The sequence below is a fragment of the Capricornis sumatraensis genome, chromosome 15 (genome assembly GCF_032405125.1).
Source record: "Capricornis sumatraensis isolate serow.1 chromosome 15, serow.2, whole genome shotgun sequence".
Classification (NCBI taxonomy): domain Eukaryota; kingdom Metazoa; phylum Chordata; class Mammalia; order Artiodactyla; family Bovidae; genus Capricornis; species Capricornis sumatraensis.
The window spans coordinates 60,810,513-60,881,162 of record NC_091083.1 but is presented as its reverse complement, the minus strand read 5'-3'; the positions used below and the strand labels follow the sequence as shown (position 1 = coordinate 60,881,162).

Sequence of the window (70,650 nt, the reverse complement as noted above, 5' to 3'; positions counted from 1 at the left end):
CCCCGGGGGCATAAGGAGGGTGAGAGGGGTGGGGGTGGAAGGATGGAGGGCCGTGACTCCCAGGCTGAGCCCCACATGTTGCCTCTGCCCTCTTTCTCCTGATTCTTTCAGACACACCCGAGAGACTCCAAGTCAGAGAGAGGAAGCCAGGGAGGCAGTCTGTTGCATGGGGCTTGTTGGTTTGTGGTGAATGTTCTCTGTGGCTTTTCGGAGGCTGGCTGATGCCAGAATAGACACACTCCTCATCTCCCGCCTCCCCCCTGCCCTGGCGGCAGTGGAGCTCACTGCTCCATGGACGAGCTGGGGCCCCACTCTGGTTTCCCTTGGCCCCTGGTGGGTGATGTTCAGGCCACACAGCACTCAGCATGTTCCCACCGACCAAAAGCTCCCGGCTTGCTAGAACAGGCTCCCCACACAAGCTGGACTCACAGGGGCCCAGGGCAGGAGTCTGCTCAGTGGCAGGAAAAAGAGGGCGTCCTCGTCACTGCCTGCATCTCTGCCACAACCTGCTCCAGACTCTGGTCCCAGGCCAAGAGCACACGAGCCCGTCAGCAGAAAACAGGAGGGAAAGCCCAGGGCACTGGTACTCCCAGGTCCACAGCAAGGGTTTGCATGCTCATTTCACACTAAAATAAATGCAGGACCTCCCTGGCAGTCCAGTGGTTAAGACTTCGCCCTCCAGGGTAGGGAGTTGGATCTCCAATCAGGGAGCTAAGCTCCCACATGCCTCATGGCCAAAAAACCAAAACGTAAAACATAAGAAACATTGTAACAAAGTCAATAAAGACCTTAAAGATGGTCCACATCAAAATAAATAATTAAGAAAATAATAAATACTCGTGAGTAGACGGAGGGCTGGAGGGAAGGAGGCAGGGCGTGGAGTGGGGTAAGTACCAGGCCCAAGTTCCATGCCAAACCTAACCCTACATTTTACTTCTCCCTCCCTTCGCTCTGGTCCCTTCTGATATTCCAGGTATCAAAGTAAAAATGCGGCCACATACCAACTACAATCCTCTCTCCCATCAGTGGATTTGGAATCTCAGATGCAGGAGGATGGGGGAGGGACTCTAGGGGGACACAGAAAAGGGGGTGGGGGTCAGAGGACAAGGACTTGGCCGCATTTGGCCAATGCTGTCCGAGAGGCACTAAGTCACGGGCCTTGATTTCCGGTGGGTTCTGTAGTGAGTCAAATTGTTCATCAGATTCCTCTGAGGCTGATGGATGGTATCCCGGGCATTTCCATCTTCTGTGTGGTGTTTCTCTGACTCCTGTGTCCCTTTTAGCCTTTTGGGGACCCATCTGACTCCCCAGATTCCTTCACAACCACTAGCACAAGCCATGGGGAGTTGACCCAAGGATCCCAATCTGGCCACAGTCACAGTTGTCCCTTCAAATGGATAAACAAATATGGAGGGGGTTACACATCAGTCTCTTGTAAGCTGGATTGCTGTGAATCCATCCCAAAAGACTGGTAAAATTTGAGGCATCTGTGAGAGCTTAATTTCTGTGCTTGTAAAGGTCTGATCTTCCTTTGGGGTCTCTCTTTTGGTGGCCAAACCCTCACCCCTTGTGACTTTAAGGACAAAACTCTGAGCTTTATTTCAAAGAGAATTCCACATTTATCTTTGTAAATGACATTGCATCATGCTAATAGTTTGCTAAACACTTTCATATGTGATTCTGCAATGTTCTGCTGGGTGCCCTGGAGGCATTTTTGTATATAAAGTATATCATACTTTAAATTACTATAGCTACTGTCTCAGATCGTTAATACTATTAGGTGGAATCATAGGAAATTACCAATATTTGACTTTTTTATCCATATAAAATGGCAGTTTACCGTGGTTCAAGCAATAATAGCTAACATTTGCAGAGCTCTGGTCACAGAGGCCACACCTCCCAATGGCATTACCCAGCGTAACTGGGTGCATTTCAGAGAGGTTAAGGTCTCCTTAGAGGTCACACAGCAGTAGCTCCAAGAATTAGCACTTGAGTCCCTGGGGGCTCTAAAGAGGACCCAGGTAGTGCTGGGTGCTGTACCGCCTGTCCATTTCTGTCTGTGGCCCTGCTGTCCCCTAGCCAAGCCACCGTCGTCTCCTATCTATTGTATCTGGACAGTCTCAGGTGGTCCTGGCCTCTCTGGCTGCATCCTCATTCTGCAGGCTGACAAGGCACCCCCTCCTCACCTGACTCAAGTGCAATGGCCCTGGGACACAAGCATGCAGGATGTGTCCAAGGAATGACGAGGGACCAGGGCAGCGGGAGCAAGGAGCGGGGCCTAACCTACCAAGGCACACAGTCTCTGGCACAGAGGACACCCCTGACAACTGCTGGGAGGATGTCCCAGCCAGGGTCCAGGCAGGATTTGGCATGATCCCCTGTCTGTCTGTCTGTTCATTCCTCTTTCTGCTCAGTGGCCCTCCAAGCTTCCACCTAAGTCCCTTGCACCTCAGGGCTGAGCAGGCCACCTGGTGCTTCCTACCCTTCTTCTCCCCGCCTGGCTCTAGCTGAGGGACGCCAGGCCACACCTGGCCTCGACCCACGTGCATGCCTCAGGCTGTGGGGTTGCTGCTGCAGGCCCAGCTTCCTGTCTAGGAGGCCCCGGGTGCACAATGCCCTATTGTTCCGCAGCTCTGAGGAGCTTCCTCAGGACATGGAGGTCCGGGCCGGAGGTGCCAGCTATTTTGGGTGCCGGGTGAAGGCCTAGATTTGCTTGCTGCAAGTGTTTTCTCAGGAGGAAGGTCAGTGGGCCGAGCCTGGGGGGTCCATCAGTCCCCTGGGCCTGTTTCCCACAGTGTCCCCGACTTCCTCCCGGGAGAAGGGAGGGCGGGCGGCAGGGTGACGGCCAGGCCAGGGCCTCGGGGGATGGTGCTTCCTGCCCTCAGGGGCCACTGCTGGCAGCCTCTGCTGTTCCCGGAAGCGCCTGTCACCTCTGGGGCATCTCTGCAATTTCAGGGACCACCCCCCACCCGCCCCCCGCCACTGCAGACCCCTGGGTATCCAGAAACCGCAGGTGGACAGGATAGAGCATGGCAGTGGGGCTCCTGGCACCCCATGTTCAGCCCCTGAAATCATGGTCAAGTGCTCCTTTGAAAGCCTGCCCTCCAGGTCAGAGGTCAGGGACTGCAAAGATTGGGGCCCCCGACCCCCACCCCCACCCACAGGAAGAGGCAAGTGTAAACACTCACGCATTTGACTTTCAGGAGGTCACGGGGCCAGAGCAGAAGATTTGGCTGTGTGTTTGCAGTCTTGTAAACGACTCCATTATTGTCATCGGCACAGGCTCTGACCCTGGCTCCCCTGAGTGACCAGGGACAGGGTCTTGAACCTCAGAACCTCAGGCTCCTCACAAAATAGTCACACCTGCTATACAGATGTCCAGAGGAATCCATGAGTTCGAGGCCACGCTCACATTCTCCAAGAGTGGTGTCCCTCCCCACCTCATATTTATGGGAGGTGGATCAAAAAGGTACTCACTTGATGTTCAAAGCACAGATCTGTAAAGAGATGCACAGTTTATTTGGGGTATGAAATTTTCACAGGAAGGGGTGATTAGGAAAAATGGTCTAAAAAGACTCCCTATGGGGACAATGATGAACAATGCTTACAACGTGCCAACGTGGAAAATGCTGGGGGTAGGGGGAGAAGGGGTTTGGGGGGAGGGGTGGGAGTTAGTGTCTGGAACATAGTATGTGCTCAGTAAACTGGGGCTGCTTTGCAATGACTATTACTGGCAGCAGATGTCAGAGAAGAGTCACTGGGAGCTCTGCCACTTTCCAGCTGTGTGACCTTGGACAAGTTGCTTGACTTCCCTGTGTCTCAGTTTTCATGTTATCATGTAGTTATCATGTAGGTTGAGTTGAGTTGTGTAATATATGTAGTTCAGAGCCTGAAGTGAAGTAATAGTCATTCAGTCAAGTCCAATTTTTTGCAACCCCATGGACTGTAGCCTGCCAGACTCCTCTGTCCATGGAATTCTCCAGGCAAGAACACTTGAGTGGGTAGCCATTCCCTTCTCCAGGGGATCTTCCCAAACCAGGGATCGAACCCGGGTCTTCTGCATTGCAAGCAGATGAGTCACCAGGGAAGCCCTTCTTCAGAGCCTGGTACATGGTAATTGACAAATAAATGTGAGCTCTTATTTATTATTATTGATATGATTATTACAAGCATGGATTATTAATATGATTATTATAAGCATGGGACTTAGGGACCAATGATTGTAAATGGGGAGAACCATAAGAGATGGTGAGGTTCTCAGCCCCTGAAGAGCTTGTTGCTTCTATTAGGCACCTGGTTCCAGCCTCAATTACCAGGGTTCGTGCTTGGCACTGAGGAGGGGCTGGTTGGCAGTGGAAGGCGGAGAGCAGTAGTAACCCAGCAGCCCAATCTGATGTCTCCCTAATGCACATTGCTGGTGCCCACAGGTATCCAGGGAACAGCTGTGTCTGCCTCAGAGCAAGGGGTCCTGGGTGCATAAACCAGCTGTCACATGCAGCAGCCAGGGGCCACTGTCCCCAGCCCTCTAGCCACTGCCCACCCACTGCTGGGTGAAGACTTAGGATACCAGAAAAGTCTCACGATGCCCTACTCAGTCCAGCTCTGCCTTTCTCTCCCACCTCTTCCTCCACCCTCCTCCTTGGGTGGACCCCACCTGCTGCTCATTAACAGGCCAAGCCCATGCTGCCTCAGGGCCTTTGCATGTGCTGTCCTACTGCCTGGAACTCTCTTCCCATGTCCGTGTCCCTCTCAATCTCTGAGTCACAGCTCCAGAGGAATAGACCTTCCTAGACCACCCAACCTGAAGTGGACTCCCCACACTGCCTGCCTCTGGTCTTCCTTGAATTCATTTGTTATTGCTTTAATCATGAACAACAATTCTGTTTATTTGTGTATCTGTTTCTGTTCTTCTTGAGTGAGAGGACAAGTTCTGCGGGATAGGGGCTTTATCATCTCCTCCAGCACCTTCTTTAGAGCTGGCAAGGAGCGGGACCTGCTTAGTGTGGGCAAGAGGCCAACCCAGGTCATTTACCGCCATGGTCATTAACTCCAGTTGTAACCCCATTTTATGGATGTGAACCCTGAGGATAAGTAATTCGTGTGTGTGTGTGTGTGTGTGTGTGTGTGTGTGTGGAAAGCTTCCAGAATTCCCACCCAGCACCCAGGGAATTCCCTGGTGGCTCAGACTGCAAGAATCTGCCTGTAATGGAAGAGACCCAGGTTTGATCCCTGGGTTGGAAAGATCCCCTGGAGGAGGGAATGGCAACCCACTCCAATATTCTTGCCTGAAGAATCCCCATGGTCAGAAGAGCCTGGTGGGCTCCAGTTCACGGGGTCACAAAGAGTCAGACATGACTGAACGACTACACTTTCACTTTTCACTTTACCTAGGGAGAGAGGGCTAGAAGGGAGGCCGTGGAGGCCACATGCATGGCGTTCAGGCCCCAGCTTTTCTGTTTCTCTTAGAGGAGCATTTTCCTAAAATTTTCCTGTTGCCTGTGGATGTGTGAGCAGGGCCGTGGAGGAACCCGGAATTCAATTAGCCGGAAGTCTGACAAACAGGACAGGTGGCACTAATCAAAGCTGACGCTCAGACGGGGCCTGCAAGGGCCCGGGGCTTTGTGAGCTCAGAGCACCTGAGTGGAAACTTCCTTCTTTCTGGCTCCAGACAAACAGGGCCCTTGGGAGGAGGGCGACCAGCCAGCACCCTGCCCTGCCAGGGAGCTGTCAGTGGGTGGAGGGGTGGGACCACCCCTGAGTCCTGCTAGCCCACTGGTGGGGCTGCCAAAGAAGGAAAGTGGTGCTACACTGGTGCTTCTTGGCCCCGTCTCTGTCCAATGTGGGGATGATGAGTTAGGCAGTTTAAACTTCCCTGAGCCTCAGTTTAACCTATGTGAAGGCCACAGACCCAGGTGCCACATTCTGGCCTAGCCTGGTCTCACCCCAAGAGCGGGAGCTCTCTCAGGGTCTGCAAGCCATAGGCTGGGCTGCTCCCAGGCTAGGGATCCTCCCTCTGAGCCCACCTAGAGTCACCTGCCTGCCCTGCCCTCCTGGGAGTGCTTTGATTGACCTCTCACAGCCCACTGCTCTGCACGGCCTCTCCACCTCCTTCTCCCAGGCTAGCACAGTGGCCACATGGACCCAGGCCCTAGCACTGAGCTTTGGTGTGTCCACAAGCCGTAGCCCCTTCAGCCTCCCAGGGGCCCCAGAAACCAGATTCTGTCCTTGTTCTCATTCACAGATGTGGAAGCAGAGGTCCAGCAAGGTTAGGAGGTACCCACAAGGTCTCAGCAGAGCAGGGGTACAGACCCACATTGGACCCCAGAATCTTTGCTCTTTAACCGTGGACTCCTCTGTCCATGGGATTTCCCAGGCAAGAGTACTGGAGTGGGTAGGTAGCCATTCCCTTCTCCAGGAGATCTTCCTAACCCAGGGATCAAACCTAGATCTCCTGCATTGCAGGCAGATTCTTTACCATCTGAGCTGCCGAGGAAGCCTGGATTTCATTCTACTTGGTTTCAAACACCTGGGTGTCTGGAAAAGTGCCCTCCTTCAGTCCCTCCCTCTGTCCCTCTTTCCTCCTGTCTTCACTAGTCCCACCCCACTCCTGTGGTCCGTCCACCCCTGCTCCCACAAGTCCTTCATCCCTCCTTCCTCCTCAGTCAACTTCCTGGCGGCTGCACCCACCAGGCTGGGAGCTCAACGGAGGCAAGGGACCCCAGTGCAGCCAGTGCCCCTGCCTGGGTGAATCTTGCCTCACATAACCCTCCATCTGTGACCCTGACAGTGGGCAGAGGGAAATACCCCTCGGGGGCTGGGGTGCTGCTCAGCAGCAAGAGCCCCATGGGCCCAGGTCTGATTTGCTCTGGCATCTGTGAATAGACTTGCAAAGATGCCCTGCACTGGGCTTTCTCAGGAGGGCATCTTGCCTTCTTCAAGCCACTGTGTCATGTGGGTAATGCCCATTCTTTCCACGTGGCCATCTGCCAAGATCAATGTTTGTGCTGTTTTAAAAACTTATATCGCTGTGGGAATCTTTGTGAACAGAAACCTTTGCTTTGTTTCTTTTAAGAGGAGTGGGAGGGAAGCAGAGGTGGAGAGGGTTTCTGGTTTCTTTTTCCACTTTCCCTCTATTACTTTAACATGAGACACTGGATGACTCTGGCTTCCCAAAGGTTCAAATATATGAAAATGATAGTTGCTAAGTCGTGTCTGACTCCATGACCCCATGCACTGTAGCCTGCTAGGCTCCTCTGTCCTTGGGATTCTCTAGGCAAGAATACTGGAGTGGGTTGCCATGCCCTCCTCCAGGGGAATCTTCCCGACCCAAGGATTGAACCCAGGTCTCCTGCTATTGCAGGCAGATTCTTTACCGTAGAAGCCACCAGGAAAGCCCCAAGTATATGAGGTTGTATTAATTATGTTCAGGACCTTCTTCCCCCCTTCCTACCCTCTGAAGAGCATGCAGTCACTGGTCAGTTCCTAGAAAAAACTAAAATGAAAAGGAAAAAGGAAGAGAGGGACAAGGGGGATGGCAGGTGGGAGCTTCCTGGAGTGGAGAGAAAAGTCTGAAATGCACAGTCGGGAAAGAGAAGGAAAGAAAAGCTCTGGAACAAAGCTGCTCCGTGTCTGAACCGTCTGCCCTGCAGAAGGGCGAGAGGGCTGATTTTAATTGAAGGGGACAAAATTAAATCAGGCCCAGGTATGTAGGAGCCTGGCAGGTCTGTCCCCTGGTGCCGGGGCCACCACAGCCACCTCATGCCAATTATGTGGCCGTGTAACTGGCATCAGGATCCCCTGTGCAGGCGGGGATGCACGGTTGCCAGCAGCCCACAGCCCGAGACACTGGGAACTTGTTCTTCTGCAAATGCCCTGATGAGGCGGGTGAGGCAGGACACCAAGGCCCACCTGGTTCTCCTGCTTCAGGATAACTGGAGGCTGTGCCAACGCCCCTGGGCTTATTAGGCAGTAGCTGCAGAGGGTGAGCCCTGCGGCTCGAGACCCCAACCACCCAGGCCTTGTTGGTCTCTCCTCCAGGGAGGAATCCTTGGTTGACACTCTCTGGGCCTCTGTGTACCTACCCTGGCTGGCATGAGAAGGAACCCTCCTCCGTACCTCCTGAAGTCTGCAATTTTGTCTCTTCATTTGCCACATGAGGCTGATGGCAGCCTCTGCCTTGTGAAGCCCCTCTGGTCCCGGGTCCCTGTCCCTTAATGCCTGTGCGAGTTGCCCAGGGTTGGGCCCCTGTGTATCCCCATGTTTGTTTTGAAATGGGAGACGCAGATACCCCACTCCCACCTGGCGGTTGGTGTGCACACCTTGTCCATGTGTCACCTGTCACTGGGTGTCCTTTGGACGCTGGGTGAAGCTGCTTTGTGCAAGATTTCTCACTGTGACTCACAACAGCCATCCTCATTTCATGGATGAGGAAACGGAGGTTCACAGTGGTCCCAGGACTCACTCAGCATCTCACAGCCAGTGAATGTTCCCAGAGCGCCCCTCCCACCACCGCCCCCAGCCCCATGCCGATGCTGGGGTGTCTCCCTGGCAGTTATGGACATGGTACACGTCTCCCCTCCTTGGGTGCCCCTGTCTGCAGGATGCAGGCAGTTCCTATGCCCCACAGGCCAGACGTCAGCAGGGCTGGGCTGGGTTCGAGCGACGTGCTTGCTGGAAGTCCAGGAAACAGTAGTCAGGAGCTGTCCGCACGCCTTTCCTCTGTTTTATGTTTTTCCTGTGACAAAGATCAGCAAGGCAAAGCGGGCCCTGGGGCCCAACCATGACGCCGTCTCCGAGGAACTGGACTGAAATAATCTCTGTGACCCCCAGAAGCAGGAAGCCGGGGAGGCAGACGGCCCCACAGAAGAGGCAACATGGTCGTGCCATGAACTCCAAGCTCAGAGAGAAAGTGGCCGAGGCAAGACAGGAACCCACATCCATTATTATTTTAACAGCTTTACAGGGATATAATTCATAGTTGTACATCGTTCACTCATGTACAGCGTACAACTCCATGGCTTTTGGTGTGTTCACAGAGTTATGGAACCATCACCACAAGCTAAATTTTAGAACACTTCATCACACCCAAAAGCCCATATCCACTGACAGTCAACCCCCTCCAGCCCAAAGCAAACACAAACCAGCTTCTGTCTCTACCCACTGCCCCTTCAGCCCATTTTATATAGATGGAATCACACAATATGTGGGCTTTTGTGGATGAGTCCTTTCACTTAGCATCGTGTTTTCAAGGTTCACCTAAGACATTCCATGTACCAAAACATCATTTCCCATTGTGCCTGACCCCTATATTAGAAATACACCACATTTGCTTTATCAGTTCATCAGTTGAAGGGTGTTTGGGTTGTTTCCACATTTGGCTCTTGCGAGAAATGCTGCTATGGACATTCATGTGCACGTGTGGTGTGGACATGCCTCTTCGTTTTTCTGTGCCTACGAGTGGACTCACTGGATTGGATGGTGATTCTACGTGTAACTTTCTGAGGCGCTGCCAAACTGTTTTCCAAAGAAGATTCTCCATTTTACCTTCCCCTCCAGTAACATGATAATGAATCTGCCTGTAGTGCAGGAGACCTGGGTTCGATCCCTGGGTAGGGAAGATCCCTTGGAGAAGGAAATGGCAACCCACTCCAGTATTCTTGCCTGGAGAACCCCCTGGACAGAGGAGCCTATGGGCTACAGTCTGTGGGATCACAAAGAGTCGGACACAACTGAGTGACTAACCCTTTCACTTTCAGCAACATATGGGGGTTCCAATCTACAGGTTTGCCAACACTTGTATGTTTTTTTGATGCTAGCCATCCTATAGGGTGTGATGTGGTATCTCATAGATCGGCATTTATTTAGCAGTTTTAATATACTGCTCCCTCCTCTATCGAAGGAACAGAATGGTCTTTCTTTCCCTCCTTCTCCAAGTCCCATGTCCCTGCATTGGCTTCACAAGAGTTTCTACTAAGTGGGGCTCCTGAGGTTTCAACAGGATCTCTAAGTAGATCAGACTGAGTCTCCTTTCTCCTTTTAATAGTCAGTCAACAGGTCTTGACTAAGTGGGCCCGGCCCCACCCCACGTGGCAAGGATTGAAGGTGAAAGCAGGCGCTGTGTTCTATGATGACCCAGGGTGTGTGCGGGGAGAAGGCACAACTATTCCATGGGGTCAGGTTCTTTGAGGAGGGCCCTGAAGGACAAGACTTTTATTGGAAGGTGGTGGGGAATAAGAGATCCAGAAGTTTCCCCTTCCATCATTCGGTAATTATTTATTCATTGCCGACTGTGTGCTGGGCATCATACACAGAAGTGAAAGGCACACAGGTGGGACCATGCCTGCTCTCTGCCCCTCACCCTAGGAAGGGACCTGGGGAAGCTAAGCCTATTTTTCAACTTGGCGTGATCCCTCCAGCTATATGTTCAGTTCAGTTCAGTCGCTCAGTCGTGTCCGACTCTTTGCGACCCCATGAATCGCAGCATGCCAGGCCTCCCTGTCCATCACCAGCTCCCGGAGTTCACTCAGATTCACGTCCTTCGAGTCAGTGATGCCATCCATCCATCTCATCCTCTGTCGTCCCCTTCTCCTCCTGCCCCCAATCCCTCCCAGCATCAAAGTCTCTTCCAATGAGTCAACTCTTCGTATGAGGTGGCCAAAGTACTGGCGTTTCAGCTTTAGCATCATTCCTTCCAAAGAAATCCCAGGGCTGATCTCCTTCAGAATGGACTGGTTGGATCTCCTTGCAGTCCAAGGGACTCTCAAGAGTCTCCTCCAACACCACAATTCGCCGTCCCTAAATTGTAGGCCAGCTTGTGTCTACAAGGACTTCCTGTGAATCACAGAGCTGAGAAAGGCTGACATTTGCAACAAAATGGGACACATTTAAGCAACCGTCGGCACCTTTGTAACCATTAAGCACAATGACCTGTGCAGTGGACTTCTAATTGCTCCTGCACTTGTATGGAAAGTCCCCTTTCAGACCCAGGCAGGTCTGCCCAAATGGCACCAAGCTCTGTAGTATGTTAAGATCTTGTCGCTTTCCATCTTGGTAACGTAAAGCTCCTTAGCCATTGAGAGAACAGCACCTTGTCCAAAAGCCCCTCCCCCCAGTTTTAGATTTTTATTTGATGGAGTTTCCAGATTCCTTATGACAAACCATCTTGGACACAGCAATTATTTTGCTCAAGGTCTCACTCACTCTGCTTTAGGGCCGGGGCATAGGACTTTGGGGTGCGGTTCCCGCCCTTGGGGGGCTCAGGGATCTGAACAAAGCATAGCCCCCACCCGAGGTCACCCTTTTGTTTCCTGCCGAGGGCCCAAGCGTCACGTCAAGTCTGACTGTAATAACTACACAAATATCTCCAGTCATCTGCTTACTGTCTTTCAGGACGTCCCTCATGATTTATATGTTTTCCGGATATTCAGCTCACTCTGCTTCTGTCAGGACTTTTCAATGAAAAGCAGGTTTGTTTACTTTGGGTTGGGGATGTGAGGAGCCTTTTCTTTTTTCCCTTTTCCCTTGTAAAACGTCTGTGCTTTAGAAAATGGTGCCTTGAACACGTCGGCAAGGGAAAGGGCCCTGGCCATTGGGAAATGTGAAAAGAGTATTCTTGGTAGGCAGGGGCTGCAGTCACGCAACTGGTCCCAAGGCCCCGGGAGGTGAGAAGTGCAAGCTTGGCTTGCTAATTATGTTTCAAATCTGCCCCAGCTGGCTGGGTAAGCTGAGACGATGCCCGGGGGTCCCCGAGCTGAAGGATGCTTCTCCCCCTGCTACTGACTGGGCAGTTCTTTCTCCATGAGCCCTATTTGGGTGCCCCTCTGGACTTCAGACAAGCTTCTCCAAGTCCAGGTTTCTCCCCAAGGCTGGAGTTCATGGCCAGAGCAGCCACAGGGCCCATCTGCCTACCCAGGTTTCTAGGACATCACTGGGAGAAGCAGAAACAGAATAAACTGGAGAGAGATGCCCCAAATGGTATAAGATTCCAAGGCAAGGACTGCGGTACATCCCAGAGGCCAGCCCCCTGCCCAGGGCAGAAGCAGCTTTGGAAATCACCAGCCCTGCTCCCACCTCCCACCCCCAGCTCCCATAAGAGCTCACACGGCCTGGTCTCCACTTGGAGGGCAGACAGGAGAGAGGACCAGGCAAAGGAGCTTCCCTGTGCCCAGGGCCCAGCTCTGTCCTGAGCATCTGGAGCACACATGGTCACCCACGAGCCTTCTCAACCTCTTGACAAGGGTCTTCCTACAGCCCCCGCATCTCCAGCCTCCCTACCACCCTTCAGCCAAGGGGCTCCCAGCTCCCAGCCTGGGCCCTCCCTCTGAGGGTCACATAGCAGGTGGCTTGGGGCCATCCCTGTGCAGTGAGGCAGAGCTGTTGGCACCCTGCCCCTCACTTACTAAACCGAACCTTCTGTTCAATCATTCCGGGACTATTTTCCGTCAATGTTTATTGACTCCTGCCGCTCGCTCGGGCTGTGCTGGCCCCCCCATGTGCAGCGGGGAGATAGCCCCACCCCACCCCATGGAGGCTCCCAGTCTGGTGGAAGAAACACAGGAAGCAAAAGACCCACACACGTAAACGTATAATTTCAAATGTGCAACGTGCCGTGAAGGAGAAGAAAAGAACGTGATGAGAGATCATAACAAAGCCGACATGTTTTAGACAAAGTGGTGGGAGACGCCACATGTTTACTGAGCTCTAAGGGATGAGTAACAGTAGTAATAATCAGTAATTTTTTGAGTGATTAATAGGTGGTATGGCAAGCATTCTATTGTATATAAATGTCTTTGTATATATTGACTTATTTAATGGTGGCAACAATTGTATGAATAAGTACTCTTGTTATCTCCATTTTGCAAATAAGCAAACTGAGGCATAGCAAGGCCCAGGGACTTGCCGCTGGAATTCTCTGGTGGCTCAGACAGTAAAGAATCTGCCTGCAATGCAGGAGACCCAAGTTCAATCCCTAGTCCCAGAAGATCCCCTGGAGAAGGGAATGGCTACCCACTCCAGTATTTTTGTCTGAAGAATTCCACAGACAAAGGAGCCTGGCTGGCTACAGTCCATGGGATCTCAAAGAGATGGACATGACTGAGCCACTAACACTTTTAGGCGGTTCAAATGGCTGGGATGGGAGTGGAAGTGGGGTCCGCATTTTCCCAAGCAGAAGCCATGCCCCAACTGGGTGCTTTTTAGCTGGGAAATGAAAGCACAGAAGTGTCAGCACTTCCCTGAGGATACAGGCCTACAGTCCCCTTGAAAGAGCCTTGGCTCCTTTCCTGTTCACGCCCATGTCACTGCCCAGGAGGAGGGAGCGGCTGGAGAAGCTAGGACTCTGCGGGCCAGTCCCTAGTGAGGCCCATGTATACCTGACTTGATTGCAGAGGCAGGGTTCCCCCGTGCCAGGGCAGCCAGTGGCACAGGCCTGGGTGCAGCCAGCAGTCTCCATACTGAAGCTGGGACATTCTCAGGGCACTGTAGGACTCCTGTGCTCCCAAACCACTGGGATAACAGCAGAAACCAAGAGGCCTTGGTACACGCATCCCTGCAGTCAGGGACAATGAAATATGTCAGAGCTGCCGCCCACAGTGAGTGCAGATGCTTCAAATCCTAGAGCCTAGGCCCCCACCCTGAGGAGCAATCCTGCCCCTGAGTGGGTCTAGCAGCTTCCTGCCCCCGATTCCAGCACTCCTGGGCAGGTGAACTGAGAGGCGACCTGTGGAAGGGGTGGCTGAACAGGCTGGGGCCAGTGTGTACTTGGCAGCAGAGATAAGATAAGAGCCGGGGACCTGGGAGGCACAGGGACCCTCTGTCTGGAGCCTGCTGACTGCTTCCCTTGACAGAAAGTACCCTGGGATTGGGTGTCTGCTTTTTGGATGAGTTCCTCTCCCTCGACTCCCTACTTAGAGGATCAGGCAGATTGGAGGAAGCAGGGTAATGGTGTCATGGTGACAGACCAATTTTCTTCCTTTCAGAGCGCATCTCATGTCTCCTCCATCCTGGCTCCCTCTTTCCCTGAGCTCCTCCTCTGGGCCTCTCTGCACCACCCTTTTCAGCTTCTTTATGTTTAGGTTTAGTCACTAAGTCGTGTCCGACTCTTGCGACCCCACGTAGCCTGCCAGGCTTCTCTGTCTAGGGGATTCTCCAGGCAAGAAAATGAGTGGGTTGCCATTTCCTTCTCCAGGGGAATCTTCCTGACCCAGGGATTGAACCCAGGTCTCCCAAATTGCAGGCAGAGGCTTTAACCTAAAAGGCAGGTCCAAGGTCACCCCACTTCCCCCATCAGGCAGCCTGGCAAGGCAGTCTTTAGGCTGCCTTGGCCAGGGAAGCCTGCAAGACAGTGAATGTGGACATGAGTCCACTGGCCACCCAGGTATACACAGGCCCTGGTTGCCCCAACCCAGCTCCATCCAGGGAGGCCTGGCTAAAGCTCCAGGGCTGATCTCAGGGACCAGAACTTGACTCTTGGTTCTGCTCTTACTCCCAGGGCTCATGGCCACTTGCTTTCTGTTTATCCATCCGGACAATGAGCCAGCAAAGCCTTTCCACTTTACATCATCCTGCAGGGGTCTGCTTCCCAGGCCTATGTGGGCTTTCTAAGCGTCACCTCTCAGAGTTAGAATCAGGTTGAGGTTGAGTTTGGCAGGGGTTGGAGTGCCATTAGGTTTAGGGTTAGGAGTAGAGTTTGGATTAGAGTTGAGTTGGACTGCGTTGGGGTTAAAGTTTTTTTGGGTTGGGTTCAAGACTGGGTTTAGAGTTAGGAGTGAAGCTGAATTGTGTTACATTGGATTGGGCTGGAGTTAATGTTGGGTTGGGTTTAGTCTAGGGCTGGGGTTAGATTCGGGGTTGAGATTGACTTGGGTTGAGCTGGGTTTAGGTTAGGGCTGGGGTATTATTTGGGGTTGAGACTGAATTGGGTTGAGCTGGGGTTAGTTGGGTTGGGTTTAGTTTAGGGTAAGAGTTGAATTGAGGTTGAGTTGGGTTGGTTGGGTTGAGCTGGGGTTAGGGCTGGGGTAAGAGTTGAATCGAGGTTGAGGTTGAGTTAGCTGCTTGGATATTGTGGTTGAAGCTAAAGTGAGGTTTCCAGTGGCACTGAGATCACAGTGAGTTTGTTCAGGGTTCAGTTTGAGTTAGGGTCAGTTTGAAAAACAAATATCTTTATTTTCTCCCCCTTTCTTCTCTGATTCCTTCCTGTGAATGGAATGGCAGTTTGCACTTGGGCATGACTGTGGCATGAAGTGACAAGACCAGAGGATGTTTTCACCTAGAAGAGCACTAATCCAAGTGATTTTTAAGAGTGTAGTTACAGGGTATATGCTTGTAACATTCTTCCCCTGAGAGTGAGGAAGGGGTGGGAATGATGCAACAAAGGACCAGCGCGTTCCCCAGGCCCCGTTCTGGGAGCTGAGGTGTTGGTTTGGCTTGCCCAGAGGACCGAGGCAAGCAGAGTTGCACCTCATTGACTCACGAAAGAGAGAGGCTTTCATTCTATCCCCAAATCAATTTTGTTTGGGCAGCCCCCGCCTGAGTCCTTGACCTCTCTCTCCCAGACCACCCTTGCACACAATTCATCACTAAGCGCTGTCAATTCTGCCTCCTTGTAGCTCTTGAGTACATTCATCCATCTCCAGCTCTACAGTTATCACCTACATGTGGCCGCCGTCACTTTGAGGAGTCCTAGCTCCCAGGCTTGCCCTCTCCCATCTCAGATTTAGGAGGCTTGTGAAATATAGCTGGGAAACTGCCTTTCCCTGCTGAGAACTCTGCAGGCTCCTTCTGGTGCAGCCTCTACTGAGCCCCCCTACTTACCTCTCAATCCCACTTCCTACTCTTCAACCACCCTGGTCTCCCTGCTCCCCACATGCTCCCTGACTCACACCCAGAACACATTTAAAGCCTCTTTCCAGCTTCGTTCTTGTGCATCCTGCCTGCCTGCCTCCAGGCCCTTGCTGGGAGGGTGTCAATGGCAGAGTTGGGTCCCCTCGTATCAATTCCACCTGGATCTTTAGGCAAAGGGATCTGCAGACAGAGCTGGACTCTTCTGGGAGCTTCCTAGAGGCCCTGGCTGGTTGGGGAACAGCTCTGAGTTCTGGAGTGATGCTAGGAAGCCATGTCCTAATTCCTGGAAACTGGAAAGGGACTTTGTGGAGGTGATTAAGTTATGGACCTTGAGAGGGGGAGAGTTTCCTGGATGATCAGGTTACGTCCAATCTAATCACATGGGGCCTTAAACGTGGGACTTTTCCGGGCTGGAGTCAGACAGCAATGTGACAACGGAAGCAAGGTCAGAGAGGCACATGCATGCTTTGAAGCTGGGAAAGGGAGCCGTGAACCAAGGAACAGGGCGGAGGTGGCTAGAATCCTCAAAGATCAGGAAATGGGTTGTCCACGGGAGCCTGCTCTGCCTGCACCTTGACTCTCTCCCCGGGAGACCTGCATTGGTCTTCCAACTCCAGGACTGTGAGGCTGTGGATTTGTTGTTTCAGTGGCCAAGTCCTGAGCACCAAAGAAGTGATGCTTTCAAACTGTGGTACTGGAGAAGACTCTTGGACAGCAGAGGGTCCCTTGGACAGCAAGATCAAACCAGTCAATCCTAAAGGAAATCAACCCTGAATATTCATTGGAAGGACTGATGTTGAAGCTCCAATACTTTTGCCACCTGATGCTAAGAGCTGACTCATTGGAAAAGAGCCTGGGAAAGATTGAGGGCAGGAGGAGAAGGGGGCAACAGAGGATGAGGTGGTTGGATGACATCACCAACTCAATAGATGTGAATTTGAGCAAACTCCAGGAGATAGTGAAGGACAGAGGAGCCTGGCATGCTGTAGTCCCTGGGGTCTCAAAGAGTCAGACACAACTTAGTGACTGAACAACAACAGGTGACCAAGTCGGTGGTAGATTTTTTTCACAACAGCAACAGGAATCTCATGCCACTGTCTCCAGAGTTCTTCGAAACTGGGTGTGTATCTTCACTCCAGCTCAGTGGATCTGCGTGCTCCCTGCAGAGTAGCTCCCTCTCACCTTGATTTCCTTGTTGGTAGACTGTGCATCTAACCTAATGTGGTTTATCTACTCACGTCCTATTTCTTAAGCCTGGAACGTGGAGACAGAGGTGTTTCTGGGGCACATGGATGCTCTGTTGGAGGAGGATGAACCCATGTGTTCCAGGACTCTTGAAGCAGTCTGCTCCCTGTCAGGGAGAGTGAGGAGGACTGAGCTGGGTCAGTGGGGTCCAGAAAACAGCAGGAGGCCCACACAAGGGGCTTTGGCTGGCAGGCTTGACAGACTCCTCGTGACCTTGAAGTTCTGGCAGTTTCTCCACTCCTTCCCACCTTTTCTTTTTCCCTCCTTCCCTGGCTCTCTTCTCTTACTTACTATCTTTCTTCCACGAGTAGGAATTATGCTATTTAATAAATCTAGCATCTAAACCTGGCCTGCTCCTGGGCGGTCTGGAGACCATCCCCTCCAAGCCCCAGAGTATTCACACGTGTGAGAACAATCCGACAACATGAATCTGCTTTGAGGAGCTGTCTCTTGGGGAGGGCAGGGCTCTGGGGCTCTGAGCCCTCCCTGCTGGGGGCTGCCCATCCTGGTTGGGGTTCCTTTCCCACCTCCCTCCCTTATCCTGTGCAAGCCAGATGGGTGGTGCTTGGGGCAGAGGCCCTGGGCTTCCGAGAACCCTGCAGGAAGCCTCCGTCATGCCTTCTGGTTTCACGAGGTGGTCTTGGACGGTGATTAGACCCACCAGATTGGAGCCCAAGAAAATGAAGAATGGGCCCCCCAGAGGGTCTGACCTCCATATAAAATTTCATTCTGTTGGCTCAGATGCACCATGATAAACACTTTCTGAAATTGCGGGGGCTCCTGCCATGGCCTGGAACTAAGGGCAGTGCTTATGGCTGTGATGGAAATCACACCCCCAGACACCAGCCTCCCCACCCTGGCCATCCCTCCACCTCCTCCAGAAGCCCACCCATCAGCGTGTGAGTCTGGGGTCCCCAGTGGCACACTCCCTTCTACCTGTGGAGGGAATCACTGGCTCCTGCAGACCTGCTCATGCCCACCCTCCACCAACCCTGTTCTCAGGGAAAGCACAACCGCCATCCCCCGTCCTGGCCACTCAAGTTAAAACCCTCCCACCAGTCCTCACTGCCATCTCCTGCCCTCCACAGCTGACCCTGGCCATGCCACCTCCTCCGGGAACTTTGCTGGCCTAATCGGGGAAGAGTGTGAGAGCATGACATTGGCTCTGTTGCAGTCTCCTCATCAGCCACTAGCCAGTGGGCAGCACTGGGAAGCCGAGCTTGTCAATTTCACATCAGCACTGGCTGAGCTTCAGCACATGGGTGCACTGGGTCGGTGCCTGACGACGTCTGGATAGATCAGCAAAGGAACAAATGCATTCCTCTAACTTGACCAAAGAACTCCAGTCTCTTCCAGAATTCTGTAAATTTCCTCCCCCAAAATCAAGCCCTCTTTCCACTGCATGCAGTTGCATTGTGTCCCCCCACTCCACCAAAGAGAAACTCATCCTGGACCTCAGAATATGACTTCATTTGGCATAAGGGTTTGGCATGTGTAACTGAGGTAAAATCTGGAGATGAGGTCATCCTGCTAGGGAGGACCCTAAATCTAATGACAGGTGTCCTCACAAGAGACAAAAGAGAAGGAGACGTAGGCATAGAGGGGAAGGCCGTGTGTAGACGGAGGCAGGGATGGGAACGACATGCCTACAAGCCAACGATTGCTGGAAGCCATCAGCATCTGGGGGAGAGCCTTCTCCACAATCTTCAGAGGGAACCGGGCTGCCAACAACACCTTGACTTTGAACTTTGTGGTCTCTAGAACATTTCTGTTGTTTGAAACCTTCCAAACCTTCCAACATTTCTGTTGTTTGAAAGCTAGGGGTGGTTTATGGCAGCCTTAGGAAACCAATGCACCCTCTTACTTGATACATTAAACCATCCCAAGACGCTCCATCAACTCACCATAGAGCCCAACCTCTCCTCTACCTTAAAATCTGGTCTCTAGCTGAGGATGTGGCCTATCCTCGTCTCTCCAGTGTCCCCCCCCCCACCCCGACTCATGAATCCACCTCTTGCCCTTCCAACCACTGTCTCTCTGCCCCTCTGTGGTTCTTTAAAGAGCGGACCTCCTTGCTCTGCTGCTAGAAAAGATGCATTCAGTCTCTTCTGATGGCTGGACATCTATTCCTCTTTCTTCTGGCATAGAAGCTGGAAAACTTTGGCTCTCTCTTCTGGGGGGCTACCCTTCCTCTAGGGCTTCTTCCCTGGTGGGCTCAGACAGTAAAGAATCTGCCTGCAATGTGGGAGACTTGGGTTTGATCCCTGGGTCAGGAAGATCCCCTGGAGAAGGGATTGGCATCTTGAACCGGTATTCTTGCCTGGAGAATTCCAAAGACAGAGGAGCCTGGAGGGCTATGGTCCATGGGGTCGCAAAGAATCGGACAACGCTGAAGTGACTTAGCATGCAGGCACACACCCTTTCTCTATTTTCAGCACACGAGATCTTTGTGGGGCTCATGACCCAGAGTGAGTTCATCAGAGCAGTCCACTCTCTGTCTACTAGGGCTCACTTAGAGTTGGGCACATGACTGGTAGATCAAGACAGTGCAATCATGGGGCTTTGGGAGGAGGCTATAGAGAATCAAGGCTTCCCTATGGCATGGCTGATATGAGAATTTATAAACTGGGATCCACCGTGAGCCATCATGTGGGGAGAAGCTGCCTAGGAATGAAACTTACATGAAGGAAATCAGAACTCAAAGCAGAGCAAGATGCTCACAGCACTTTTAATGCCCCTGGCTCTCACCATGCCTGCAGTCCCCCCCATCCCTCCAGGGAAGCACTTGCATGAGACAATGAAGCCCATATTTTACCTTGAGCCACACCAAACTGAGTTTCTGCTCTTGTCAACCAGAAGAGTATGGCCGACACAAGAAAACATCCTATACTTCACCCAGGGATGAACAAAGATGAGGGGCCCAGAGAGAGCATTTTCTTCTCACACAGCCCTGATCATCTGCGGGTTCCTCTGACCAGTGGCCACTTCACTGGCTCTTAAGTCGCCACTGACCCTTTCCCCCGACTGTTTATGAAAGTAACTGAAAACGAGCTGCCCTGATCTGGGAGCTATCTTCCTGATTTCAATTCTCCCTCCTCACTACTGCTATGCTTTTCTCCCTAAAAACCCAGGCCTCCCGCCCCCCTCCCACTCCACTTGGTTCCCAGCTCTGTAACTCACTTGCTGCTTTGTGTGTGGCTGTGAGGATGCAGAAGGGCACGTCTGACTCGTTTGCCTGCCGTCTCACTCCCAGGCCTCCAGCTGCAGAGCCGGGGATGGTGCCCCGTCTGCTGGCTGGGTGCTTGTCAGATGCACGAATCAGTGACCGACACCAGCCTCGAGGGCCCGAATGACCCCAGAGCACCTGTGACACGCCAGGCCTCATCCTCAGCCTGTCCTGTGGACTTGGATTCCTGCAACGTGGAGTTCATTGTCTCCATGTCTAGTAGACGAGAACACGGGGGACAGGGCTGCGAGGTAACCTGTCGGTAGCTGCATGTGACTGGTGTGTGGTGGGTTGGGGTAGGAGGTCTCTGATTCAAAGTTAATGCTCTCATCTTAACACAAAAGAAGCGGGGAGGTGGGGAGAGGAGAGAAGGTGGGGGTGGGGAGGGAAAGAAGGGGCTGTGTGTGTGTGTGTGTGTGTGTGTGTGTGCATGCGCGCGCGCTTGCAAGTGTGCGGTGAGCCCCCTGCTTTCACCAGCTGCCCGTTACCATGTGCATTTTGATGCTGGCTTCATCAGTGTGCAGAGCACATCACGGCCGAGCTGACTCATGCCAGTCGCTCGCCGGGTGAGTCACTCCCCAGCGGAGCCGCAGGAGTGGGGGCCGAGTCCCCGCTGGCCGCCTGTTCTCAGCCTGAGCCCCGCCACCCGCCCACGCTGTGCCTCTGGCCCTCATTGTCTTGAAATGCCCCTCCATAAGCTGGGATAGGAGGTGACAGCCCTAGAGACCAGGGTTGCTCTTCCCAGCCAGCCAGAGGGCAGAGGGCAGGCAGATGCGCCATCCACACTGCCCACTCTGCAACCCCATGGGTGCCTGCCATGTGTGGGCGGGGGGCACCATGGAGGTCAGGGCAGCCCCTTCCCAGTAGGAGAGATGGACGCAAACAGACAGACAGATAAACAGATAACAAGGAACAGACCAGACGGTGAGAGGGGTGCTCTGTTCCTTCGTCGGTGTTAGGACCACCTGAGATGCAGTCCATGTTTATCGTGTCCGGAGCACAGGCTCCTCAGCCAGGGCTGGACCCTGTGCCCGCACCAACGTTGCCCACCCAGATGGGGAGGAGGCAGCCCCCGAGGGCTCTCCATGCATCCTGCACTCGGAGGTGCCCACCCAGCTCTGGGTGCCGCCAGGGTGAGCTCAGTCTACAAACCACATCCAAACACCCAGATTTTTGAACAGCAATGCAATCACCTTGACTTTCCCCCATGAACTTGCCTTTGGGAACTGGAGAAACCATGTGTAGCCCTTTCTAAACCATTTAGAGGTCAGTTTTTACCTCTGAGGCCAGAGAAAGAAGTCAGGCTACAGTGGCAGGAGCTTTGAAGGCTTAGGTTTTGGCTCTCACTTCTGACAATGTGGTCCTGGGGGGCTGCAGGCAGAGCCTTGGGCCTTCCTGCCATGCATGCTTCCCTTTGCCCAGCGTCTCCCTTGATGGGCTCCTTGGCAGTTTTCTCCTCTGCAGCCAGCCCAAGGCCTTCTGAGAGCCCAGCTCAGGGATGGCCCACGTGCGGGGTTTTGGGTTTCTTGGGTGAACAGCAGGACACTGGAGCTCAAACTGATAAAAGTGGTTCCATGTCTGTTTGTGACTCAAACTTTTCCTTCTGACTCTGGTTCTCTCTTCCTGCGTCTCGGCCTTTGATTTCTCCCCTCCCACCTTCTTTTTCATTTTCTCCTTCCTTTCTTTCTCTCTCTCTCCTCTGTCTTACAACTTCCCTGTTCCTCTTGTCTTTCCCCTCTGTGTGGAATCCAAGGAACTCTAAGGACAGGATGAAGAGTGTGTTTGTGAGGGTCCCTTGCCTTGATGACCAATATCAAACTGAGACCTGGGTTCCTTTGGCTCTATCTGCCGAAGTCGCCTTTCGAGAAAAGTCTGTGGGGTATACATGCACGACTGCATGGTGGTGCCCTGGAAGGTTACCAGGTTCAATTTCCAAGTCCCCTGTAGTTGGATGCTAACAACAAGTCAAGGGCTCGCTTTCTTGGGAGGAAGCCAGGTATGGTCCCAGCTGGCCTGACTATGAGGCAGAGGGTGGCAAGGTCAGTGGCAGAGCAGAGAAGAGGAGCCCTAGTTCAGGAAAGCCCCACAGACACCCTTGACCCTTCCTACCTCCCCTTCACCCCCTGACTTCTGGGCAAGCAAACTGTGTTCTTCCTCCCTGGGCATCTATTCTCCCTACCCTTGGAAGAGTAACTGAGAAGGAAAACAGAGCCTTGGGACATTTTGGATGAAAAATCCAAAGGGACTTGGACTTGCAGGGGTGGGCCCTCCACAGAAAGTCCTGGTGCTGCCAAGCTGGCCACCTTCTTACTGCTGAAATGCATTCTTTGCTACCATCTTCATGGAAACCCCGTTTTGTAGGTGAAAAAGCCAAGACTCAGCACAGCCAAGTGGCCTGCCCAAAAGAGTGGGGACTTGACCCCAACTCTGACCCCAAAGCTGGGGCCTCCTGACTCCTCCTTGGACCACCTCCCATCTCGAGTTCATCATGGCCGCCTTTTAAGACCCAGCTGGGAGAGGTGCCCCTCGGATGGCTTAACATCAGTGGCAAAGATTGGTTTCTGCAGATCTTCATTTTTTCACAGGGGATTTAAGTCCATTAGGCTTGGGGAGGAGGTGGATGGAGAGAGAAGCAGAGAGACAGAGAAAGGTGCAGTCATTGTCACTATCTTTGGAGCCCTCTGGGCCTCTCTTGGCTCCAGAAGCCCCCCTCCCCAGCTGTGATGTCACCAGCCAGCCCCCGCAGATGACATCATGTGATTCACTGTCAGCCTTCTGCTTTCTCACTGCCAGGGCCAGAGTGGAGCCCATTGGGTTGGGGGGTGGACAGCTGCACCTTGATCCGACGCAGCCCTGGATGGTTTGTGTCTTGGGAGATGCAAGGACAGGCATGGTCTCCCCCAAGTCTGCAGATAGCAGCACCTCCCTGACCCGGGTGGGACTTCCTCAACAGCCAGATGACCTCGCTCCCAGAGAAGCAGCCTGAACGCCATTTATAGATAGCAACATGATTTAATGAGATAAAGCCTTGGGCGTCCATGAACCAATTTCTGGTATGAGCTGTGATGAAATGGCTGTTTTCTTAATAGATTCCCAGACTGAACATCATCCAGACCTCTGAGAGCTTCAGAAAAACCCCTCAGCTTCAACCTCTTGAAATTTGGGGCAAAATCCAAACACTTGGCAGTCTTATCACTACCACGAGAAAAGGTGTTTGTCTAATATGCTGTGGAGCCCGTTTGCCAAGAGAGAGATGTCCCAACTACTTTTGGGGTTCAAAGCCAGCATGTCCACCCTCTTTCACAGGAGGCATGCACCGAATTCCCATTCCACTTTCTAGAGGAAAGATCTGAGATGTATGGCTTGTCCTGGAGAATTTTAAACAGCTGGAAAATGAAAGTGGTGTTGCTCAGTCATGTCCAGATCTTTGCAACCTGTGGACTGTAGCCCACCAGGCTCCTCTGTCCATGGGATTCTTGAGGCAAGAATACTGAAGTGGGTTGCCATTTCCTCCTCCAGGGGAATCTTCCCAACTCAGGGATCAAACCTGGCTCTCCTGCTTTGCAGGCAGATCCTTACAGTCTGAGTCACAGTAGGCTTTTCTTAAACAGCTGGAAGGGAAATAAATATCAAGCTTTCACTGGCTCCCAGTTTTCTTGAATTAGATGGTTTTCTAAGGACTCCAGCATGGGAAGACTAGAGCAAGTGGGTAACTAAGTATAAGACTTACTCCTTAAAAAGAAAAGACAGTCCCCTCAAATCACACCGTTGTGGATCCCACGACAGCTTCATCGTCCCTCTTCAAAAGGACACTGACTTCCCCGTACCCATGTCTGTCTCTTCTGCCAGCCTTGGACAAATGGCTCCCTCCCCTGAGTCCCTAAAACATTTATCATCCCTATGACTCCCGGGGCAATTAATCATGTAGCGCCTTGAACATCTCTTCTATTGTTGTATTGAACGGCTGTTTAACCCTTATCAGTGGTGAAGTTTTCGATATCTTGTCTTTCTAATCAGACGTGGGCTTCCAGAGAGCCAGGCAGGCATCCACCCAGTTTTGACACCATCAGGGGACAGGCTGTGTCTCCCATTATGAGTCAAGCACTCGGCACAGACGTTCCTCATAAGTACCCGATAGAGAGCCTCTAGCTTTTAACACAATTATTAATATCATTGCTCTTTGGTTTACTCAGATATTCATCCAGCACCTACCATATGCCAGGTACTTCTGAAACCACCTGGAAATGGTCCCCCTGGATTTCCCCAATGCCTTTAGGAATCCAAATGGAAACTCTAGGTGCTCTTCCTTACTGAGAGGATGCCTTTATCTCCTGGGTGAGAACTTGTCTTTCCTCCAAGGCCCTTGCTCCATGTCAAGGACCCTTCAAGTCTGGGCAAAGTCAGTTGTTTGGTCTCTAAGAGCTGTGTTTGATTTTTCAAAGAATAGAGGGTTTATAGGCAAAGTTCCTTACCTACTTCTTCCCCAGGAAAGTCAGGAAGCAGCTGGAAGGAGGAAGTGCTCCATATGGGGCATTGCTGGTCTTGGTGGCTCAGAGAGGCCGGTGCTCACTGTGGCTGGAGATATTCATCCATGTCCTGTGTCCTGGCAACAGTCCTTCATGGCCTCGGTACAGGGTGAAAAAGTGTGTGAGGATAAGAAACTACATATTTGTCATTTTCAATAAAATGGTTATCACTGGACCACCCCAAAGAGCTCTACCTATGCCAGCTCCCTCATCTGATTTCTAAAGTCCATCTGGTTCCTGTGTGGAGAGTGTTTGGGGTTGCTGGGGGAAACTTGGGAGCCCAGCGAGAGGGGCTGTTATGGTGTCAGGGACCAGAGCAGCTGCAAGGGGACCAGATGGAGAGAAACGGGTGTGTTCCAAAGCCCACCTTCCAGACCCTCCCACAACCTTCTCTGCCTTCTTCCACACTCCTCCCCGCAAGCCCCTGCTTGTGTGCTCATCTTTCCCACGAATAAGGGGCTCCCTGAGGACAGATTCTCTGGCTTGACTGCCTCTGAATATTGGACGGCAGGAGGGCAGGCAGGCCAGTCCTTACGTCTCTTTCCTAGTTCAGCTCTTCCCAGGAATCCATCTGGGGCTTTGCTACAGCAACACAAGCCCTGGAATAAGAGGAGGCTTATCTCCTGGGCCATATATTATTCCATTCAAAGCCCAGCATTTTCAGCCATGCTTCATTCCTGCCTGGAGTTTATGACTCTCCTGAGGTCCATTCTGCCGCCCGCTCTCCTGCAAAAGCAGGATTCAGGGACAGCTCATACCTGCTCTGGGCCCAGGAGAAGAGAGACCTATATCTCCCCAGAGGGCCCCTGGCCCTGGGGACAGTGGGCCCTCTGTCAGCCTGTGGTGATGTTACAAGGACCTCCAGGCTCTTTTGCCGCTCTGGTGTACCTTTAAAAAAGCAGAAAAAGTTAAACACATACACACACTCCAGAAACCCAGTGCAGTCGATGATGATGATGGCGATGGAATCCAAGGTGACCTGATCTCCATCCACCCCCTAAAGAAAGAAGGCAATGCAGGTCCTTCCCAAAAGGCAGGGCTACACAGACCCTACTGGAGGGAGCTCAGCGTTGAGGAGGGGCAAGAGAGGGGGTGGTCCCCACCAGGGTACCGAGCCAGCTGGCAGCTCTCCGTGAAAGTCACCTTCAGCTCTGGGGAGTCTGGACCTGAGGACAGCCCTGGATATCCAGCAGCTTCTGTCCTGATCTTCCTTCGAATGAACTGAAGAGTGTCCATCCCCCGCATTTCACATTACCTGGAACCTCAGTGAGCTTATTTGGAAGTAAAATATTTGCAGATGTATCCAGTAGCCGTGTATCGATATGAGAATTGGATCATAAAGAAGGCTGAGTGCCGAAGAATCGATGCTTTCAAACTCTGGGTTGGAAAAGACTCTTGAGAGTCCCTTGAACAACAAGGAGATCAAACCAGTCAATCATAAAGGAAATCAACCCTGAATATTCATTCAAAGGATTGATGCTAAAGCTGTAGCTCCAATACAATACTATCTGATGCAAAGAGCTGACTCATTAGAAAAGATCCTGATGCTGGGAAAGACTGAGGGCAGGAGAGAGGGGGGCAACAAAGGATGAGATGGTTGGATGGCATCACTAACTCAATGGACATGAGTTTGAGCAAACCCTGGGAGATAGTGAAGGACAGGAAGGCCTGGCTTGCTGCAGTCCATGGTGTCACAAAGAGTCTGAAGCAACTTAGTGACTGAACAACAACAAAGATCTCTGCAGATACACCCAGTTAACGATCTTGTGAGGAAGTTATCAAAGTTATCAGTGGGCCTTAAATCTGATGACTGGTGCCCTTATAAGAAGAGGAGAGGACAGAGGCAGAGAGAAGATGAAAATTCAAAGATGAAGGCAGAGGTTGGAGGGATGTGGCTGCAATTCAAGGATACCCTGGACCAGCCGAGGAAGAGGCCGAGGAAGGACCCTCCCACAGAACCTGCAGAAGGAGGTTGGCCCTGCCCACACCTGAACTTCAGACACTTGGCCTCCAGAACTGGGAGAAATTAGAGTCCATTTTTTAAGCCCCCTAATCTGTGGTCCTTTATTGCAGTAGCCCCGGGCAACTGATGTAATCCACTGGAGACTGACCTGGATCCTGGGTGGGAGACAGCTGTAAAAATCGAAGATGCTTGGATGGGAAGATGCACAACAGAGGGGGCTCTGGACTGTGTAGATGTTTTCTGGACAGGCTTTGCAAAGTTTTCCTTATCGCCTCCCATGCAGCCGTTTGAACTTTTTCCCTTTTTTCTTCTTTGGGCAAATATTTATTGAGCACCTACAGTATACCTGACCATTGGTGTCAGGGCCAAAGTCATGAGCAGGCCAGGCTGACTGTTATTTCCCCTGCCCTTCTTTTTTTTTTCCATTTTCATAGTGTTTATTTTTATTTATTTTTTTACCATTAAAACTTTTAAAAATTTCATTCATATATACATTAAATGTAGTCATTCATTTATTCCTTTTTTATTGAAGTATAGTTGATGTACAATTATATTGTTGCTGTTGAGTTGCTAAGTCGTGTCCAACTGTTTGAGACCCTAGGGACTGCAGCATACTGAGTTTTCCAAGGACAGAGGAGTCTGGTGGGCTACAGTCCATAGGGTTGTAAAGAGTTGGACATGAACAAAGTGACTGAGTGCACACACACACACACACACACACACACACACACTCACTCACACACACTCACACCACATCTTCTTCACTCATCGACTGATGGACACCCGGGTGGTTTCCATATCTTGCAGGCCAGATCACATCAAGTAGACAACACTAGGGCCTGAGATACAGATTTATGGGAAGACCTGGCAGCAGGGTGCAGCCAGGGCACTTCTCGGAGGAGGGGACTTGGAGCTGGGACTTGGAGGCTCAGAAGGAGCCAGCCATGGTAGGAGCTAGGACAAAAGCATTTTAAGCAGAGGGAACAGCAGGTGCAAAGCCCCTGGGCAGGGGAATGTTTGGCCAGTTCTAGGAGTGTACGCAAGTTTCCCATGGCTGGATAGCAGTGGGTCTCCCCGAAGGGCAGGGATGCAAGATTGCCACGTGATCAAAGGCCAGTGCACTAGTGAGACAGCCGACACACTGGCAAGCCACCTCCTCCAGGAGGTCTTTCAGGCTGGCATGGTGGAGGCGGGCGGCAACCCCTCAGAAAGCACAGACCTCCTGCCAAGGCCTCATCTGACCATCAGCATTCGTGGCTCTGATGCTCTAGGGTCTTTGTTTTGTGGGGAGTGCATGTCTCATCTTCCCAAGATACCCAGACTAGTTAGGGTGACAAGATGTCTGTTCCTCTACTGAGCACCAGGACAGATAAGACACATTTGGCTGGTGAAGTAGGTGACCCCTTCTGTCTCCGAGCTACATACTGAAAGACCTTTCCAAGGAGGAGCAGCCTGGAACTGTACATCAGACCGAATTCTTGAGCTCCATGTTCAGTGATTGATTAGTAATGTCTGCTAGGAGCATGGGCGGGAAGAGCGGGGACAGGCGTACCATGTATTTACCATTCTTCATCCCTGAGAGCCTCATTCCCCCCTTCCCCAAAGCCCCATACATTTTCCAGGTCTTAACCCAGTGGCATATACATGATAGATGCTAAAAATATTTGTTATTTGATCGATAGTTTATTCAACAGTCATTTTCTAGCCCGGTGACTACAGGCTAGAGGAAGCGAGAGGGAGCAGAGCATGGGGGGTGGTGGGGTGGGCAGGAGGGTCTGTCTGTCAGAGAGGAGACAGGGCAATGTGCTGGAGACAAAGATCTTGCCCATCTGGGTACGGAAGTCATCTGTCTCTGCCTACTAAGTACTGATGATACAGGTCCTGAACGCTGGAGGCCCTGTGGTCCCTGCTCGGGAAGGCACCTTCCTGTCTCTGGTTTCATGAATTTGATACCACGAAACCCTCTTGCTTCCCTTAAGCCTGGGTCTTTGGGGTGGAGATGCCAGCCCTGGTGCGAGGGTCTCTGTGCTGCCTCCGGAGGGGGAGAGGGCATCCGGGCTGTCTGACAAACACTCATGTGAAAGCAGTCCTCAGCAGGAGAGAAAGGCCCTATTTAATGGGGCCGTGTCAGAGTCTGGAGCTTAAATTTTCTTCTCGAGAAAGGAAAAATGCCATCGAGACCCACACCCGCAAATGCATAAATGTGGGCGTGATTTATTAACCACACGTCAACCAGTGTTTTCTCTGAGTAACTGTGAAATCTTTCCTTCTCTCTGAACAAGACATCAACAGTATGGTCACTGTATACGTTTTTCCACTTTTTCCAGAGCCAAGAACCAGGGGAAAAAAAAAAAAAAAAAGGAAAAAGGAAAGTGTAAGAAAAGTAGAGCTCAGACCACAGGCACCCCAGTTTGGGGAGCCATGTATGTGGGGGGTGGTCTCACAGAGCCTTCAGGCCCCCTCCTCTTCCTTGGAGCCTCATGCCCTGCCAGGATCGGCTATGCTGGAGATCCAAAGACCCGTCTCCCCCTGCATCGAGCACCTGGGAGGACACCACTCACCGAAGGGGCTGATGCTCTTGCAGGTCACAGAGCGGCAGGACCTCTGGGGCTTTGGGAGGATGCTGTGCATCCTGGGGGCCTTCCTGAGACTTCAGAGGAGGCAGCACTGCCTCCCAAGAGAAGGACCTCCTGGGCAATGAGGTGTCCAGGTGAGGTGAAGGGCCGCCTCGTACCAGCTTGGGGCCTAAGTCTCTCCTGTTTCCCACGGCGTCAGCGTTCCCCAGTCCTTGAGTCATCAGGAGACCTTGAAGGGTACCAAGTCCAGACAGTTACGAGGGGACACCATCCGGGCCTTGGGATGTGCTGAGCAGTGGATCTCAACGTGGGATGTTTGGCAGCGTCTGGAGACATTACTGGTTGTTACAATTCAGGTTTTCCACTGGCATCTCATGGGTGCAGACCAGAGATGCTGCCAAACACCCCAAAATGCACAGCACAGCTTTCTCCCAGAGCATCCAGCCCCCAGGTTGGGGAACTAGTCTAGAGAGATTTCTCTCCTGTTTCCCTTCTTTCTAGCCTTTGCAGCCACATGGACAACACCGCAGCTTCTGTCTCTCAAGACTCTCCTGTGGGATGCCCATTTGAGGAGTGGACAAACTGAGGAATCCAAGGGGGAAGTGACCTCCTCCAAGGTCAGGAACAGTCCCCAGATGGCTGTTCCCACCCCTACCCCCGTTCCTTCCTTCTTCCCGCTCTCCTACTCTGTTCTTCGATGTTGGCCTGTTATACCTTTAAAATCAAATGAAAGAGAGAGAGAGAGCCAGAAACAGTCCTGCAAACCTTTTCCACAAGAGGAAAGAATGTGAAGCCAGCTGGAGACCTGTGGTTGTTGAGAGACGAAAACAAATCAGAAAATGTTCTTCATGGTGAAGCTCCCTGGAGGAGAGTGGAAAGTGCTGGCCAGCTCTCGTGTCACACAGAGATGTTCCATAGAAGTTTCTGGAGAAGGGCCTCAGAATCCTTCCATTCCAGGTGATGGCAAGGACAGGCAGCCACAGGGATGGGGAATGAGACCACCCATCCAGTGGGAGCCTGCCAGACCCAACGTTGAAAGGAAAGGCCGACTCAGATCTTCCTTCGTGGCTATAGCTTGGAGAGACTGGATGGATGCTTCCAGATTGGGGGGAATTGCTGATCTCAGACCGCAGCCCTTAGGGGAGCGAAGGTTTCACAACTGGAGAGGGAACCTGATTCGATTCAGCCAAATCCCAAGCCCTTCTGGCAACATCACAGATGCCACCATTCCCTTGCCCTGAGACACTCTTTCCCAGCCATTCTCTGCTCCAACATCACCTCCTGACACATTTGTCCTTGGAGGACTTGCTTACAAGGTGCTCTTAGCTGAGTGGGCTTAACCAAGATCATCATGGGTGGCAGTATTAGATTCCTTCAAAATCTGCAACATGATTGAGGAGCTGGGCATGTGCCCTGGAGCCAGCCTGACCTGAGTTCCATCTTGGCTCTGCCTCTCCACAACCTCAGAAACACTGGCCCCCACAACTATCAGGAGGGTTATTTGAGATGACTGCTATCAGGAGCAGTTGAGCCTCCACACCCCTCCCTGCAAGGAGAAGCATGGTTAGGCAGAGTTTCTTTAAAAATGGGATGCTTTTTCTTTGTGAGCCAAGAGCCTGGGGATTTTTTTTTCCCCCAGCAGGTCCTTTGGGGGCTACCAAATCATTCCAGCCTTCATTCGCCTCTCATTTTAAAAGACCAAGGAGCTGTGAAAAAACCGCTCCCACACATGGGAAACTCAATCATGGGATTTGCATGAAAAGCATCCCAAAGCAGCCTTGTTTAGCGTTCAGACATGCACAGCCCCTTCCCACCTCCCTTTCCAGATGTTAAAGACAGCCCATCAGAGCTTCCCACGCTGGAAACAACAGAGCTGTCTGTTCAGTCACTGTTACCTGTGCCCGGCATTGTTCCCAGGGATGCAGGGAGCCCCACTCTGGCCAGGCCAATCCCCAAGGAAGGGATGCTTCCTTGCCATCTCTCCTGGATGTCGTTCAGGCCGCTAGAAACCCACACCCCCTCAACTCAGGAGATTAGCCTACCAACAATTCTCCATTCTGGGCTGGTGATGGCTCGGCTTCTCACCAGCAAGGAAGCCATCATTCCCCAGGGCCTCCTCCTATCACTCTGGATCCATCTGTTGCCATGAAAATTTCTCCAGGCCCAGGGCCACGGGCCAAGGCTGACACGGGGGAAGAACAGCCCTCATTTCACAGGGAGCTGCACCCTGAGCCCATGGCCCTGCCGCCAGCATGCCAGCTCACACGGCCTCCGGCTTAGCGTCAAGCTCATATGCCCTTGGCAGGGGGTGGTCAGCCTGCTAGGGCCCTGTGTGCTCTCCATGAGCCAGACATGGGGTCCAGGACCGTCCCCTACAACTGTCATTGTCCCTGCTCTATTCCCACCATGGGGACTGCCTCTCACTTCCAGAAGTTCCACAATTCACTGAACAAATTATTTATTCTTTCATTCGCTCCACAAATGTTGACAAAGCCCCTGCCCTGCCCGAGCATAATATAGAGATGAACACGTGGTCCTGCAGCTCTCTGTGGTTCTGAAAGGAGATGAAGAAATTTGTGTTTTCGGTCTTTAGGGCTTGCTGGTCCTTTTGCCCGCCCAGCCTCGACTTTCTCTGATTCCGGTGACAAAGCCCTAATGTTCCTCAGGAAGGTCTCCCCTGGCCTGCCTGAGCCCTGGTAGATGAACCAGGCCAGGACAGACAGATAGACACACACCACCACCATCCCCACCGCCCCCAGTAGGGATGACGGATGGGTTTCCAGGTGAGGAGGCAGGTGACCTAAATCTGGCCAATGAGACTCAATTCTGGAACTTTAACTGGAATGACCCATGAGTCCAGAAATGCTGGTCGAGTCCAAAGAATCCCTTCATCTTCCATCCATCCAGGAAGCTTCTTGGAGGCACCGCTTTGGGTCTTAAATGAAGGGAGAGGTGAGCAACAAGAACTCTCACACAGTGATCAGCCACTTTTTGACCCATCCACCCCAAACTGGTTGAAGATATACTAAGTACTGGGTGGCTCCAAGAGAAGCTGGGCGTGTTTTAAGCCCGTGTGTGGCAACCCACTCCAATACTCTTGCCTGGAAAATCCCATGGACGGAGAAGCCTGGTAGGCTGCAGTTCATGGGGTCACTAATAGTCGAACACGACTGAGCAACTTCACTTTCACTTTTCACTTTCATGCATTGGAGAAGGAAATGGCAACCTACTCCAGTATTCTTGCCTGGAGAATCCCAGGGACAGGGAGCCTGGTGCGCTGCCGTCTATGGGATCGCACAGAGTCGGACATGACTGAAGAGACTTAGCAGCAGCAGTGGCTTTGCTGCAGGGTCTGAGTCCATCCCCTATTTGTAAGTGGTCCCCTGCTGTTGTTCTTTCTGACCCACTTCCTGCTCATGAACAGGCCATGATCTAAGTGATTTAGTGAGAAACAGGACCAACCCTCTATGAAAACCACACAGAGGATGTGCCGTTCGTTGCCAGGGACTCTGGGGAAGGACCAGTTCTTCTCAGAGGGACTCTACTGTGCACCAGAGGGCCACTCTGGGAGTCAAGCTGGGTTTATGGTCAAATCCTGCCACTGGGCAGCATGTGACCTTGGCCAAATGGCTTCCCTTCTCTGGCCTCCATGGTCTATAAGCATCTATCCAATAAATCCATTATTTCTAAATCAATTAGAAACACTGCAGTCAGGAGGTCTGGAGTGGGAGTAAGGGTCCACGGAGCTGACCTACGAACCCTGGGGAAGGTGACTACCATCCGTCATGTTCGAGGGGTCCTCTCTGGGCTGAAAGGAGGGCGCTGTACCACCCCCTTCCCCGGCCCAGCTCCCTGAGACCCTTCCTCCCCTTTCGTTTCCCTTCTGTTCTGGGCAGAACAGGGTAAGAAATTCTGTTGAATACAGGCAGAAGGGCTCAGTGTTGCTAACGGCGTCCCAGGGAAATGGAACATAAAACCGCGTGCGTTATTCAGCTTTGCGTGATTCTTTTATCCAGGGCCTGGAAAGAGCTTCTTAGCAGGAGGAAGTCTGACTTCCTTGGAAAGATGGAATTCTGGTGAGACCGGCAGGGAGCCAGGACACAGGGCAGAGGGATCTGCAAGTCAGCCCGAGGCAAAGACCAATACATGAAATTTCTCTCCATCCCACACACACACACACACACACACACACACACACACACACAGAGGAAAGACCATGGTTTATCCCCACTTTTCCAAGGAAGAGCTCTGTGTGGGCTCTCTCATGGCCAACTCTGAAAGATGCCTTGACTTCAGGACGCTTCTAGAATAAAATCCAGACGCTGACTTGCAAGGCTATCGAGGCCCTCAGCTCCAACCTCACCCCTCAAGCTCTCTGTTCCTTCACAATCCACCAGCCTGTCCAACTTCTTCCTGTTCCTCAAAGACTCCAGCTTTTGAACTGTGATGCTAGAGAAGATTATTGAGAGTTCCTTGGATTGCAAGGAGATCAAACCAGTCAATCCTAAACGAAATCAACTCTGAATATTCATTGGAAGGACTCATGCTGAAGCTGAAGCTCCAGTACTTTGGCCACCTGATGTGAAGGGTCGACTTATTGGAAGAGACCCTGATACTGGGAAAGATTGAGGGCAGGAGGAGAAATGGGCAACAGAGGATGAGATGGCATCACTAACTCAACAGACATGAATTTGAGCAAGCTCCAGGAGATAATGAAGGACAGGGACGCCTGATGTGCTGCAGCCCGTGGGGCTTCAAAGAGTCAGACATGACCGAGCGGCTGAACAACAGCAACCAGTCTGTGGCATTTTGTTTCAGCAGCCTGTTTCAGTTAACCTGACAACCAAGACACCAAGTTAGCATACTCAAAAGCCATCCTGCTTGGTCTGCATCAGCATCGACTGATGGGGTGAGTGAGTGTGTCCAGGCTAAGGACATACCTTAGCCGGTGTGAATTGCATGAATGTCACATTCATTTTATGATATTTTAAAAATATTTTTAAAAATTTATTTGAAAAAAAAATTTATTTGATTTGACTGTGCCATGTGGAATCTAGTTCCCTGACCAGGGATTGAACCCAGGATCCTTGCATCAGGAGCACCAAGTCTTAGCCATTAGACCAACAGAGAAATCCCTGAATGTCACCTTTAAAGCCCTGACATCCAGAGAACTCCAAGTCTGGCTCCACCCTGACTGATTTCTGCATTGTCACCTCCCCAATGTGTACTGGGTTCTGGGGAGCTCTTTCCTTGTCTCTCACCCACCTTCTTCTTCTCCTGCTTCTCCCGCTTCACATGTGCTGTTTCCCCCTCTCTGGGGTGCCCTCCCCTTTCTGAAGCCCTTGCTCTTCCTTCAAGGAACGGGTCCTCCCCTGCCTCCTTCATGAAGGGAGCTTTCGCTGAAATATCAATCTCTCCCTTTTCTGAACCGCGGCTGCCTTCATAGTCACTTCGGCATATTTTTTCAAGCTCCAGTGCTCACTAATTGTTTCCCGTCTGTTGGTTTTGTGTCCCCAGCTAGACTGTGAGTTCTTTGAGAGCAGAGCATCTTTCGAAACTCCAGCAGCTCTACAATGCCATGCCTATGGTAGCTGTTCAGCACTTCGGTATTGGTAAAGCAATGGAGATCTCCATCAGTTGGGTTGGATCTTAATACCAAGGGCTGGAAAAGGTCCTTGGGGCACCCAGGAAGCACTAAACATCTCCATCCTGGTAACCTTTGATGTGGGAGATATGACCCATGTGGAACAGTCTGTGGGAGCTGGGCTCTTCCCTAGCCTGCTGAGACTGGGCCTCCGGGGAGTCCTGTTACTCTGCAGTCCCCACGGGCCTGAACATATCTCTCCAATACATGTTGCACATAGCACATGGCCTGCTTCCCAGGATCCATGGGAGACACAGAGCACCCAGAGAAAATCGAGTGAATTTCACCCAGACCCATGTCCAGTCATATTTCCAGAGGTAATTTGACTCCAGTCCGACTGGCTCAGCCTCCATTTCCATCAAAAATACATGAAGCACACCATACATCCCATCAGGGGAGAATAGTGAAGTCACATCTCTTAGAGACAAAGGAAACACTTAACCAGGTTTGCAACTGGACTTTGAAAGCAACAAAAGGGAAAGAGGGTAACAGAGTCCTGTGTTTACCACCGACAATCCAACGTTGAGGCTCAAATTGATTGGGACTGAGGCTAAGGACAAGCGGGCCTTTGGTAGATAGGAGATCTGCCAACTGGAGATGCAAAATCAGCTGGATCTTTCTCCATCTCCACCCCCTAACTCCATCTTCACTTTATACTACCTTCTCATTAGCCGAAATACCTTGAGCCATTTGAACTTACGGATGACGCCTGATCAGAAAGAGCTGGCCCTCAAGATATCTACCAGGACTTTCTTTGCCCAGCTTGGCTCACAAAGCTCACATCCCAAACCCTGGGATTTGGTGGTTAAACAATGATCCATCTTCACACTGATGTTCTGTAGCCTGCCTCCCTCCCCATCCCCCAACAGCAATGCCCAAATGTCACTCATCTGGTCACACTCCATGAGCAAGTGCTTTCTCTGGCAGTGCCTACCCTCCCCGTGGTCCCGGTTGAGTGGAGGAGGCAGACGTGGAAACATATCAACGCAAGACAGGGTGGCACATCCTCCACGTCATGAATGAACATGGTGCTTTGTGCTCCAAGAAATGAAAGGGACTGATGTTGCCTGTGGGGCTGGGGAAGGGCTCACTGGCGACAGGGAGCTTCATCTTGAAAGGTGAATGAGTTTTCCAGGAGGAGGGGGTGGGAGTGGAGGAAAGAATTCAAAGCAGAAGCTATCAAATGTCACAAGGCACAGAAACGGTACCCACGGAAGGTGCCAAGAACGTTCCACAAGGCGAAGGATTCCTGGCAGGTCTGGCTTAAGAGGCATGGGCGCTACAAGTGTTTAGAGACACAGTTAAGGAGTTCATTCTCCCCGCTGTAGGCAGTGAGATGACAGAGCAGGCGTCTAATCAGGAGAGGAGCACGACCAGATTAATCTTTTTGGAAAGGTGATTGTTTAGAGAACATCCTGCATCGGGGACCAGCATCAGAGGCACAGAGACAAGGCAGAGAAGCTTCTATTGTGATTTTCGAGGCAAGAGAGAGAATGACCAGTGGAGCGGCCGTGGGCAGGGAGGGGAGGAAGCACGGTTGGCAGGTAGGAGGTAGATTTGCACTCTGATTGTGGATGGTATGTTTACTTCAGGTAAAGAGGAGCCAGAATGGCAGATGAGGCCAAAGCCTCTGTTTAGGGGGCAGACTGACTCTTGGTGCCATAGATAAGGGATCCAGGAGGAGGGGGAGCAGGTCTAGGCGGGAAGCGAGCAGTTCACCGAAGGGTGGGCAGGACATCCAGGAGGCCCTGTGCGGGTAGACACGATGGAGTCTGTGGTATCTGAAACCACGGGCAGGTAAAGTCTAAGACACAAGAGCAAGAATGGAACATCTGGGGACCGGCCTACAGACAGACTGAAAACGAGGGAGTGAGATTCAAGGAGAGGCAGATGGCCATGTGTGAAGGGCAGAGCAAGGATTGAAAACTGGCCTGAGGCAGAAATCTGCTGCATAGAGTACCCAGCATTCTTTTTCTTGGGCCCAACACATGTTGTTGTGTTATTGTTGTATGTGTGTGCTCAGTCATATCTGACTTTTTGTGACCCCATGGACTGTAGCCCACCAGGCTCCTCTGTCCATGGAATCCTCCAGGCAAGAATATTGGAGTGGGTTGCTGTTCTCTCCTCTAGGAGATAGATTTTCCTGACCCAAGGACTGAACCCTTTTCTCTTGCATAGGCAGGCAGATTCTTTACCACTGTGGCACCTTGGAAGCCCTGGGAACCTCAACACAGTGATTTCAAAAAAGGGAGAGCTCATAGTGCATCTTGTTTGAGTGACTCAGACCCGGCTACCCTCACCTTCCTGAGTCCAGAAGTGGTCACATGACCCAAGCCCAACCAATCATATGATCACTACTTTCTGGCCATTAGCTTGGCATTTTAGGGTCCAGGGATGAGGATGGGACACAAGACAGGCCAGTGAGAGTCAGTTCTAGACTTTTGTTGAAATTATTAAGAAAGAGAAGTGTACTTTCTCCTGGGGTTGCTATGGTGTGAGACACCAGAGCTGGGCTTCCAGACGTCAATTTACCACCTCCTGGGGAGAACTAGCCTGAACATGAAAACCCTGCAGAGCAAGGAAGAGCTGAGAAATAGACTCTTATGGATACCATTTACCCTCTGGATCCAGCTATGCCTAGATATTTCTTTTTTGCTTTTTTCTTTTCTTTCTTTGTTTTGTTATTAGGGCCAATACATTTGCTTTTAAGCTTAAACCAATTTGCTCTGGGTTCTGTCCCTTGCAGCCCAAGGAGTTTTGACTCTTACAAGGCCACATGGTTAATGAGAGGCTGCTGGTTACCAGAGTGGCATCAGGAGAAGACTGGCTCCAGCTCTGTACTTGACATCACTCAGAATACCATGTCATGTGGTTACTGCCATGGGGGTGGGAGTGAGAACAAACTAGAAATGGAGGAGCTGGCTGAGTCTCAGTACCTGTTAGCAAGAAAATACAATGATTTCCTTTATATTTTTCAAGGGTTGAGTCATCCCAGTCAGTCCCAGCTTGGCACTTCAACTAATTGTTCTTGCCAAGGAAGATGGTGAAGACGGGAAGGCTGATTTATTTGAGGATACACGTGTCAACATCATCCTACAGAAGAAAACCAAAGGTATGCTTTGCTGGCGTGAGCTGTTACCTAAGTGGTTTCTTTGGGGACCTCCAAGACCAAAAGCCATGAGGTTAGATGTTCTTTGAGTTTTGAAGTTGGTCCAGCACAGATACATGGCATGATGGCCCAGGGCCCTGGGAGAGGACATTTCTTTCCTGACAGCACCGACAAGGTTGGAGGATCACTTTATATGAGGTGATCTGAGACCCGGGTCCTGAGAAGGAGCCAGTCATGTGAATGACTAAGTAGGCAGGGACAGCAACTTCTAAGGTGGTTTGAGAACCAGGAGGAAGGCCAATGTAGCTGGAGTATGGCGAGTGAGGGGTGAAGACAGAGGCGGGCGACTTGACCTCCTGATATATGCTGGTCCTGAGTATATTTCCTCTCATCTTTCCATCTGTCAATCCATCCACTCATCGATTTCATAAACATTTGTGACAGTTAGACAATGGGTGATGCTAAGACATGAAGCAAACGTTCACAAAGCAAAAGGGGAAAGACCCACAATCTAGGCGGAGAAAACCACATAAGTCAAGGCCTGGAGAGGGACAAGCACACTGCTTAGGGGTTGGGGGCTGTTGGGAAGGGTCTTGAATGCCTGGCCTCCCTCCCAGGGCTCCACGCCACCCAACCATGTAGAACACACACGTGCAGAACAATAGGAAATTTTTAAAAATTTTATTTATTTATTTTTGGGTTTGCTGGGTCTTCAGTGCTTTGCAAGGGCTTTCTCTAGTTATGGCGAGCCAGGGCTACTCTTCATTTCAGTGCACAGTCTTCTCATTGTGGTGGTTTCTCTTGTTGCGGAGCACAGACTCCAGAGTGAGGGCTCAGTAGTTGCAGCACACAGGTTTAGTGGCTCCAAGGCATGTGGAATCTTCCCAGACCCGGTTCCTTATCCACTGCACCACCAGGGAAGTTCCCAGGAAATATTGAGATGTGAAAAAACAGTTTCTGTAAAATTCATGATTCTGGAATAAATCAGATATAGTCTTATACTATATTCTAAACAGCCAAGGGGTAGCAGGGACCAAAAGCTTAAGAAAAAGTGAGGGGGAGATGCACCTAACATGGAAGACTATTCCATCAATTAGCTTAATTTTTTTCTGCCAACCAAGCGAAGACCATCATTAGTTACTATTAGCAATGGCCTGGCTTGGAGAACACCTGTTTTCTGCTGAACGTCACTGGTATGGGCCAGAGGGAGCTGTTTCGGAGCCTCAATCAGGCGGTGACATGATGAGATTTGTGCTTTGGAAAGGTCACCATGGCTGCAGCGTAGAGGATGGAAGGAGGGGAAGAGAGAGCATGTGTTAGGCTGCTGGAGAAACATACACGATGAGAACCAGCATTTGGGCAGAATTAATGGAGGCTGCATTCCTTGAAGGCAAGAGTTGTGCTCTGTTTCAGCCCTTTTAGCAGAGCCTGGCAAGAGCTGGGCAGAGCCACTGGTAGATTTTTTAGAAATGCTTCCTGAATTGAATTGTCTGCTATAAAAACCTAATGGAGTCTGGACAAAACAAAACTTGCCTCTCTGCAGCATCTCTCTGCTCATGAGAGGTGTCATGGCTAGAGACAGACAGAGCGAGGCAGTTTCCAGAGGTTGGAAGTGCTCAGGGTTTTGAGGAGCTGTGTGGGGTGACAGAGCACAAAGCTCCTGTTTCCTGAATTTGGCCAGAATCTGCCCGTTATGTCAGATTTGTGCAAATGAGACATTCATTAGGCTCGGGGGCTTCTGTTGCTCATCTTGATTTAGAAAAAAAAAAAAAAAAGACCATCTGTCTTCCAAGAGGAGCTAGGAAGGCCCAAGTTAAGAGGTGTCCGTTTGAGACTGTTTCAACCCTTTTCCCACCTGTTTAGACACATCTGGATTCCTAAACCACAGAATCTGAATCTTAAAATGTATTCAGGACCCACCCCCATGCTCCAAACTCTTTGGAGTTTGCTGTGAAGCTTTCCAGCAAGGAGTGTAGCCTGTGTGAGCTTTGTGCTGCTGAAATCAACCACATGGCCATATATGGAACACTTACTGTGTACTGGCCCACGGAGGGAGGGCTCCGTAAGCCCTATCTCCTCTAAACGTCTTCCCTGAAGGGTGTGGGTCTTGCCCTGCTGACCCATTTTGTCTAACCACTAACCTGTCAGCACTTGAAAACCTCCTCCTGCCCCTGCCATTGTCTGTCTTCAGCTGGGAAAGTGCATGTCTATGGTTCCCTTCCGCACTGATTACGATGACAAGAAGACCATGAAACACTTGTCTCCCAAAGTGACTTCTTGGATCCACTGACAAAATGTTAGAAAATGGGTACAAAGCCCAAGAAACAGGACACCCAGGCTCTGTGAGCCTGGGGAGTATTACAGAATCCTATCGCAGGCCAAGAATGAGTCACAAAGAAAGCTTTTAAAATATAAAACCATCAACCTAGATTTCAATTCCAAGGAAACACATACTTGGCCATGAGGGAATGCTTGAAAAAAAAAAAAAATCAGGCTTAAGCCACTTGACAGGAAAATAAAACAGCCAAGGAACGTTCAAATATAATGATTTATATCCTCCCCCCACCAACCCACCTCACTCCCAGTGTGGGTCAGGGCGTACACAGACTGGACTTGGTCTATACCAGGGTGCATGTCCCAGCCAGGGCTTCCATTTCACTTAACACTATTTCCCGCATACGATCCCATGCCTGGATGCAGCCGGGTTCTTACTGCACGGTGCTGCCTTCGGGTTGCTATGCCAATCTCATGGATGCTTCATGGTTTCCGTGCTCTTGGGCTCTTGGGTTGCTTGAGGTGGCTGTTCTGGGAATATGAGGGTTTTTCTTCCATTATTTATGTGAGCAAGCGCCTGTTCATTTCTCTCAAAGAAATGGAAGCTTGATTGATTTCCTAAACATAAGAACAAGATTGTCCTGCAAAAAACATTTAAGACTGACCAGGAAGGGCAACCACCATCTACTGAAACACAAGCCCAGAAGTCTGTAAAGCTTTCCCAGCAAAGGGAATGAATGAACAGCTATCCTATATAATATTTGCTCAGCACCTGATAGTTGACAAAGGTTTCCACTTAGCTCATTGGATTTTCACAATAGCCCCGGGGAGGAAGACAGGGAGCACATTACAGGGATTATTAAAACCCCACATTTTCCCCCTTCCTAACCGTTAATGGCTCTAAAGGCTTAAAGTCACTCCAGGGCGGTCAGAGAGTTTGTGGAGGATATCTCAGGTCTCTAATTCACTCATGCACAAATTTAAAAAACATCTATCCGGAGCCTAGTACCAAGTAAATGCAATGGCCGAGGGTACAAAGATGAATAAAACACTAAAAACACGGTGCCCGGCAGGAAGATCGCGTTCTAGCCTGGGGGAGAAAGCCACAAATAAACATGTCCCTGCTTTGCAAGGTGCTGAGAGGTCCAGCGAAAGGAACACGATGCCGACCACGTTTCTATCTGATGTCTTGCCTAACACCCGCTTGGTTATTTACATTGTCTATTCTCCGAAGCAGGAGTAGGGGGCTTAGCCATGCGCCTTGGGTCAGGTCTCACTGCGGGGATCGCACGCGCTGTGGATGGGGATAGGACTTGTCCCTCTTTCGGCAAACAGGCACATATGTCCCGGGGTGCCGAGCTTGCCTGGGGTCCGCACACAGGCTCCCTGAATTTTCCTCCCCGAGATAACCGGGGTCCCTGCCTTTGGAGCAGAGGCTTTCTCCCGTCGCAGCCGCCCGCTCGGAGAGGCAGGCAGCTCGCTGTCCGCGGTGACACGCGGCGGCGAGGTTTTGTCTCGCCCGGGCATCGTCCAACGTCCGCGAAAGCCCGCGAACGAGTGCCCCTTCCCTGCGCATCCGCCTAGCCCACAGTCCGGCTTCGGAAACCAATAGCCCCCTTCCTCCAAACCAACGCGCCAGCCCTGTTCTCTGACTCTCCCGGTTCTTTTTATTTTATGCATTTGGACATTTCCCTCCCGAAGATATGTTTCTCAGTAATTTTTAGTAACACAACAGATGCACAGAAACGTTCTCCTTTAGAAAACAAAATTATATGTATATATTTGTATGTATGTATGTATAGAGTGCCGCCAGCGACACGGCGAAACCCGGCGGGACCCTCGCTCTGCGCCCCGCGGGTGCTGCTGACATTCGCGCGCGGGTCTCCGCGCCGGCCCGGCTGCCGCCCTTTGTGAGCGCGGACACCGGCTTTGTGTTTCCCGTGTTTGCTATCTTTCCTTTGCAAACTCGGCGCTTAGCACGGGGGAGACGCTAGGAAAATGCACGTGTGTGTGTAAAGTTTGTTTCATGCAGAAACAATTGCAGGGATCGGGCCGTTCCCGGGTGCCGGGCGATTTTCCTTTGTTAAGACTACACTCTCGAGTGCGGCTCGGCGGCCCCACGGTGGTCCCCGCTCGCCCCGGGAAAAGGAACCCGGTGCCGCCCCAGCCCCGAGCCCCTTGGGAGGCGCGGTTGCCCGACTCCACGACCCCGACCCACTCGGGCCCGCACGCCCGGCCCAGGCTGTTTCTGGCTCGGGCTTCGGCCTCTGGGCGCTGGGCTTGGGGGGGCGGGGGGGACGGGGAGGTGACCTCGTGCGGCCAGTAGGGTGGCCTCCTACGGCCCGTGGCGTGGGCCGGGGCAGGACACCCCGAAGGACTCGGGCCTCGCTCGTGGGGCGATCACCTGGCCCCTGCTTGCCGCGCTCGGGCTCGGGCGACTCGATTCCAACGCGCCCCGGCTCAGCCTCTGCCCAAATTCCGCCAACCCGAGTCCGCAACCAAGTGCTGGGGTGGCGGGGGGCTTCCCGACCCAATTCCAGGGCGGGAAAGCGGCCTAGGGGTGTGGGGGGCGCGGGGCCAGGCTTGGCACACCGGCGCGCGGGCCCACTAGGCAGGGAGAAGTGGTTGGGGGCGGGGGGCTGTCAAAGTTTCGGGAACTTTTCCACTTGAGATTGTACAACCCTGCAGTGCCCCCTACAGAACGCGGCAGCCGGGCAGGTCCCCACGACCCCCCGACTGCGGGCGGCGGCACGGCCCAGGCGGCCTGCAGCTCTAGCTGGAGCTTTTGCTTTTTTTTTTTTTTTCCTCTCCTGCTTGTTTTCCTGATACTTTTTTTTTTTTTTTAGAATTGGGGGAAGAAAAAAAAAAAGAAAGCGAGCGCGAGCCGCCGCCTGCAGTGGAGCGTGCTCGGCCTCCAAGAGGCAGTCGTCTCCAACTTTTCCTCTCCAGCCCCAACTCCGCGCGTCTCAAACTTCGGTTCTGCTGGAGCCCAAATCTGCCTGCCGCTCGACTCCACTCTAATAAGCGCGCCAAGGCCCCTGGCAGTTGTTTGCAACGTGAGGCCCACGTTCTCGAGGCTCAGGCCAGCCCGAAGGCCCACTCTCAGCGCCTGGGCCCAGTTGGCAAGGGGGAACCTAGCGTCCCAGCTGCACCCCGGGAGAGGGCGGAGCGCTCCCATGACCCGGGGCAGGGGGGTAGGGATCTCCCGCGCCCGGAACGTTGCGAGCAAGGCTTGTGAACGTCGCAGGGGGGCACTCTCGAGAGACGGACAGGAAGAGGGCCAGGGGGGAACGCCAGAACCCGGGACCCAGAGCACGGAAACGGCCCCGGGGCTGAGCAGCAGTCAGATCCGGGGATGGAGGGAGCCGAAGAAGAGGAGTGAGGAGGCCGTGGAGGCAGGCTCTGCTGCCCTCCTGGAGGCCGGCAGCCTGCTGTGGCAGTGGAGGACCAGGCCACCCATAAAGGGAAGGGGTCAGGAGGTCGGGGCCCCGGCCTTAGAGGGCTCAGACCAGGCCCCAGCAGGAAGCAGCAGGCGTTCAGGGCCCAGGCCTGGTTCGATTGTCCAAAAAGGGGCCTCAAGCAGGCCTCTCAGGCCTCTGGAGGGCAAACTGAGCCAGAGGCAGGCCTGAAAGCACGGCCCAGACGCGTGTGAGCCAAGTTAGACATGAGGCTCGGGCCCTAGGGGGTGTGAGAGACTGATGTGGTAGGGGGCTTCCGACTCTTCCAGTCCAAAGCCGGATTGGCCAGTTAGACGCTTGTAGATCCAAGGTTGGATTGGGGAGGGGTCTCTGGGAAGTTGGCTAGCAACGCAAGGATTGGGGGGATTTAAGTGCTTAGAGATCGAAGGCAGGCCCCGGGTAGGGGGAGTCAGACAATTGGAAAGCCGAGGTGTTAGCTGGGGAGGGGTCTTTGCGCTTGGAGGAAGCACAGAGCAGCACCTGCTCGGCTGCAGGCCTGAGAAGGGAACCAGGCCAGGCCAAGAGAAAGAAATTGAATAAACCTGGACTCTTAAGTGGGCGGGGGGCCCCTGAGCTGGGGGTCACAAAGGGTGAGACATGGCCACGAGGCGTTTAACCGACGCTTTCTTGTTGTTGCGGAATAATTCCATCCAAAACCGGCAGCTGTTAGCCGAGCAAGTGAGTAGTCACACCACCTCCAGCCCTCTGCATTCACGTAGCATTGCTGCGGTGAGTCTCCAGGCGGCCTCTCCGACACACGCCCTGTGTGCACTGCGGCTCTGCCTGTCTGTCTGTCTGTGTCTGTCTCTCTGTTTAAAAAAGAAGATAAGACTAGCATGGAAGTGCGGGGTCTGTTGGCTGGGGTCCGCGAGCTTCGATAACCCTGGCTGGGGAAGAAGCATCTAGATCCTGCTCCACCTCTGCCTTGCACGCTCTCTTCACTTCCGCATCCCTCTCCGTCCTCCCCCTTCCACCCCCCCGGTTGTCCCCGCGCGACCGGCGCCTTCAATTTACATATGTTTTAGCACTGAGATTTGGAGGCTTTTTTTCCTGAAGCCTTTTTGTTCCGTTTTGTTTTAAGCGCCCCCCTCCTTCCCCCGTCCGCCCCCGCAGACAGCCTCACTTTGGTTCTGATGGTCGGTTTGCAGGCTGGCAGATCCAAATCCTTGCAAATGAACGATGCCTTCCTCGCTAGAGAGGAAGGAGTTGGGTTTTTTTTTTGGGGGGGGGGGGTGTTCTTTTTTTTTTTTTAAATGGTCTCGAAGCCCTCTGTGTGCCCGTGTTCCCTGTGAATAATTGCTTTGCTGTTTTTCATGGGGGTTCTTGTTTGTGAGGCTGTAAGGTGCTTGCTTCTTCGTTTTCTATTTCCCAGACAGGAAATAAAGCTTTTTCTTCCATAGGAACTTTTTAAAACGAACGTGATGTGTATGTGAAAATTAACCCTCCAAATAGCCCACGATTTTGATTTAATTAACCTGAACCTTTCTTTAGCCCAGCTGTAGAATCTCTTAGAGGGAGGGCCTGGAAGGATGACTGTTGTTTTCCTGTTTGTTTATGATGAAGGGCTACTTTCCCGTCCAAACCTCAGTCTCTTGCTCTGTTGAACAAGGAAATGGGTGCAGATGGTCTAAACAAGAGGGTGATGATGAGCTCTGGGTAGCCTAAATTGAAAAGTTATGAAACTAATTTGTAAGGGGGGGCTCCTGGCTGTAGACAGGTTGGGTTTGAATAGAAGCAGCATTGGGGGGAGAGTAAAATCACCCCAAGACTAGATTCTTGGGGTTTATGCTTGACAATAAGCAGTTTGGGGGCTCTCACACTTACTTCACCTGTTAGGGACTGTATTCCTTTTAAATTTTTTATGACTTGATCTAAATGCTTCACAAAAAAAATTGGCCATCTGTCTTGATTATTGACAGAGCACCTACAAAAACAGTTTCTCCTTTTTGTTAATCACAAAAGGAAAATGTATTTGTCCATCTTGCTTATGTAAAAAAGCTATTGTAAACTGTGTGAACAGCTTTAGGAATAAAATCACGGTAAACTTAAATCAAAAAGCATAGAAATCAGGGACCCACCGAGTGTGTGTAGGTTTTCAGTTACTTGAGAATTTGAAGATTTTTTTACATTTGTAAACTGAAAAAAAAAAAAGGTATTATACTGAAGTATGTGCAAAATTGAAAACAGGCTAATTCCAGCACTAATTTTGAAAAGAATGTTCTGAAATAAACTAAGAAGTAGAGAGTAGAAATTCAGTGGGGGAAAAAAAATCCTCAGTGGAACCTTAATTTTGCTAAGATGTAAAAATTGCATGTTCCTCAAATGGATTTTATGCTACCTTGTAGAAAGGAAAAAAAAAAACAGAACTAAAACTCATGTTAATATTTCTAAAATATTTTTAACTGATTTAAAAACATGTTTGCTTTAAAATTTTTAACCATATAAGGTTCAAAATACACTACACCACAGGATAACGTGAGGCTTTTTTGTTGTCGTTGTTAACCATTTGGTCAGACAGTTTAAAAACCTGATGTCCGAGTCGGCAGCTTTTTAAAAATGCATCTCTAGGTAAAACCTATTTTTTAAATGGATTTCTTAGGCAAATTTAAATATATATATAAACTAAGTCATATAATTTAAAATATATAGTTCGTGTGTACAAGTTGGAAAAATAGATATGTCAGAAAATGTACAGGTATATTTAGCTAACTCATACATTTTCTTGAAAATAGATTTCTAAGTCAAACTAAAAATACATACCTAATTCAGAACACTAAAAAATATTTTCTACATAATATACCATTGAAAATGTTATATATATTGGTTTGACTATTTAAAATCTTTATCAGATGCTTTTAAGAATCAGATATTTTAAAATATCCTTATAAAAAAATCCTTGTAGTCAATTCAGATTATCTGAAAATAGATTTTGCAATTAAACAAACATGGTTTGCCTAATTTAGAATTAAATAAGTCACATGTTTATATATTTTTATTGTGTACATTAAAAAACACATGACATGTCATAGATTTCTGAAGTGTTTAGGGGTGAGTTATTTTCAGCTTGCTTGCAATTGATTCTACAGAAACCATTTCTACATTTACACACAGAAACAAATATGGCAAGACCGAATGACTACATAGAGGGTACAATATTTTCAGCTTTTCTGCAAGTTGAAAAAATGTTGTAAACATGTTGGGGGAAAAGCTGTGTCTAACACAATTTTTAAAAACTTTATTAAATAATATTTTTAACTGTATATCTAGCTCATACAAATTTAAAAACCTCATTTCTGAGTTGTAAATTTTCAAAATCTTGTAGCAAATCAAACAAAATTAATGCTGTCAAATTTGACTGGGTTTTAGGTGATATTAAGAAATTAATTAAAATTCAATAAATTTGTTAGACTTATTAGTGAGATCTACTGAAATGTTTACTATTGAAATGTCCAAATATCACTTCATTTATATATTTAATCATAACCCCCACACACACACAATGAAGGAAACAAATAAGGCAAAGTGTTACTAATTGTTAAGTCTACTGATGAATATTTAAGGGGATGCTGTTCCATTTTGCATACTTTTCTAGGTGTTTGAAAAAGCATAAATAAAAACTTAAAAAATAAATATCTGTCATGTTGAGAACACAAGTAAGACAATTAAAATACAATTTGTATATATTTACTAAAACTCAGGTAATTAAAAAAGAAGTAACAAAGCTCTAGTGTCTAAATTAAAAAAAAATCATAAACTGAGATCTACTTTCTAGTTAGAAGAAAAGGCTGTAGAAGTTGATATTGGGGTGGGCAAATTGTCTCACAATTAGAAATAAATCACATCTAAATTTTTTTTTTTTTTTTTAGTTTTAAGCCTGAATTTTTCACCTCATTTTGGGTGAAAGCTGTGGAAATTGATTGTAAAGTGGTGTTTGTGCGTGAATGTGCATATGACACACCTGAAAATTTAAACAGGCTTTTTTTTTTTTCCAACATTCCTGTTGGAGGAAAAAACTAGAAGTTGGTGGTTGAGGGTGGTGCGGTTCATTGTGTGCACCTATAAATGCACACTAAAAACAGGTTTTTGCATCCTTCAGGCAAATATGTCACAGCTAAGCAGGAATTGAAGGAGGATATGCAGTGACAAAACAAAGTCCCAAGGGCCAGGGGGGACCTAAAGGTCATTTGACCCAACATCCCCTCTGTGATAACCCCTCTGCCTGCTTGCCTTGACTGAATTCTCTGATGGGGATAGGAAATTCCAGCAGGCGTCACCCCCACCTCTTTTACTACCAAAAAGCGCTTGCCTCCGTGAACCCCATCTGTCAGTGTCTTGCATCCTGTGATCCTGGCCCTGGCCCCCAGGGTCTGACACAGGAAGCCCGTTCCTCCTCCTGCAGGACAGATAACCCTGCAGGACAGATAACCCTGCAGCTTGGCTTGTGCCCCGGACCTTTCTCTAGCTCAGCAGTCCTGGCTCAGGCAGGGAGGTTAAGTTTCTTGCCTATGCATGAAGTCTAGTTTTCTGTTTTTTTCTTGTGGGCATTTTAAAGTTCAGCACCCAGAACTACACAAAATTCTATTTAATTGTGTTCTCCATTGTGTTGATACTAGTAAAACTAATTGTGAAAGGCCAGGGGTTTGATTTTTTTTTTTTTTTTTTTTTTTAGACTCTCAGCAAAATGCAGCTGTTGCCATTTCCCATTCATTCTGCTTTGGCCTCAGTTTCAGATGCCCCATCACGGTTGTGCCTCAGGGCAGCATGAAATACAGGGAAGAGCACTGGACTCCAAACCTGGGAATTTAGGGCCAAGTCACACTCTGGCTGACTCAGAATGTAGGTCTCTGGGCAAGCTTTTAATCTCTTCTGACATCTTTTGCCTGATTTGTAAATTGAGGGTTTGAGTTAGGGGAGATTTCTAGTAAGTAGTCCTGTGGATTCAGCCGTGCTTTCTCAAATTCTCTTTTAATGCATTGTTTCTCCTAACCAAGCCTTGCAGTCTTAGCTTTAATTTGAAAAGGAGGAAATCATAGTCAACAGCATTGCCCTGTCCACAAGCCAGATGTTACCGCAAAAATCCTCAAAAGTGGCTCCAGTACTGTGGAGAAGTAGCTTTGACATTCCATCTGCCAAGTGCAGGTTTTAAGGCAACACCTCATTCAAAAAGTTACAGGCAGCTTAGCTTTAGGAAGCTAAGAATTTATAGTGTTAAATAATTACTAAAAAAAATGTGTAAAGTCTTAAACGAATGACAGGTAGATGCTGAGTTGCTGTTCTGATCTGATGAGGTGTTGTGTGACCTGTGTGATTCCCTTTCATCCCTTGAAACAGATCTTATGAGGGGACTTGAGCTACTTTGTCAGTGTTTGCTGTCTAATCTATTCTCTGCTTTAAAATAATACATAATCTATAAATGGAATCTGAAGTTAATTTGTTTTAGATTAGTTTGAAAGTAGCACATTATTTTTAATAAAACACATGGTGTGTTTTGGGGGGGAAGACTGAAGGTTAAATATGTTTATAAGAAATCTGAAGTCCTTCTTCAGTCTTGACAGTGATACTAGCCCAAGATTTATTGAGCGCTCACTCTGTGCCTGGCTCGGGGCTTGTCCTTCTGCACATGTAGCCTCACTTAGTCCTCATAGAGCTCCATTACACAGGTGCTGCTGTTTTTTCCTCCTGATACAGGTCCGGAAACTGAGGTTTCAAGGAGTTAGGAAAGTTGCTCAGTGGTGCTCACCGGGTGAGCCAGGGAGCTGGGATAGGAACGCAGGCAGGCCTGGCTCCGAGCCCCTGCTACCCAGTGGGCCACAGGAGTGCTGGCAGCTTTTCCCGGACGTGTGCTGCAGTTCCGGAGAAAGGAACCCATTTAAAAGAATATATGTACACACATATATAAGTATATATATATTTTTTTATTTACTATAACATCTTTCTTTATGTCACTTTATAATCAAGCCAGTCCATTTTAACTTGCACATTGAAGATTCTAAGTTTTAGTCCATGCCGAGTCTGTTGGAAAATTAGTCCCCTGTCTTTAGAATCCAAGTATGAAATCATTGTATATTTCTCTTTAGATCTATTTGCTTTTCTGCTTCTAAAGATTCCATTTGAGCAGAGAGGCTTACTTGAGAATAAGGGTACTTTGTTGGATGAAAGTGAAGCAAACTTTTATTTTGGCAGTAACGGAAATAAAGTAAATATCACTATAGCATAGACCTGTATTTCCAACTCATTTTGCTCAACTTTTCCAGACTTCCTGAGTAAACACAGATGGGTTTCCACTTATTTTTCAGTTTTATGTAGAAAGTTCTTTAGACTATAAATTCCACATGCTACTTGGATTTTTCAGTATTTGCTTGATTGCACGCCATTGGCAGGTCAGAAGCCTAGATTTAGACATTATAAAGATTTAGAAGGTGATGATGTGTAGTATCGTGTTTTTCTTTGGCTCTGTTTTGGTTTTTCCTGATGGTAATTCTAAATGTTTTAATTCAGGTCTTGACAAAGTTGCCTGGTGGCAGGGGGAGTTTCGAAACCTGCTAATTTTAAGTAGCAAAGTCGGAGGGATTGATGTGCTTCAAAAAGATGATCTCCTGAATCTAGTTCCTGATGTGGTGGCAGCTGCTTATCACCAGTAACTCCCTGAAGTGCTGGTAAAAGTAGAGAGGCTGGAAGGTGGGGTGGAAAGAGGCCTGAACACCTGGGCCTGTCTGAATCTCAGCCCTGTGCCTTTGGGGAAATGAATTTATATATTCTAAAACTTGATTTTCTTATTTGTAAAAGAAAAATATACCCAAGATTCTGATTTCACCTCTTATCAACTAATAATTGCAGAGACTGAGAGATCGGGCTGTGTGCTTCATTAATAATCCAAGAGGCCAGGCTCATGTGCAACACAGATCTTAACCAGGGTTTGCAGTAATACTTTATCCAAAGATTAGACGCCAAGGAACCCCTGCTAAATGGGTAGATGTGCAGGTTGAAATACCGAGTTAGGGGTTTTGCCCTGTGTCTTAATAAAAAACACCTCAGTGCTTTCGTGCTGAGAATGTTAGCTTCTTTTTTAAAAAGGAGGTTTTTCTTTTGACGCTGTCTCCTCTATTAGCATCTTGTAGTACTGCTGTCATGGCAGGGAAAACACAGAAATACAGTTCTCTTGCGCTTATGGCAAATTGTAGAAGGAATGAAGGAGGCTTTCAGCTTCCTATAATGTCAGCTAATTGAATTTTTACACGGAGGAATGTTGTGTGGTTACACTGTTATTACTGTCACTGTTTAATAGTATTTTGGCCCTGATAGACCAGTTTCATTTGCACTATTAATTTTTAAATAAGGAAGTTATGGTTTTTTATTTTCTAAATTTACTGCTCAGGATAAAAAAAAAAATCAACACAGTTGATTATTGAAATTCACTAAGTATTTCAGTGATCAATACTGTTAAAAAAAAAAGGACCTATTTGTTCAGATTATCTATCATTAGTAAAGATCTGTTCAGAAAATAGAGTTCCACGTTGATTGTAAAAAGATCCTTTCCTTTTAAATTGAAACTTAATCTTCTGCCTGCCGATGCTTCTTCCTTCCTGCTCCTTTTAAAAAAAAAAAACCTCTCCTTTTTGTTTTGTTTTACTTTATAAAATAATAGCCTTATAACAACAGTGTGCCTCCTAGACTTATTATAATACATGCCAAGCAAATGGGGAGAGTTTTCCTTTTCTTGTACCACCTGTGTCTCTCTCCGGGGACAAGTGGTTTCTCGGCTTGCTTATTGCCACGGAGGAAGCCGAGTCTGCGGGATTTAATTTGCAGAGCCTTTACATATGTGGTCACTCAAATATCATCTGAATACGGCCATAGACAATTCTTATGGGCTGTTCGCGTTCTGATTTTGCTGCATTTGCAGTGCTGATTTACATGCTAAAATTTACTTTTATTTGACACAGTGAAATTATGTTTTAGCTTTGCTCTCTTATCTTCCTAAGGGAAATTTAGAATATTATATATGCTATTTGACATTTGTGAAATAGAAATACCATTATATTTTATTGCATTTAAAACAAGTATGTTTTATTTGTTTCTGTTGTATTTTAATTTTTACAGCTGTTTGTTCGATTCCTACCTCTTTTACCAGAACAAGCACAGTAAATAAAAGTAAAAAACACAGTAAATTAAATATTGATATAGCTTTTTTTTAAAGCAAGAATTAGAAGGGGGAGATTTTTTAAAAGCTTTGATTAGTAGATCTGTATTTTTAGTCAACTTTAGAGTTGCTTGAAATCTCAGTGTTTTCTCAACTGACCATCCCTTATCTATCTGTCTGTCTGTCCCCATCCTTTTTTTTTTTTTTTTCTGCTGTCCCTAACTGGATGGGCTGATGGCAACAACATATATCTTCAGGAGCTGGATGAGGTATTGTGTTTTCAATATTTTTGAATGTCAGTGTATACAATTAATGCCTATTTCTCTGAAATCTTTGGTTATATGTAAAATGCTAACAGTCAACACACATTTTAGCATTTGTCATGATTACTTCTCCTTGTCGTGTTTTACAATTTAATCCTTAGGATTCATTTACTGTGTTTTCACACCAGGTGAATTGACGATTTAGAGAAGGGCTTGGTAACAGTATCTGCTACTCTTGGGAAAGTGTCTCAACTCTGGAGGCAGTAAAGGTTGAACGTGTTCTCCCACTTAAGATCAGCCAGATTGTTTTCAGATGATTCACGAAGCTCCCTTGACTCCCCAGGCTGTGCAGGGGGGTCGTGGGGGCGGGGTGGTGGTGGTGCTGGAGGACGTGATGTCTGGCAGAAGCCCTCAGGAAGCCGGCCTCAGAGCCACCAGACCTGTTGAGCTGTCTGCTGAGGTGTCACCGGTATGGAGCGAGTGACCCTCGGGTCGTGCTGACTGACTAATGGTTACGTGGCCCCCTTCCTAGCAGCACGATTTTGGCCTTTTCATTACTTATTAGCAATTCTCCCGGAAGATGGAGAGGGTACGTGTTCACAGCACTTTATTCCAGTCATGCTAATAAAGCGTGGAGGAAAAAAGAGATTGAACTGTGATGGTTGGTTTTGTGTTTCTATTATCTGTTTCAGCCGGGAAGGGGTTGGAAATACTTTTCCTCAGGATATACGTTTTTAAAAGGGCCATTTTAAAATTGAGGGTGGGAGGGTATCCCTGGTTTTTGTTTTAATTTGGAAGTATGAACTGTGAGGTGGGGTTAGGCCCATTGTCTTTGAAACCAGTGGGGTCCCTTACTTGTTGATAATAACTGCAGATGGGAAACAGCCTGAAGACCCTTCCTGGGGAGCTGGTCACATGAAATGTGTAGCCTCGCTTGCTCCCTGTGCCACGCCTGTTAAAGGGTCCAGCCTGTCTCAGGCCTGCAGGGCAATGAGCTCCCAGATGCAGGGCCATGTGGGAAGAAGCCTGATGTATAATGATGGATACTGCAATTCCTACTCTTTTTTTAAAAAAAATTACGTTTGATTTGTTTATTTTTTAAGAAAAATAACTCACATTCAGGCTTGTGAGTACTTAGGAGATTTTTGAAAAGAGACACAAGAGGCTGTTGACAATGGATAACTTCCAGGAAGTCTGGGGTGGAAGGGAAACTGCCAACCCTTTTCTTAGGTCGAGCAGATAGTTTGAAACCATGCGCGTCTATTGCTTGAGTCATTAAGAACCAATTAGTATTGAAAACCAAACCCATCCATCTAGGAATGTGTGCTGCCCTTACTGAATGGTTTGGAAACGTGCAACCTGTGGCCCCCAGAAGTGTTCCCTGGTTGGGGTGGGGGTCCTGCGGTGCTGGGAAACAGTCGCAGTGGCCTAAGTTTGAACACTTCTCCCACTCGGCTCATCAGGGTCATCTTTCCTGAGGGCTCCGCCGTCTGAACCTATTTCCAGGCTCTCCTGCTTCCTCTTCAGGCAGGCAAGTTCCAGGCACTGGCTCCCCCCGCCCCACCCCAAGTTCTCTCTGCCACATTCTGGAGCAGAGACCCAGAGTGAGAGCCACCTTTCCGGCCACATGCCCCGAGGCCCAGCCTGTCCACTCTGGAGCCGCATGGCCCCTCAGCCCGCCACCTGCCCACTTCCCCTTCTTGTCCTTTGTCCGGAATCAGCACATCAGTTGTGAAGTGAATTGTACATGACATGTCTTATATTTACTTCATTCATTCATTGCATTTAGTGTTGACTCAGGCACTAATTATGAGTGTGTGTTTATTATGATTGTGTGCCTGGTGCCGAGCAAGAAGTGGGGCTGTGTTGCAAACAGCATCCAGAGTCCCAACTTTGCCAGGGCACAGTCAGGCTTCCAGTTGCCCCCAACGTGGGTCAGATGGAGGCCATCCCTGTGTCGGTGAGGCCCAAGCATGCTGTCCTGACTGTGTCACGGTGGCCACATGGGTTTGTCATTTCTTCTTCTGAAATCACCTTGAAAATCAGCTGCATCCTGGGGATACCAGGCTCTGCTCTTCTCCAGAAACAAGTAAGGGGTGCCCCGGGAGAACACCACCCCCGTCACTCTCCTGCCCAGTGTCTGGCCTTGCTCTCATCTACTCCTCACCTATGACAGAGTCATCTCCCAAATTGTTGGCTTTTTAAATTCATAGAAGGAATGGTTTTTAAAATTACAAGATGTAAGCATCAGGTTCCCAAACCACATACCCTGGGAAGGGCAGGGTGAAGTGGCTGGAGCGCGGGGCCAGCCAGCATGGGCTGGCTCCCTGGTCCCCCTGCTGGGGGCAGCATTGAGAAGGGAAGTCTCAGCCCCTTGGTATCAGTGTTTGAGGAACAGGGAGCTGTCTTCTCTGCAGGTCTGTTGTTGGGCTGAAAGTGGGGGTTCAGTCAGGGTCCATAACCTACGGCGCAGGCAGTTGTTGCTTCCTACTTTTTAAGTTTGTATATGAGAGTTGAGGGGGCAAAAGGAAGGTGAGTGAACCTAGCAATATTTTGTCTGGGTGGTGTGGTTGTCAGAATTTTTAATTGTGTATTTTTGGCACACATTAAAAAAATGACTATCTTGAACATTTATTGTTTCATAATCAGAAAAGGTAAACACTATTTTAAAACAATCACAGATCAGAAAGAAAAAACTGTGGTGCTGATAGCCCCCAACTCTTTTATATAACATGCTTCTTCACTCCCTCCAAGGAAGGAGGTTTCTTCAGCCTTAAATGTCTGTTAGCCATCTGAGCACAGTGAGTTGACTGCACCACGTACATGCCCACCTTGTCTCAGGTGGAAACCAGAGCCACCAGGCGGTGTTTGCCAACGTCCCGTCTGGACTTTTTAAATGTGTGTTGCCGCAAACCATCCAGAATTGTCAGCATTGGTTCTTATTACCAGTGCATTCATTATGACTTAACTTAGTTTATTATTTTTTTAGATGAGTGTGCGTGTGTGTGTGGATATATTTGACTTTTCTAATCTCTGCAGAGGCTTTGCATATCCTTAATCTTATGGAACACTAAATCAGCCTTCTCGTAAAGGTCGGGTTTTATAACAGGAGGAAGGCTGTATAGTTGGAACAGTAAGATTTATAAGACTGTGTTCGTGTGTGCGTGTGTGTTTTCTGTCCATAGATCAAGCACTTGTCCATGCTGTCTGGTGTTCTTTAAAGGGACAGTTGTCAGTGTCTGAAGTGGAACAAGGGCAGAGATAACTTTGATGAACTGAACAAGAAACCTGTGGGTGTGCCATTGTGAGCAACTGTTGAAATTTTCCTGCACTGATGCAGTTGAGCTGGGTAACTCTGGGGTGGGGTCACACACCCTATAGTTCTTAGAGGACACGAGTTACAAATAGATAAGAATTCTTAAATTCTTAATTCTCATGAGTACAATTTTATTTATATATTTTTTTCTTATTTAAAAAACATGGAAAGTCTTTTTTTTTTTTCCCACTTCAGAAGCATAAGTTCGTTAAGAAAAGCTTTAGTGACCATCATCGTCTCTTCACTGGGGGGACATGGAATGGAACAGCAGCAAGTGAAGTGAGTGAAGAACAGCTTTTTTAATGCCTGAGTTGACTTGGATGGCAGCTTGGAAACTGACATATTTTGGATCTTAAAAATGAGAAAACATTGAAATAGGAAGTGAGGTTTCTGAAGTTGAAAGGGTGATTATTTTGCATTTAAAATGTATTTTTTAATGTTCATATTTGTTCCCAGTTTTAATTGGCAGTTACCTTCCGTTAGATTTTCCCTTCCTAAAACAGTCTTTTTTTCTTTTTTTTTTTTAATGGTACATACTGTGATACATATTACAAGCCGATTCTGATCAAATAAATGACACGTTTCTTGTAAGGCTGCCTTTCTTTATCATGATAAACTCTTGCTATAGATGATACCATAAAGGGGACAAATTATTCCCTGTTTAAAGTTTTTAGTCTTAGAGAATCAGCTATTCTGTCTCATTGGCACAATCCTGATACAGCCTGTGGGAAAGCTAGGGCTGGCTAGCTGAGGAGTTATCTCTCCCCTTGGTCCCCAGCAAGCTTCCTTGGGACACTTGAAGAGGGTGTGTATGCACACTCTTTTACATGCAGTTTTTGGGGGCACACGTCTATTATGTAAAACCAAGTACTGCTTAAAAATGAGTTGAATCCACTTCAACTGACTTCATATGTGATTTATAAAAATTTCTCACTTGTTTCAGTGAAATTGATACTAGTTACTACTGTGCAGATAAACTTAGGTAAACCCTCTGTATCTTTTTTGGTTTAGTGTATTTTGGTTAACAGTCACAACAGTACAAAATTGTGAGTTTAGAATCTCTTAATAAAATAAATTACTCTTATTTTATTGAGATATTATGTAATAGTAACAGGCAGTGTGTTAGATGATAAACTGGCACAGTGGAAATTCTATGACCCACAGGTGTCGCTTTGTGTGAACAGCTGGAGGTTTAAGTTCTGCTCCAGTTAGGCAGCAGCTCTGTGTCCAGTGCCTGCTATCCAGCCAGCAGGTGCTGGGTGCTGGTCTATGGTTGGTCCCTTTTGGTTTGGTCATTGTGCCCACTCCAAAGTTGCATGGCTCTCGGTGGCTTTGGGGGTAGTTTTGAGGAATACACAGCTGTGTGGGGGGTGAAGGGCTGTGTCTGCAGAATTCAAGAGAGGCCAGTTGGTCCATGCCTCTGTGCTCAGCCGAGCCTGTCCTGTGGTCCCTGGTGTCGCTGGTGGGAAATGGATCCGAGGACTGTGTCTTGTGTTGTTGTTTGAAGGTGAGGGCTTGTTATCCTGATAACATTTTCTTAGCAAATTGCAGTTGTATTTCATGGGCCTGCCAAAGTGATTGGCAGCTGGTAGGGTGATTGGGGCTTCCGGAGTCAGCCAACCCAGGTTTTAATCTGTCACATAATAGCTTTGTGACCTTGGGCAAGCTAGTTAACTTTTCTGGGTTTCAATTTCCTCATTTATAGATTGGAATAATAGCCCCTAGCTCACCTAGTATGTGTGAGGGTTAAAATAATAAAAGGAAGGTAAAATTCCTATTAGTGAACTCTTAAAAACAAACAAGGTGGCTGTGGTTGAGAATTACACAGCACAGACGCAGAGCCCCGGTAGTGCAGGTGGGGTGACGCACCATTTGTTCAGGACCTGAAATGACACTGGCCCTGCAGGGTCCACGCCACTGCGGAAGGCGCTGGGCCTGATCACGATTCATATGCCCAGGGAGCACTGCTGGGGTGGCTGGTCCCTTCAGCGTGGTCATTGCGTCAGACGCCCCCCCTGAGCCAGTGGGGGCAGCGCCTCCCCCGCTGTGACAGAGCCGGACGCAAGACTCCAGTGTGCTTTTAGGAATTTTGCTGTAATCTCCCTGTTCCGGGTTTAAGGGCTTGTTGCTTGAAGAATTCTTTGAATTTAGGCTTTTCCTTATGTGATTTTTTAATTTTTTTAACTCCCTTTTATCCTCATCTGAGGATGTTAACAATTTTGCCTTGTTCCTTTATTGTTAGGGGGAAAAAAAAAACTGTATTTGTTGAATGAGTGAAAACATAAATTTAGATAAATGCAGGGGGGGTGAAGAAAAGCAGTATACATTCTCTACCCAGTTCTGCAGTGCAATTTAGAAAATGTACAAAGTCCTACCTGGAGCAGACTTTTATATGCTGTTTTCCATTATTTTCTGATCATCATTTGCATCTTTTGAAACTGGCATTTATAAATTCTGAACTCTGGAGGAGTGCCTCAAGATCCTTTAGCTGTTCATTGCCTCCAGGCAAGAGAACAGTTTAACCACACCAAACCTGTGATTTCCCTCCCATTCTTAAAAGCTTTCCAAGGCAGTGTATTACATAGGTAAAATAAACAAGTACTGTGGAGATCATTTGAAAATAAGGGAAAATGCTGCCTGTGGACATTTAACCAAAGAAAGGGAATGACAGTGTAAGATTGCCTTGAGATTTTAAGGATGGCTTTTGCCAAATGGTAGATAATTTGCTGACTGTTTTAGGCAGTTCTTTCACACATTTTAACAGCTGGTTAATGATCTTGTGACTAAGATAACTGGATCAGCCCTATTTACGAAATAAGCTAAGTATCTGTAAGTAAACCTTGAAATGTTTGTATTCGTTCCATTTACAGCCTAGAATATTTTCTTTTTTAACATGTCTTGATCAAATGAATTGCTGAGTTTCATGCCACCCCATCATAGTACAATACTGAGGTTTTTCTTTTAAGGATCTCTTGTTGACTTTTTCATTACATTTTCATAGCCAGATCAAGTCAAATTCATATTCACAAGTATGTCCGAGGAAATTAAGAAGTGGTACGTGGAAAGATAGGAAAACAGTTCCATATCCTAGCAGTATCAAAAGCAAGTTGGTAATCCAGGCAAGTGCATTTGCTCCTCTGTTTCCGTATCTTAGTGAGCAACATTTAAAAGCGAATAAGAGTGTGCTTGTCTGTGCTGAACTTGAATAGTTTTTTAATGTCTCTTTATTTCTTTGTAGCTTGCTGATGATCGCATGGCTCTGGTGTCAGGCATTAGCTTGGACCCAGAAGCCGCAATTGGTGTGACAAAGCGGTCCCCTCCTAAATGGGTGGATGGAGTGGATGAAGTAAGTGGAATGTTCATTTCACACTCTCTTATTTATTGAGGTAATTATGACATTAACATGTTTTAAGATATTTGCCATAAAGATTGATTTGGCTACACTTGAATGCATGTCCTTGTAAGTGTGGTAGCTTTAGAATTATTCAGGTTACACACCACAAGAAAGGTGTGTGTGTCTGTGGGCATGCTTGTGATTTTGGTTTTAGTAGTAACTGGTGGCTCAGTGGTAAACAATCCATCTGCCAATGCAGGAGACTCAGGTTTGATCCCTGGGTCGGGAAGATCCCCTGGAGAAGGAAATGTATACCCACTCTGGTGTTCTTTTCTGGGAGATCCCATGGACAGTGGAGCCTGGCACGCTACAGTCCATGGGGTCACAAAAGAGTCGGACATGTCTTAGTGACTAAACGACACTTGAATTACAGAAAGAAACTGAAGAACTGTGTAACCAGGAAGAGTGGTATTTGAATGTCTGGTGGTTGAATCAAAGGTTGCTCAGTCAACTATGAATTGGCTGAAGACTGAGCTCCATACTCTTGCGTGTAGCTGGTTGTCTCAGAGGCAGACAGAGGGAGAGAGTAGAGCTCTGGGGTTTCATTTGTTTAGATACAGTATGATGTTGGGCGGATTAAACAGAAGATGAAGGAGTTAGCCAGCCTTCATGACCAGCACTTAAACCGACCTACCCTGGATGACAGCAGCGAGCAGGAGCATGCCATTGAGATAACCACACAGGAGATCACGCAGGTGAGGAGGGAAGGGGTCCTCAGGTGGGAACTCGGTCTGCCGGCCGCCTCACCCTCTCAAAAGCTGGCCCGTGGTACAGTGCTAAATGAGTCCTAGAGTTTCACTTCCCAGCTTGAAGTTCACAGAGGGATCCAGGAAGCCCTGAGCTCCTCCAGGTTTCAGCATCTGCACTCCTTGTCCTGCAGGAGTGGGGACTATTTTTTGATCATTCTTAAATACTACTGTGGATTGATCTGAAAATTAAATTCAGAGCATTATTGAGTTCAGTCATTTGATTTTAAGATGTGTAACTTCTATTGTATACTAGTTTGCAAATTTTTTTCTTGTTAAAGAAAAGGGTAGCTGTAATTGAACAGATGGGGAGCAGTTGCCCAGACTGAATCTCTTAATATCCCAGAGAAACTCAGCCTCCTGGAAGTGTCTGTTGTAAAACTTGAGTTATTTTAAAATAATGTGACTCAGGACTTCCCTGATGGTCCAGTGGTTAAAAATCCGCCGTGCAACGCAGGGGACACAGGTTCCATCCCTGGTTGGGGGAGCTAAGATCCCACATGCCCCCTTGCCAAAAAAAACCAAAACATAAAGCAGAACAATATTGTAACAAATTCAATAAAGACTTTTTTAAAAAGATACTTTAAAGATCTTAAAAAACAGTGTGACTAGTGTGTAAACAAGCAGTTACATTTTTCATTTGTTTATACCTCCTGGGTTGCAACTGCACAGAGATGGGGCATGGTGGGTGGGGAAGCCCTGGGGCATTAAGAGCATTTGGGTCCTGGCTTTTAGCGATTAACAGTAGTGTGATTCTCATTTAACTCCTCAGACCCCAGTGTTCTTGTCTGTAAAATGGAAATGATAATGACAATACCTGCCTCTTAGTTAGGGTGGCTGTCGGGATTAAATGAGAAGGCTGTGAGGAGCAGTGCACACACATGTGCAGTCATAGCGTCTTTTCAGGTCTGGCTCAGCTCCAATTTCCTGGCCATCCTCAGTGCCAGCCTGTGTGGCCAGAGCCACTGTGTGTCTCAGTCCGGCATGCAGGCACCTTGGGGCCCCCGGCCCACTGTGAGCACCCCCTGTCCTCCCAGCTCTTCCATAGGTGTCAGCGTGCGGTGCAGGCGCTGCCCAGCCGGGCCCGCCGGGCCTGCTCGGAGCAGGAGGAGCGGCTCCTCCGAAACGTGGTGGCCTCACTGGCCCAGGCCCTGCAGGAGCTGTCCACCAGCTTCCGGCATGCACAGTCCAGCTACCTCCGACGTGAGTGTCCACCCGCGCCAGGCTCTCAAGTGATGAGCGTCCCAGTGCTCAGGTCACAGGACAACTCTGTGTTTCTGTCCTCCTCTTCTGCTAGTTCTCCGTTTTGTCCTTTGCTTTTTTCATGGTTAGCCTTTGCATATCCTCCTACTTCACGAGGTAGAAGGTAGCTCCTTCTGCCCCCAGTGGTAGCCACATCAAGGTTGAGACCACCCCACGGTGCATTGACAGTCCTCCTCTAAAAAAACAAAAGAGAAACTTACTCTTTTGTCAGGTTTAAAGTATTCGAAAATCAATCTTGGATATTTTAAAAGCATGTCATTTTCTAGGTGTTAGGCTTGCGGGAGCTGCTGATAAATGGGTAAAAATAGTTGTAATCATGTTGAAGCTTCTTTGCCTATCTGTCTTAACACCTTACCTGGTAATAGTTAAAGCAGACACATTCTCTCCCAGCCTCCCTTCCTTCCCAAATAGAGCAAAGTCAGGTTTCAGCTACATCCTCATTCAGAGCACCCATAAACTGGCTTTTTCTGTATTGCCATTGTACTCAATGATCTCCCCATAGGCCCCCCAAAAGCTAGTTCTTCCTCCCGACAACTGCCATATTTGTGTTTGTGCTTTCATTTTACTACTTCTAAAATTTGATTAGGGCCACTTGGAATTCTTACCAGAGATACTTTTAGAGAGAAATACTTAATGTTTTAAATGCTTTTTAACAGCAGTTAAATGTTTCTGCTTCACTTAAAAAGTCTCAGATGATGGTGTTGCAGTGTCATTTACCTGGCATCCAGTGAATTATTCACATTTGCAGTGTGATTTCTGTCCTAAGTAACCCCGAATGCTTGCCTGCTGTTGCATGGTTGTGGTGCTTTATTGTCCCCCATCTCTGCTGGAGGTGATCAGGGCTTCTTCTAAAGTGGCCAAGAATGTCTCCATTTTGACTGTTGAGTTTTACTCTAGATGCCCCCTTTTAATGGTGGAACAGTAACCAGGATGGTTTACGTATTCAAGTAAAGTGAATTCCTGTCCACGATAGGCATGAAGAATCGAGAGGAAAGATCCCAGCATTTTTTTGCTACGTCAGTGCCGCTGATGGACGATGGCGAGGATAATACTCTGTATGACCGGGTATGTGTCGGGGCCACAGACCCGCCCACTGCGCATGTGCGCTCCGCTCTGTTCTCTTCTCTTTGCGGACCTTTAACTTCCCTGAGACACAGATGGATTGGCACTGCATGGCGTGCACATCTGTCAAGTGCTTTGCAGCTGGTGGGAGAACAGTCATGGGGGCCATACTGTTTCTTCCTTTCTAAAGACTGCACGGAGACCTTGTCAGCTGCCTTCCAGAACCTTCTGGAAAGCAGTCTGCACACCCCACTCCCAGGAAGAACCCTGAGACGCACAGGCTTCTCCCTGGTGCTTTTGCCACTTGGCCCTGGGGTAGCTGCTGACAAGGGGTTCTCTGTATCCCCCGCTTTGGCTGGTGATGCTTTAGAGCTTGCTGTTTCAGGGAGATCAGATCTTTCTTGTTAGGGAAAAATAAGTGCTTGTGTGTTGTGTGCTCTATGGAAATGATTTCAAACTTTATTTTCTTTAAGTTACATCTAAAATGGTACACCATCACTTTCTTGGGAAGAAATCTAACGTGCACGTTTCGTCCTCCTTGTTTGGCTAGGGTTTTACAGACGAGCAGCTGGTGCTGGTGGAGCAGAACACGCTGCTGGTGGAGGAGCGGGAGCGGGAGATCCGCCAGATCGTGCAGTCCATCTCCGACCTGAACGAGATATTTAGGGACCTGGGAGCCATGATCGTAGAACAGGTACGTGCGTTTACCTGCCTCATCAGTGGGCTCTCCTGCCCTGATACCTCATTCTTCCCTAGGCTTTTCAATTCTGCGCTTTTGTCAGGAAAGCAGTTGGAACCCATTCCTTCTGTGTAGATACAGTGTGTGTGCTCAGTCGTGTCCGACTCTTTGTGACCCCATGGACTGTAGCCCGCCAGGCTCCTCTCTCCATGGGATTCTTCCAGGCAAGAATACTGGAGTGGGTTGCTGTTTCCTACTCCAGGGAGTTTTCCCAACTCACTATGTACGTGTGTATGTATATATGTGTACAAATTATATGCAGACTGCTGTCATGCCCCATAAAAACACTAATAAACTATTTTTTAGATGAGAAACAGGTGTCAGTGACAGTACTCACGTTCTCTGCCTCCATCCCAGGGCTGTTGCCAGGAGCCCCCGTGCCGGGGGCCTGGCTGGCTCTGGCCACGCTCAGCGGTGATTCTGACGATGGATAAGTTTTCCCATCTAATTTTGGCAGGTTATTGTGTAACGGCAACTGGAACCACTAGCCCTCAAGTAGAATTAGATTGTTTGTTCACTGTTACAATCTGATTAGGGTGTTTTATTATCTTGCCAGTGGGGATTTGGGTCCTGATCCCCCGGAACCAGCTGCAGACTGGAGCAGACAAGGCTGTGGAAGATCTAGTTAGGTTAATTACTCCCATGGCTCTCGTGGAACTGTTAGTGCTATCGTCTCCTGACGCAGCACACTTCTGTTCAGAGCCCCATCCTTCCGTGGAGCCTGGTGTTCCCTTCTTCCTGTTTGAACCCAGCAATTAAAAAATTACAAGCAAAACTCCTGGAGGTGAACGTGTGATTTTACATGCTGTGTTGGAGGTAGCTGTGTTTGCTTTGACTCATGGAGGCGCATGGAGATGCTCAGACATGATAGTAAGTTTCCAGACCTCGTTCTAATCAGGTCCAGCTTAACTGGCCTTCTCTGGTTCCTTGAACCTGTGAGTTTAAGCCACAGATGGGCACAGAAGCAAGCCCTTCACCACTCAGAGCCTGTTTCCACTGAACCATATATTTCTTAAAGCCCCAGTAAGCCTGAATATGGAGTGTCCTGTAGTGGCTAAATCCAAAAAAGAAACCTCAATTTGTCAGTATTTTCTTCTCATGAGCTGGGCTTTCCTGCAGCTAACGGCGGCACTCTGCCACTGAGCACCTCTCTCTGCTTGTTGATGGACTCCAGAGCTGACAGGGTGTCCCTTTACCTCACAGTCAAGTAGAACAGATAATCCTGTGGATGACGATGCCTGCAATCTGCATCTCTCATTTCTGAAGCTCCATTTTCCCAGTTGCACTTGTTGATTGTCTGTGACTGTCATTTATCACCCAGGGTACCGTCCTTGATAGAATCGACTATAATGTTGAGCAGTCCTGTATCAAAACTGAAGACGGCTTGAAACAGCTCCACAAGGTAATGACATATCTTTCAGTGGGTGAGAATTTGAAGAATTGTTTTCCCATATCAAGAATTCGTACGAGGCTTGTCTTCTGTCTTAACTGTCCCTGGCACTTTCGACTGTCATCAGCTCAAGATGGGGCTGTGAAAATGCAGCCTGTCGTATTATTCAGAGCCCACCATGTGGGCTGTGGCTGTTTGCCTGCACTTAGTGAATCGCAGTGCACCCCACATGCAAAGCTGAAGTTGCTGAGAACCCCCTTCTGTGACAGCAAACTCTGAAAGAGTCGGGGTTTTCTTCCTTTTAGAAAATACTTTATTCCTTGGCTAGGCCCTCTTGTTTTAGGGAATCGAGTGAGTGGGCATTTGTTAAAATCCGTGTTGCGCATTCTGTCTGCTGGTAGCTGCTGACTCAGGCCTCCCTTGTTGTGATACTTTTCTGATGAATTACTGGTGGGGATTCATTCTGGAGAAGATAAAAATCTAATTTTCTCTTTTAATTACCACAGTATATCTGTGTACCACCTTGAGGAGAGAGTAGTCTGTTGAAGTGAGAGTATTAGCTTTCTCATTCTTTGCTAATAATCCGATGGCTGTCTCCAGAATGTTTTTCATGATATTTGTTAAAAATAGATGGAAAACATCTTTAAAAACCTTGTAATCAACCATGAGAAACACATATGTACACTGCTGAGTGACTCTCATATATAATTGGGTGCATGTTTTCTTTAGAAGGAATGAAATACTTCACAGATGAAATAAATTCTGTCCCTCTCCTCATGGATAGCGGTACTCCTAGCCATGTGTAATGGTCATTTTCTTGATTTGCTAATGTACTTCTCGATCATCTCTCTGAGACCAGTCGCTTCCTGTGGTAGAGGTGACCGTACCTGACAGTGGTGTCAGGTTTACGGAAGGTGAGGCCTTGCACAGGTCTGACCAGAAACCCTCACCTTCCTCTTCTATATGCTTGTTACCATGTGCAGGGCGGGAGTGGGTAGGACGCCAGCAAACACGGAGAAAGAGGTCTGCCTTGTGGACACAGGAGGCTTTTTCATTTTTTTAAGCATTTGGTTTATTTGGTTGCTACATTTTATGTATTAAAAACGTGAAAGCTAACTTTAGTTTCTCACTCTGTCATATCTGGGCCTTCATATGCTGTTGAATTATGCATCGGTTTTGAAGTTTCTTAAATAAAAACTAGCAAAACATGTTTTGTAATACAACAGAGATAAAGGGGAAAAGCTTTCTCTGCGGGGGTGTACATATCTAGTGGGAACTGAAAAATTTGTTTAAGGTTCAACTTTATAAATCATTTTGAAAGGTTTTAAAGTATATCACCTGGTGTCGGCTTCAGTGGTGGTTACTGACTACAAGAGTGAGCACGTTCTGTCCTCTCTTGGGCTTGGCTGGCCATTCCCTTGGCGGTCAGCTCATCTGAGGCTGGCGGGGCCTTGGAGTCACTTCTTCCGAGCCAGGTTCTCCAGACAGGTGAACGTGCCCTGAGGTTTCCTCCTGTGGATGAGTGGCTCCTGGTGGGTGGGCGGGCTCACTTAGGACACAGAACTGGGGGTCAGAAGGTTGGCAGGGAGGGGAAAGTGGGCGTGGGAGGCTGGGCCTTCTGGGCAGGCGCTGCCCTCAAGCTGTCTCCTTGCTTTCACTTGCACCTTTGCCATGAGGCAGTGCTGTCCACAAAAGTGTGGGGAGTGTGCTCTCTCAATGTGTTCAGGCCGAGTAGGCAGTGGCACCCCACTCCAGTGCTCTTGCCTGGAAAATCCCATGGACGGAGGAGCCTGGCAGGCTGCAGTCCATGGGGTCGCTAAGAGTCGGACATGACTGAGCGACTTCACTCTCACTTTTCACTTTCATGCATTGGAGAAGGAAATGGCAACCCACTCCAGTGTTCTTGCCTGGAGAATCCCAGGGACGGGGGAGCCTGGTGGGCTGCCGTCTATGGGATCGCACAGAGTCGGACACGACTGAAGTGACTTAGCAGCAGCAGCAGCATGTGGTCAGGGACACCTTCGCTACTCTCTCCTCCCCTCTCCTTTCTCTGGGTCACGTTCCTACATGATAGGCGTGTGTCACTAGCCACACAGGATGACTCAGCTCGGGTAGGTTCTTTCTGCACCTGACCCCATGGGACAGCTTTCCTGTTTCTTTTGGGTTGGTGGAAAAGTCTGTTTGGGTTTTCCTGCAACATGTTATGGAAAAACCTGAATGAACTTTTTTGGCCAACTCAATACTTCCATGGATGAATTTCTTCTTGTTTGCAGACTCAGAGGAGGTAGAAGAGCTTTTCTGGGGCCCTCACTTCTCTCCCTTCTGGCTGGGGTCACTGGAGCCAGAAGTTTGACTTCTCAATGAAGGAGCTGTGCGTTCCTCCAGAGAACCGTGTCTGGAAGTGAGAGTCTTCCATAGAAAGTGGGTCCTTGGGGTCAGTAGAGGGGATGCAAGGAGAGGTAGGCTGTGTGGAGCTGAAGGCAGAGCCTTGGACTTCTCCCGCGGCCCTCAGGTGATGGTGGATCCCCAGTCGGTGCTTCATGAAGCCTGTAGGTAGGGGACTCGGAGATCACGGGAGTCAGCTGCACTCTAGGAGTTAATGGCGGCGACTGTGATGATGGAGCCGGTGGCAGAGGTGTCAGGTATGCGGGCACAGCCAGAAGCTCGGACCAGAAATGAGCCAGACTTGATTTTGGAGAAAGTGACGACCTCTTCTCCCTCCTCTCCCTGTAGGCAGAGCAGTATCAGAAGAAGAACCGGAAGATGCTAGTGATCCTGATATTGCTCGTCATCATCATCGTCCTCACTGTTGTCCTCGTCGGCGTGAAGTCTCGCTGAGCAGCGTCGGGCCAGTGTGTGCGGCGCGTGGACCTGGGCATGCAGCCCGGCGCCCGTGGGCTCTGGCAGAGGTGCGGCCCCAGCCTCGCCGGGGTGGCTGCGGTCCCATGGACTCCTCGGCCTGGTCATGCTCACGTGAAGGGAAGGGGCATCTGTTTTCCTTCATTGTCAAGACGTGAAGGACCTTGGATACTGCTGCGGAATAGAGATGAGTTCTCACTTTGTTGATTTTTTTTTTTTTTTCCAGAAAGAAAATATCAGTTGAACGTTTACAGGCCTCATCACGCTGTTTGATGTATCATACCTGTATATGCTCTTTTTTTTTTTTTTAAGCGATCATGTTTGAGCAGCATGTTAAAAGAATTTTTGGAAAAAAATTTTTTAAACCATCTGGTTTTTAAGAAATTTGGTACCAGAATCTTATGAGTAGAGGCAAAAATGCCTCTTCATCTTTGTCTATGTATTTTCCAGTTGAAAACAAACTGAGAAGTCCTTTAAGAATTTATAATCCGTTCCCCATTAACTTAATTTAACTTTTCCATCACTGTTAATGATCAGAGTAACAAAGTGTGAAAAATAAGAAACCATCATTGATGTTAATTAACACATTTAGATGGGCCAGTTAAAACAGCTTCATAAGTTTAAATTAATTGTAAATGGAGTATTCCTCATCTCAGATTTGTGCACTGCATTTTCTTCTGTAAACCGAAAGGGGTTACTAAGCAGAACCAGCCAAATGCAATAGTTGATGATTTGAAGGAACCTCACATTAAAAGGGCACTCGGCAGTGTCGGAAAAGTCACCAGAGCTGGCCGGTGTGTCCCCGTGCTCGTCCCCTACCATCCTTGCTCAATCCATTACTTATATAATAACTACATAAAGACCTGTTCAAGCCAGACACCATTTAATGGACTGTGAATTTACATGGAGGCCATTCTAAATGGGTCACCCCATTTAGGATTAGTGGGTCTCAAATTATTAACCAAACATGACTCCATTTCAAAGTAAAATATTCCCCCAGTGGTTTGATTTATTGGCCCTTCCACTGCCATTGAACATGCCCAGAAGGTAGGCATATTCCTGCCATTTGTGAAAATCTTGGCTCAGAAAACCCCTCTTGTGTGAGCATGAATCCGGTCTCCAAAGCAGGACTTTGTTGTTCATTTACCTATTATCAATATGGTGCTCAAACATATTCCTGGACCTGTGGAGTAATGTGGAAAGTGATGATAACTTTGAAACCTGAAGTTGTTCATGTTTTAATGGGTTTTGAGACACCAGTATAGTTTTAACGGTCTTTGTGTCATTTTTGATGGCTTTCCATTGTTTTTACCTCTTGTAAAATGTTTTAAAAGAGCATGACCTCATTAAGTGTGCTACGTTTTATTTGGACCAGTCACATAACCTGTCTCTCTAGAGTTGACTTTGAAGTTATTTCCAGAAATTTAAACTCAAACCCCAAGATTCAAGTTGTCCAAACAGGTCATGTGCTTAAAACCCAGACCACTGCCCAGCTTTTCCATCCCAAGTTCATGAAGCCGGGCAGTCCCTGGTTCCTTGTTGCTGAGGTGGGCGTGGGGTGATCTAAAGGCATCCCTGGCATATCAGGAAGTAGCATGGCATTCCCTGACAGCTACTTACTAGGGAGGAAGGCCGGGAATGAGGTCCAGCCTCTCCTCAATTACCCCTGAAATGGGGGGCTTCCTTGGTTCTTGAGAGCAGCTGTAGGCTCTTCAGCCTCAGTGGTTTTGAGCTCAGGGAGTCAAGCTGCTCCCAGGATGGGGGCTGTCCAGATGAAGGACTCCCCTCCTAGACAGCCTGGGATGGTGTTAAGGGTTATTGTGGGAGCTTTTCCAGTGCTTAGAGTCACTGACTCTTGAAGGAACATAATCCTTTAAGAAAGGATCACTATTTATTTGTATTTATTTTTAGTGAACAGGGTGATTAGTTGGATTTTTTACCCAATTCCTTTGGGTAAAATAATGAATCTGACTAGGGATGGCTTGATCCTGGTGTGGGATCCAGACAGCTGCCCCCTCTGATTGGATCCCCGGCAGCACCAGCTGCAGCCCAGCCATCCGCTGCCATCACCGTGTCCCCAGGCCAGCAGCAGCTGGAGCACGTGTTCCAACTTGCCAGGCTCCACCAAACTCTCCTGTTTTGTTGAGCCGCCTCTTGGGGACAGATCAGCAGCACAGCAGGGTGGAAGGGGAAGTTAGTGATGCGTGTCCTGGCACCCAAGGGTCCTCCTCTCTCTCCTTGTCTCGCCTATGGCTCTGGTGGCAAAGGTGGCTCCTCCTGGCTCTGCCCTCGCCACAGGGAGGGCTCCTCCAGGCTCAGCCTGGAGCGCTGCCCACTGGGACGTGGCCTGCGCGGCTCTGTTGACCGGGACTGGAGACGGGACCTGTAGACGTTGCCAGTCAGCTCCCTGGAGCTCCTGATCTTTCCCAGATGGGGACTGAGCACCACTGTCTCCTGTTTTATTAATTTGGGGTTGGGGGAGGTGCTGACTTGCTGGCCCTGGGCGTGAAGCCACGTTCATCTCTAACGAATTTACTGCAGTCTCTGCTAATTGAGAGAGCATTATTTATTTGTTTTGACACAAGTGCTTTCAGTGTTTTATCCTAGCTAATGGCTTCTTAAAGGTAATAAAAACCTTCCAACCTAATTGGTCAGATAAGACTTTTGTGTGTGTGTGTGCTTAGATAAAGCAATTAGTGAAGCGCTTCTATCCAAAATGATTTTTTTTTGTCCTTTTTAGAAAACTAATTTACTGTTACTGGAAACTTTTTGTACAATAAACCAATCATGCAGATTCAAGAACACTCTGTTATCCTAGTAGTAATTTTAATGATGGGCTGCCTGTTTTCCTCAAGTGCGTCTGTTTCAGGGGAGCCTGGCCTGTTATGTGACTGTTGGGGACCGATGACTGTTTGTTGTGTGCTGAGGCCTTTGCCTCAGTGTTGGGGAGTCTGTCTGTCTGATGAATGCTTTCAAGGGGACCCATCAATATGCTACCCACTGTCCCATGGACAGAGGAGCCTGGTGGGCTGCAGCCATGGGGTCACAAAGCGTCAGACATGACTGAGTGACTAACACTTTGACTTTCGTACAAAAACAGCATATAATTACATTTCTTAGAAAAATATGTGCTTTATGTACACACCAAGAAGCACTGGAGATCTTCAGGGAAAACTAGTTACGTGTGCCTTGTTTAGAAGTAATTCTTACACACGGGCTCCCAGAGACTTGAACTTCTTTGAAGTCCTCCTGCCCTGCTAATCTGAAAATTTCAGGGGTAGTGTTTGCCAGTATTACTTAAAGCCAGGACTCTATTTCTTCTCAAAGGCCAGGATGGTTCTGGGTTAACTCAGGGCTAACTCTCACCCATGTGTGCCTGGTGGGAGGTGCCGTCAGGGGATGGGGTGCACCAGGCATCTGTCTTGGGGTACACCCCAGGGGCTGTGCATACGGATGTGTGAGCTGATTGCAGGCGGTCCTGTGGGCCAGCTAGGCTTTCAGTCCTTGGAGGTTGCCCCGTGCTCAGGGCAATGCAGTATCGTCAATGTGAAAGAAACAACCACCTCTTCTGTGCACTCACCTTGTTTCTGGACTAGAACTGCAGCCCCCAGCTTGCT

General features: G+C 48.9%; 1 protein-coding gene across 4 annotated transcripts; it reads left to right on the top strand.

Moving 5' to 3' along the window:
- The first annotated feature begins 43,907 nt into the window (after positions 1-43,907).
- On the top strand, positions 43,908-69,790 carry STX16 (syntaxin 16). Of its 4 annotated transcripts, none has more exons than XM_068986718.1 (9): positions 43,908-44,539; positions 52,259-52,270; positions 58,819-58,926; positions 59,529-59,669; positions 60,758-60,923; positions 61,957-62,048; positions 62,596-62,739; positions 64,106-64,186; positions 66,908-69,790. In XM_068986718.1, exons 1-9 carry the CDS (start codon positions 44,459-44,461, stop codon positions 67,010-67,012), a joined length of 930 nt encoding a protein of 309 aa, XP_068842819.1. In that variant the 5' UTR covers positions 43,908-44,458; the 3' UTR covers positions 67,013-69,790. The 4 variants fall into 4 exon arrangements, with proteins under 4 accessions (XP_068842819.1, XP_068842816.1, XP_068842818.1 ...); XM_068986715.1 differs by having other exon boundaries at positions 43,908-44,590; XM_068986717.1 differs by lacking the exon at positions 52,259-52,270.
- Positions 69,791-70,650: the final 860 nt, after the last annotated feature.

What these genes read in the sequence shown, in the direction of transcription:
- STX16 (XM_068986715.1), top strand. Translation starts at nt 44,459, where the DNA reads ATGGCCACGAGGCGTTTAACCGACGCTTTCTTGTTGTTGCGGAATAAT. An exon ending in CCACACAGGAGATCACGCAG is followed by an intron (nt 59,670 to 60,757) that starts GTGAGGAGGGAA and finishes CTGTCCTCCCAG; the next exon opens with CTCTTCCATAGGTGTCAGCG. An exon ending in GCTTGAAACAGCTCCACAAG is followed by an intron (nt 64,187 to 66,907) that starts GTAATGACATAT and finishes CTCTCCCTGTAG; the next exon opens with GCAGAGCAGTATCAGAAGAA.